The sequence below is a fragment of the Macaca fascicularis genome, chromosome 3, assembly GCF_037993035.2.
Source record: "Macaca fascicularis isolate 582-1 chromosome 3, T2T-MFA8v1.1".
Taxonomy (NCBI): Eukaryota; Metazoa; Chordata; class Mammalia; order Primates; family Cercopithecidae; genus Macaca; species Macaca fascicularis.
The window spans coordinates 48,461,536-48,533,624 of record NC_088377.1 but is presented as its reverse complement, the minus strand read 5'-3'; the positions used below and the strand labels follow the sequence as shown (position 1 = coordinate 48,533,624).

General features: G+C 41.9%; 2 protein-coding genes across 5 annotated transcripts; one reads left to right on the top strand and one right to left on the bottom strand.

Moving 5' to 3' along the window:
• The first annotated feature begins 6,455 nt into the window (after positions 1 to 6,455).
• OR2AE1 (olfactory receptor family 2 subfamily AE member 1) lies at positions 6,456 to 7,726 on the top strand. The gene is given in 2 exon segments (XM_074034507.1): positions 6,456 to 7,295; positions 7,297 to 7,726. Coding segments are annotated over 2 exon segments (1,047 nt in total). The 5' UTR covers positions 6,456 to 6,570; the 3' UTR covers positions 7,619 to 7,726.
• An 8,669-nt stretch (positions 7,727 to 16,395) lies between these two features.
• On the bottom strand, positions 16,396 to 61,941 carry CYP3A43 (cytochrome P450 family 3 subfamily A member 43). 4 transcript variants are annotated; one of them, XR_012432229.1, is made up of 12 exons: positions 61,498 to 61,941; positions 57,270 to 59,969; positions 47,959 to 48,052; positions 45,668 to 45,720; positions 39,631 to 39,730; positions 35,931 to 36,044; positions 35,275 to 35,363; positions 33,834 to 33,982; positions 23,083 to 23,334; positions 21,017 to 21,243; positions 19,153 to 19,315; positions 16,396 to 16,950 (listed from the first exon to the last, which is right to left on the bottom strand). XR_012432229.1 is itself a non-coding variant. In XM_065541695.2 (12 exons), the coding sequence occupies exons 2-12, from the start codon at positions 57,338 to 57,340 to the stop codon at positions 16,855 to 16,857; spliced, it is 1,317 nt and encodes a 438-aa protein (XP_065397767.1). In that variant the 5' UTR covers positions 57,341 to 59,969; positions 61,498 to 61,941; the 3' UTR covers positions 16,396 to 16,854. The 4 variants fall into 4 exon arrangements, 2 of the variants coding, with proteins under 2 accessions (XP_065397767.1, XP_073890606.1); XM_065541695.2 differs by having other exon boundaries at positions 23,174 to 23,334; XR_012432230.1 differs by lacking the exons at positions 16,396 to 16,950; positions 19,153 to 19,315; positions 21,017 to 21,243 and adding exons at positions 26,216 to 26,282; positions 27,422 to 27,549 and having other exon boundaries at positions 23,274 to 23,334.
• Positions 61,942 to 72,089: the final 10,148 nt, after the last annotated feature.

The following is a 72,089-nucleotide window of genomic DNA, read 5'->3' as shown; positions in this document are numbered from 1 at the left end:
CGTCGCTTCAATATTGGCATAAAAACATACATATAGACCAAACAGAACAGAATAGGCAGTGCAGAAATAAACCCGTGCATATACAGTCAGCTTATCTTCAACAAGGGTGCCAAGAATGTACAATAAAGACAAGATAGTCTCTTTTCCATTGTGGCCAACATGATGAAACCCCGTCTCTACTAAAAATACAAAAATTAGCTGGGCTTGGCGGCATGTGCCTGTAATCCCAGCTACTTGGGAGGCTGAGGCAGGAGAATTGCTTGAACCTGGGAGGCGGAGGTTGCAGTGAGCCGAGATCATGCCATTGCACTCCAGCCTGGCGAAAGAGTGAGACTCCATCTCAAAACAAAACAACAACAACAACAAAAGTGAAGGAAAAAAAGGGATAGTCTCTTTAATAACTGGTTTTGGGAAAACTGGATATCCACATGCAAACAAAGAAATTAAACCCTTATTTTACACCATACACAAAAATCAACATAAAATGAATTAAAGACCTAAATGTAGGACCTGAAACCATAAAACTCGAGGAAAACATAAGAGAAAAGCTTTCTGACATTAGCCTTTATCATGATTTCTTGAGTATGACAACAAAGGAAGGCAACAAAAGCAAAAACGGGCAAGTGGGATGACATCAAACTCAAAAGCTTCTGCACAGTAAAGAAGCAATAAAAAATAAATAAAAAGCCCACCTATTGAATGAGAGAAATTATTTGCAATCTGTATTAGGTTATTCCTCCATTGCTATAAGAAATACCCAAGGCTGGGTAATTTATAAATAAAAGAGGTTTAATTGGCTCATGGTTCTGCAGGCTGTACCGGAAGCATGGTGCTTGTATCCGATGATCTTCTTGGGAGGCCTCAGGGAGCTTTTACTCATGGTAGAAGGCAAAGTGAGAGCAGGAGAAAGCAGGGTGAGAGAGAGAGAGAGCGAGTGGGGGAGAGTGCTACACAATTTTAAACAACCAGCGAATATCAGTGAAGCAAAGCATTTTAGGATTTGAGTTGAGATGGAGAAAAAAAGAAGAGGTCAACATACCCTATAATGGAAAGGAAGAGCAGGGTATGAGACTGATATGGGAATGCATAAGAAGGGGAGGTATGGATATGCCATTTTTTTCTATTCCCTCTGTATCTGAAATCTTTTTTTTTTTTTGGAAATGAGGTTTTACTCTGTCACCCAGGCTGGAGTGTCATGGTGCGATCTCAGCTCACTGCAACCTCCACCTCTTGGGTTCAAGTGATACTCCTACCTCAGTCTCCTGAGTAGTTTGGACTGTAGATGTGTGCCACCATGCCTGGCTAATTTTTGTATTTTTAGTAGAGTCAGGGTTCTGCCATGTTGGCCAGGCTGGTCTCAAACTTCTGACCTCAAGTAATCCACCCACCTTGGTCTCTCAAAGTGCTGGGATTAAAGGTGTGAGTCACCACACTCTACGTGAAATCTCTTGACATGTTATATTCATGTAGTCTATGAAATTGGAGTACAACCAACAGCTAGGATGGGAACTGCTTGTCTCTATTCCTTGACTTCTTTCCTATGATATGGCACATGGAAAACCCTCAAAAGGGTGCTGTGGGCAAAAGAGACTAGATATTATTACTCAGACTGTCTTCTCAAAAGGCTTGCGTGGAAAGGGGTTACAGAAATCTGGGTTCCCAAGTGAAAAACAATCAATGGACTCTAAGAATTGTTGATCTCCACAGTTAATTGGCCCCTGAGGAGAATATTCTGTTATCTTCAGGCTCACTCTGCAAAATATCTCATTCTCCTCATCACTTGGAACAAACTCCAAGTAAAGCCCTTTGGGGATGCTTATGTCAGTGCGTACAGCACAGTCTAATTGACATCTTGAGTAATGGTCTCCAGAAGTGATGCAAGATGTGTCTTCTGGGATGGAATCCCTGACGCCATTCTATTTAGTGTCCTCAATTTGCCTCAGCTGGCATAGGTCCTCTGGGTTAGGGGGATGTTTTATTTCTCCCAGATGATGTCCGTTTTTTCTTATGATTGGCTCACATCAGACCAAGAACGTTCTTACTCTAACCCCCATGATTACTATTCCCCATGATTACTATAACCCCCATGATTGAGAAGACATTTATGCAGTCAGAAAGCCAAATTTATATTTTATTAAGGAGGGGAGGAGGTGTAAAGCTAAGAAGAGAGTGCCTTGAGAGATCCAAAACAATGGAAAACCATAACAGATTTTATTTTGACTCTGGGCACATTCACGATTAAACTGGTGTTCAGTTTACCTTCTTAATAAAGTGATATTAATGGAAATTCCTATTGCCCAAGCTCTGATATTGGAAGGGAGGGTTGTCTCAAATATACGTATAGAGCCAGAGGAAGCATATGTGTGATTCAAAGGCCCGACTAGTAGAGGCTAAAGAAGTTCAGTTGCTTAATCTGTCCTGATGTGTGTTGATGGAGCTCATGATATGAACACACATGTGTCCCATTAGTCCTGGTGATGTTCTGTCATTAGGGTAGTTAGTGCAAACAACAATGGCTGCATTGGGGCAATTTCTCCTATGCCGTTCCACCAAAATGTAATGTAAATGGAAATTTCCAGGCTTAGGGAAGGAAGTCTGGTGAGCACCTCAGAAAAGGCTTGTTTTGATCACCAGTAGCCAACACGTGGGTCAGCGTGGACCTCTCTTGCCCTCTGCATTTCACTTCTATGCTTGTCTTCCTACGAGTCTCTGCAGAGGAAATTCCAGGTAAGGTAATATTAAGGCTTGAGGTATCTAGGAAACTTCATTAGAAACTAGGGCATTGTCAGCTTATCCCTTAAGTCAGAGGATGACATTTGACCAACCCATGAGAAAAGCTTCCTCAGAAGACAGAGAAAAAAAAGTCACTTGAAGGCCACAAATCAGAATGGAAAATTATTAGCAAAGTTGCTGAAGGGAGGAAGAGAGACACGGGTCAGATGGTGAAAAACTTACACCATGGAGATTTGTACAGAAAGATGGACACTAATGTGGAAAGTGATGGAGAAGTATATGGATACTTAAATAAAAGGGAAGTGTGTGGATATCTCTAATGGGTTGAAGTGATCAGAAGGAGCATGGGAGAAGTTGAGCTTTTAGTCCACTAGAAGCTGAGTATGAAACAACAGTGTGAAGTGACAGCCAGAAAGATGATACTGTAGGTTGCCTTAGAAGAGACAGAGTAATAAATGTGACTTTTTTTTTTTTTTTTTTCCCGGAGGGAGTTTTACTCTTGTTGCCCAGGCTGGAGTGCAGTGGTGTGATCTTGGCTCACCGCAACCTCTGCCTCCCGGGTTCAAGCGATTCTCCTGCCTCGGCCTCCCGAGTAGCTGGGATTACAGGCATGCACCACCACGCCCGGCTGATTTTGCATTTTTAGTAGAGATGGGGTTTCTCCATGTTGGTCAGGCTGGTCTCGAACTCCTGACTTCAGGTGATCCACTCGCCTCAGCCTCCCAAAATGCCAGGATTACAGGCGTGAGCCACCGTGCCTGGCCAGATGTGACTCTTTCTGAGTTCTTCACTCTAAAAAGTAAATAGATAATCTGCACTGCATGAAAGTCTAGAAAGACATTTAGGAGAAAAAACACAAAAAGAATAGGGTGGTGGATATTTGAGGGATCAATTAAGGTTACTTTTTTTTTTTTTTAAATTATACTTTAAGTTCTAGGGTACATGTGCACAATGTGCAGGTTTGTTATATATGTATACATGTGCCGTGTTGATGTGCTGCACCCATTAACTCGTCATTTACATTAGGTGTGTCTCCTAATGCTATCCCTCCCCCTTCCCCCCACCCCACGACAGGCCCCAGTGTGTAATGTTCGCCACTCTGTGTCCAAGTGTTCTCATTGTTCAATTCTCACCTATGAGTGAGAACATGTGGTGTTTGGGTTTCTGTCCTTGCAATAGTTTGCTCAGAATGATGGTTTCCAGCTTCATCCATGTCCCTACAAAGGACATGAAATCATCCTTTTTTATGGCTGCATAGTATTCCATGGTGTATATGTGCCACATTTTCTTAATCCTGTCTATCATTGATGGACATTTGGGTTGGTTCCAAGTCTTTGCTATTGTGAATAGTGCTGCAATAAACATACGTGTGCCTGTGTCTTTATAGCAGCATGATTTATAATCCTTTTTGTATATACCCGGTAATGGGATGGCTGGGTCAAATGGTATTTCTAGTTCTAGATCCTTGAGGAATCGCCACACTGCCTTCCACGGTGGTTGAACTAGTTTACAGTCCCACCAACAGGGTAAAAGTGTTCCTATTTCTCCGCATCCTCTCCAGCATCTTTTTTATTTTATTTTTTTGAGACGGAGTCTCGCCCTGTCACCCACGCTGGAGTACGGTGACACAACCTTGGCTCACTGCAACCTCTGCCTCCTGGGTTCAAGAAATTCTAATGCCTCAGCCTCCTAAGTAGCTGCAATTACAGGTATGTGCCACCACGCCTGGCTAATTTTTGTGTTTTTAGTAGGGATGGGTTTCACTATGTTGGCCAGGCTGGTCTCGAACTCCTGACCTCAGGTGATCTGCCTGCCTCGGCCTTCCAAAGTGCTGGGATTACAGATGTGAGCCACTGTGCCCAGCCTGAAATTAACAATTATTAATATATCTTATGTTAGATATAGGGGATGACAGAGGAGAAGAAAACAAATATTCAGTACGCACATACACACACATACACAAATAAATGCCCATAACTATTACAGTTTTTGTTTCTGCAGCTGCTTACATGGTTTTGGCTGGTATTTATAATGACTTGCTTTCACTACCCATTCCAATTCTCTTTGTCTACAGTTATTCATGATTCTTTGCCTGGTGGGGTAACCCAAACCTTTATTCCTGAAGCATCTGGGCCACTAGCAGTCTTGTCTGAATTGGGTTGTGGTTTTCTATTGGCTTACATCATGGGACATGAGAGTGCACCCTAGAAAATCTGATTGTAGACATAATTCTCCTTATCCTCACCATGTAATAGTAACTGAGTTTCCCATTGCTAGTCAGAATCAGTCTCATTAGCGAATAGAGTAACCTTAATTGCCTATCGATTCAGTTCTATGAGAAGCCCCAAGTGGCACGGTGGCAGTCTTAACTATCAGAAAATGGGATTATTGTTGTGACACCTGGTGAAAGAATTTCTCCCTTTGGAACTAAGACCTCTAAAACAGCAGAACCTAAAAGTGAAGGGATAGAAAGCTAAAATTTTGCTGGTGGGTCACAGTTACAGAAACTACAGTGAGAGGACTCGTTCTCGCTTCTACCTGGTGATTTCTGGTTCCATGAATCTTGCTATGGGAGGAACAGCAGGATAAGTTGAATGCAGATTTAGAGTATATTTTGCATCTTGGAGGACATTGCCCCAGCACCAAAAAGTGTTGCCAACCAGACGGTCTTCAAAAGGCCTTCCTTTGGATTCTCCTTTAGTTTTTCTGACTTCTGGGTCAGGTGTGCATTCTTTTTTTTTTTTTTTTTTTTTTGAGACGGAGTCTCGCTCTGTCACCCAGGCTGGAGTGCAGTGGCGGGATCTCTGCTCACTGCAAGCTCCGCCTCCCGGGTTCATGCCATTCTCCTGCCTCAGCCTCCCGAGTAGCTGGGACTACAGGCGCCTGCCACCACGCCTGGCTAAATTTTTTGTATTTTTAGTAGAGACGGGGTTTCACCGTGTTAGCCAGGATGGTCTTGATCTCCTGACCTCATGATCTGCCCGCCTCGGCCTCCCAAAGTGCTGGATTACAGGTGTGAGCCCCAGCGCCCGGCCAGGTGTGTGCATTCTTAATCGGACCATTAACAAGCGCCCCAGCTTCTGCAGGATATCCACACCACCAATTTCAGAGGCAACAAGAACTGACGTGGGTTTCAGTCTGCCTTTGTGGGGTTACAGCTCATGCTTATGGGTTCCAGCATGCCTTTGATCTGCTACTTTTTATATCCATTTTTTTTCCTGACTACTTGCCCTCTGGACTTAAAGTTCCAGCATCAGACACAAAGGTAACAGCCATGCATAGATGGCCTAACCTGCTTCCACAATTGTGTAAGAGAAATCTCTTAGTGTTTTAGCTTTTCTAATAAAATTCTCACTGATAAAATAAACAACCCCCTCAAGCTTTGCCCCAAACTCTGTGTGTGTGTGTAGAGAGACAGCTTAAAAATCTGCCTTCACAAATACGATCAGTCTGAAATCTCAGAATATCTAGACTCTATTAAGTATCAAACTTCAAGTCTCTTCTCATTAAGAAAGACATGTGTGTGTGTATGTGTGTGTACGTATGTGTGTTTTGGAAGCATAGGAAGTAAATGGTGAATAAATATACGCACACACATACATATACAATCACACATACACACACATATATATCTTTCTTAACGAGAAGAGACTTGAAGTTTGATAATAGAGTCTAGATATTCTGAAATTTCAGAGTGATTATGTTTGTGAAGGCAGATTTTTAAGCTCTCTTTTAAATAAAGGTTATTTCAATAATTAGAGAGGTTGAATAATTAGAAATGGAAACTTTTTTTTTTCACAGGTTCTGTCTTCTATCAAAAGGTGCTTTTCATTGGGTATGCTGGACCCCAGTATTTCTAATCACACCCTTTATCTCCACTCTCTGTTATCCCAGGGACTGAGAAAGGGAACAAGGTGGCAGAGGAATCAGACCTCTCTGGCAGACTTCATCCTTGAGGGGGTCTTTGATGACTCCCTTACCCACCTTTTCCTTTTCTCCTTGACCATGGTGGTCTTCCTTATTGCCGTGAGTGGCAACACCCTCAACATTCTCCTCATCTGCATTGATCCCCAGCTTCATGCACCAATGTATTTCCTGCTCAGCCAGCTCTCCCTCATGGATCTGATTCATGTCTCCGCAACCATCCCTAAGATGGCTACCAACTACCTATCTGGCAAGAAGTCTATCTCCTTTGTGGGCTGTGCAACCCAGCACTTCCTCTATTTGTCTCTGGGTGGTGCCGAGTGTTTTCTCTTAGTTGTCATGTCCTATGACCGCTATGTTGCCATCTGTCATCTACTGCGCTATGCTGTGCTCATGAGCAAGAGGGTGGGACTGATGATGGTTGTCACGTCATGGTTGGGGGCGTCCGTGAACTCCCTAATTCACACAGCGATCTTGATGCACTTCCCTTTCTGTGGGCCTCGGAAAGTCTACCACTTCTACTGTGAGTTCCCAGCTGTTGTGAAGCTGGTGTGTGGCGACATCACTGTGTATGAGACCACAGTGTACATCAGCAGCATCCTCCTTCTTCTCCTCCCCATCTTGCTGATTTCTACATCCTGTCTTCATCCTTCGAAGTGTCATTCAGATGCGTTCATCTGGGAGCAAGAGAAATGCCTTTGCCACTTGTAGCTCCCACCTCATGGTGGTTTCCCTTTGGTTCGGTGCCTGCATCTTCTCCTACATGAGACCCAGGTCCCAGCGCACGCCATTGCAGGACAAAGTTGGTTCTGTGTTCTACAGCATCGTTACCCCCACATTGAATGCTCTGATTTACACTCTCCGGAATAAAGATGTGGCTAAGGCTCTGAGAAGAGTGCTGAGGAGAGACGTTATCACCCAATGCATTCAACGACTGCAATTATGGTTGCCCCGAGTGTAGAGCGGAATAGGATAAGCTCCTTAAATTAATTCATGTAAACCTGTAAGGCTTTTCAGGGAGCTAGCTCCCTTATGCTGTTTTACTACTAGAAGAAAAACACGTTTAACACACAATTCCAATATTCCACCTCAGTGTCAGGTATCCAAGCACTGTGGAGAACATTTCAGTGGGTCTTTAGAGAATTAGGGAAAACTTTTTAAGAAGTCCTTTTGAAAGAAGACATATAAAGGTCAGTGACACCCTGAAAAAAAGAAGGCAAGATAAAGATATAAGGGCCCTTATCTATTATTATTTTTATTAACAACAAATATATAAAACATGCCACCAGAGAATATTTATGGAGCATAAAATGGGAGTGTGTTGCTTACTTTTGGAAACAGGGGAAGTAAATGGTGAATCATGGCTGTTTGAAAGGGAGGATGCATGATATAAAAGTTATATTCTTTTTTTTTTTTTTTTTTTGAGATGGAGTCTCTCTCTGTCACCTAGGCTGGAGTGCAGTGACACGATCTCAGCTCACTGCAACCTCTGCCTCCCAGGTTCAAGTGATTCTCCTGCCTCAGCCTCCAGAGTAGCTGGGATTACAGGCGCGCGTATTTTTAGTAGAGACGGGGTTTCACCATGTTGGTCAGGCTGGTCTTCAACTCCTGACCTCAGGTTATCCACCTGCCTCGGCCTCCCAAAGTGCTGAGATTACAGGCGTGAGCTACTGCACCGAGCCCTAAAAGTTATATTCTTAGACCCTTAGAGTTCCTTGAATCACAGTGTGTAAGAATTCGTAAGGGAAAGAATAATGCATTTTGTATACATACATAATAATATATAACATAATTCTTGTAATACATGTTGTGTTTAACAGATATTTGTTGAGTGCCTAGTATGATCCAGGTGGTAAACTAGATGTTTGGAATTTACATTGTGAAACTTAAGATTTTTTATACATCTGCTTGTGCTTTTCTTTGGTTTATATTGGACCTGTCATATCAGTAGGGATACTAACTTTTATTATTTCACAGACTGAAAATACCTTTCTGTTCTTTGAGGGTTTCTAGCCTTGTGATTTGGAATCAGAATGATCTGGAGGAGAGTCTGCCACTTGCTAACAGTGGGATACATGGTAAATTACTTAACCTCTCAAGGCCTCAGTAATCCTATGTGTTTAATGGAAAAAAAAAAGGTGACCTGAGATTTTGTGTTAGTTGTGAGTATTGGTTCCAAGCAACAGAAATGGACTCTGAATGATACAAGCAGAAAAGAGACTTATTGAACAGATGTTGGGAAGATGCCAGAATCAGTGGGAGCACTAAAGAACCAGATTTGGAGACTATTAGTCCCATATGTTACTACCAAATTGTCCACAGAGTAAGTCCAAGAAGAGGCCAGTAGTAGAATTCATCCAATGGGGACAAGATTATTTGGGTTTAACAATATGGGGGAGGACTAATGCAGGTCGTTATAACCATCTGATCTGCAGGGATCTCTTATAATCTTGCTCTTGAAATTATTTCTCTCTCTCCTGCATTATAAATTTTCCCAGTCTACTTGATCAATACCATCAGCCTGCAGACATACCTTTATGACTGTCATCTTAAAAAGAAACTTCCTCTCAACCCTGGAAAGTCTAAACCAAGCTCGTTCAACCCATGTACTGCAGGCTGTATGTGACCCAGGAAGGCTTTGAATGCGGCCCAACACAAATTCATAAACTTTCTTAAAACATTATGAGATTTTAATATTTATTTATTTATTTATTTATTTTTTAGCTCATCAGCTATCATCAGTTTTAGTGTATTTTATGTGTGGCCCAAGACAATTCTTCTTCTTCCAGTGTGGCCTGGGGAAGCCAAAAGATTGGATGTCCATCCGTGGTCTAAATAGTCTTACAGAAGAATTCCTTGAAACAGTTTTCTTTTTTTTTGAGACAGAGTCTCGCTCTGTCACCCAGGCTGGAGTGCCGTGGCATGGTCTCTGCTTACTGCAAGCTCCGCCTCCTGGGTTCAAGCCATTCTCCTGCCTCAGCCTCCTGAGTAGCTGGGACTACAGGCGCCCGCCACCACGCCTGGCTAATCTTTTTTTTTTTTTTTTTTAATTTTTAGTAGAGACGGGGTTTCACCATGTCAGCCAGGATAGTCTCGATCTCCTGACTTCGTGATCCACCTGCCTCGGCCTCCCAAAGTGCTGGGATTACAGACATGAGCCACCGCGCCTGGCCAAAACAGTTTTCTTTACCTGTTATTTCCACTTTTTCTGCTTCCATATTCTCCTGAGCTCACTTCAGTTGGCTTTTGTCATCATCAATCTGTGGAAACCATTAGGATGATTGTCACAAATGGCCTCCTTGTGGCCACATTCAATGGCCAATTTTCAGTGTACCCAACAGCCTTTGACAAAGTTGATTATGCCTTCCTTTTTGAAACACTTTCTTCACTGAACACTACACTCAATTTAACTCCTACTTCATTGACTCTTCATTTTCCATTTCTTTGCTTGAATGTTCTCATCATTTTAACTTTTTTATTTAAATTGTTTCATGTTACTTCCTTGTTCTCATGCTCTTCTATAGCAGCGATTCTCAAACATGAATACACATTAGAATCATCTGAAGGTCTTGTTAAAGCAGTTTGCTGGGCTCCAGTTCCAGGGTTTCTGATTCAGAGTTTCTGATTCAAAAACTCTGGATTTACATTTTTAATAAATCCCAAGTGGTGCTGATGCTGTTGATGTAGGAACTGCATCTAGAAAATGTATTTTTCTTCCAGAATATCCATGGTGACAATGTAGCAGATGAGTAAATTTAGCCTTCTGTGAACAGAGGAGAAAGTAATCCCTCCTGACTCCCAACCCCACACTGCTTCCCTGTCTTCTCATGGGAGCCGTCTCCTCTTGGGTGGCCCATTGGAGTCACAACACTACAGCCCTGCTTTTGTCTGGTCACTGGAGTAACCCAAGAGTAGGGATATCAGCTCCATGGCAGGCAGCTGGAGGGGCTCATGACAACTCAGAACCCCATGGTTGTGCTTCTACTTACTCTCTCAAAGTGAGGGGCTTGCCCTTCTCTACTTTCTGTCTCAGGTTTCTCAAGAACACATCTCCATACTAGAGTATGATCAGGAGCATCTCAACACTCAAAGAATATGCAAGGGGAACTCTGGAATAAAAAAATTCAGGCCAGGTGTGGTGGCTCACACCTATAATCCCAGCACTTTGGGAGGGTGAGGTGGGCGGATCACTTGAGGCCAGGAGTTCGAGACCAGCCTGGCTAACATGGTGAAATCCTGTCTCTGCTAAAAATACAAAAATTAGGCAGGTGTAGTGGTGCATGCCTGTAGTCCCAGCTACTCGGGAAGCTGAGGCAGGAGAATTGCTTGAACCCGGGAGACAGAGGTTGCAGTGAGCCGAGATCATACCACTGCACTCCAGCCTGGGCAACAGAGTAAGACGCAAAGAAAAAAAAAAAAAAGGTGAATTTAGCACAATTGTAGGATTCAAGAGCAACACATAAAAAGTCAAACACATTTCTACATGACAGCAATGAATATATGAAAACACATTATAAATGCTATATGATTTATAATCCCTCCAATTAAAACAAAAGACTTTAGCTATAAACCTAACAAAACATCTCACTATCCTGAAACTAGGAAATGTACATGAGAGGAAGAAAGGAAGGAAAGGAAATGGAGAGGTATCCTGTGTTCATACAGTCAAGATTGTACATAGTAAACATAGATTTATTTCATATTGATCTGTAAGTTTATTTCAATTTGTATCAAAATTTCAGAAAGTTTATTTTTAGATATTGATGTTTATTCTGAATTGTATAGAAAGTCAAAGAACCAACAATAGATAAAATATTTCTGAAAAAAATAAATGAAGTGGGAGAAATCACTCGCAATGATGTTACTACTTACTATGCAGCTGCTATAGTCAAGACGCTGTGATCAGTGGGACAGAATAGAGAATGAGAAATAGATGCACACAAATAGGCCCAGCTGATTTTTTTTTTTTTTTTTTGACATGGAGTCTTGCTCTGTAACCCAGGCTGGAGTGCAATGGCGTGATCTCGGCTCACTGCAACCTTCGTCTCCCTGGTTCAAGCGTTTCTCCTGCCTCAGCCTCCTGAGTAGCTGGGATTATAGGTGCACACCACCATGCCCGGCTAATTTTTGTATTTTTCAGTAGAGACGGGGTTTCACCATGTTGGTCATACTGGTCTCGAACTCCTGAGCGGACCTCATGATCCACTCACCTCGGCCTCCCAAAATGCTGGGATTATAGGCATGAGCCACCGCGCCTGGCCTGATTTTTTTTTTTTTTAAAGATAGAGTCTTGCTCTGTTGCCCAGGCTAGAGTGCAGTAGCTTGAACTTGGCTTACTGCAACCTCTGCCTGCTGGGTTCAAGCGATTCTTTTGCCTCAGCCTCCCAAGTAGCTGGGACTATAGGCATGCGCCACCAAGCCCAGCTAATTTTGTATTTTTAGTAGAGATGGGGTTTCACCATGTTGGCCAGGCTGGTCTTGAACTCCTGATGTCAAGTGATCCACCTGCCTCGACCTCCCAAAGTGCTAGGATTACAGGTGTGAGCCACTGTGCCCGGCCCAACTGATTTTTGATAGTAGTGCAAAAGCAATTCAGTGGAGGAAGGATAGCCTTTCCAAAAATGGTGTTGGAACAATGAATAGCCATAGGCCCCAAGAAATGAACCTTGAGCTAAACCTGATACCTTATACAAAAATTAATGCAGAATGAATCATAGACTTAAACGTAAACGATTAAACTATGTAACTTTTAGAAAAACAACAAAAACATTGGGGGTGAGGTGCGGTACACAAAGAATTTTCAGACTCAATACCAAGAACACAATTCATAACAGGAAAAATTGATAAATTGGTCCCCTCAAAATAAAGTTTTACTTGATAAAAGTAATGAAAAAACCTTGTGAAAAAGAAAAGTTAAGCTACACATTGTGACTATAAAAGAATAGCAGGTGAGAATCACAAGGGTCATAGGCTGATGGAGTAGTTCTGTATCTTGATTCTTCTGAGCATTATGCAAATCTACACATGTGATGAATTTGCATAGAGCTACACACACACACACACACACATACACACAAATGAGGGCTCATAAAATGGTGAAATCTGAATAAAACCCTGTGGATTATGTCAATGTCAATTTCTTGTTACTAGAGTAATAAGAGTATACTATATTCATAGTTATGGAAGACATTAACATTGGGGGAAAAATGAAGGGTACATGACACATCCCTGTACATTTTTGGGGCAACTTTCTGTGAATATATATTTCCAAATAAAAATTAAATAAATATTTAAATTAAAAAAATGAATGTCTACCCTCCAGTTTGGGAAGACAGAAAAACATTCTTTCACTAGCACTGTTTTGATCATTGCTTTTATTTGCTCAATAAAAGCAATAAAATACTTGTTAAGAGGAAGGACAAGCAACACATTGCAACTCTAAAATAATAGCAGATGAGGCCAGGCATGGTGGCTTATGTCTGTAATCCAGCATTTTGGGAGGCCGAGGCAGGCGGATCACTTGAGGTCAGGAGTTTGAGATCAGCCTGGCCAACATGGTGAAACCCCGTCTCTACTAAAAATACAAAAATTATCCAGGTGTGGTGGTGCATTCCTGTAGTCTCAGCTACTCAGGGTGGTGGGAGGGGGAGGATGAGGCACGAGAATCCCTTGAACTCTGGGAGACAGAGGTTGCAGTGAGCTGAGATTGCACTACTGCACTCTAGGCTTGGTGATGGAGTGAGACCCCGTCTCCAAAAAAACCCCCAAAACCAAAACAAAACAGCAAGTGTAAAAAAAGCTGGCCAAAACCCACCAAACCAAAATGGCAACGGAAGTGACCTCAGGTCATCCTCACTGATCATTAAAAGCTAATTATAATGCATTAGCATGCTAAAAGACACTCCCACCAGGGCCATGAGAGTTTACAAATGACATGGCAATGTCAGGAAGTTTCCCTATATGGTCTAAAAAGGGGAGGAACCCTCAGTTCTGGGAATTGCCCCCCCTTTCCTGGAAAACTCATGAATAATCCCCCTTATTTAGCATGTAATCAAGAAATAACATAAAAATGGCCAAAGAGGAGCCTATGCTGCTGTTCTGGTCATGAAGTAACCATTTTTATCCCTTTACTTCTTAATAAACTTGCTTTCACTTTACTCTATGAACTCCTGAATTCTTTCTTGCGAGTGATCCAAGAACCCTCTTTTGGGGTCTGGACTGGGACCCCTTCCGGGTAACATTATTGCTAATAGTACATGCTATATTAGGGCAATTTCCTTTTGTTGATGAAAAGAATCAAACTCTGTAAAATATTTGAAGAGATTTATTCTGAGCCAAATATTAGTGAGCATGTCCTGTGACACAGCCCTCAGGAGGTACTGAGAACATATGCCCAAGGTGATAGGGGTGTGTCTTGGTTTTATACATTTTAGAGAGGCATGAGACATCAATCAAATACATTTCGGAAATACAATGGTTTGGTTCAGAAAGGTGGGACAACTCAAAGTGGGATGTTGAGGGGGTGTGTGCTTCCAGGCTGTAGGTAAATTTAAACATTTTCTGACTGGTTGAGTTTGTTTAAACACCTGGGATGGATAGAAAGGAAATGTTCAGGTTAAGATTGAAAGAAAAAAAAAAAAAGCTTGTGGAGACCAGGGTTCTTTTGAAGTCTTATAGTGGCTGCCCTTAGAGACAATAGATGACAAATATTTCCCATTCAGAACTTTAAAAGGTGTTAGACTCTTACTTCATCACTTCAGGATTGGGAGGGCCTGGAAGAAAAAGATCTAGCTACATGATGAAAAGAGATTCTTTACAGATGCAAATTCTTTACAGATGCCCCACAAAGGACCATTTCAAGATATGGCAAAGAAACATGTTTTGGGGTAAAATATTTTGAGTTTCTTCTTTGTCACGTAATGTTATGCCAAACTCAGGTTGGAAAGTAAGTCACGACATATAGGGTTAAATAAAACCCATCTGATGAGAATTTATGGTTTGTAGGGCATGACTCCCTAGATGCCTTAGATAGGAATTTGGGCAAGATGAAAAAATCAAGGCTTCATTCTCACTCTGGAAAAGTGGAGACCCATATACACAAAATAAGAAAAACTGGCCACATGGTTACACAACCTGTCTCAACTAATTCCCTATGGTCATTTGGTTTATTTAATTACTTGCCTTTAATCCTAGGTTCATGGCTCATAAGCATTATACAAACTAGAGTTATCATATTACTATTAATTTCACTTTGTTTTTTCTTTTTAAACCTTGTATCTGTTACCAGTTAAATTTCCTTACATAAGTACAACTCCCAAGCAAATAGTGCTGGTCTAGCCTCTTGAGATGATTTTAGATAAAATTAGACAATAATTGACTTCAGGTAGACTTAGCCTGTTTATTGCAGCACTATTCGCAATAGCAAAGATTTGGAATCAGCCCAAATGCCTGCCAATGATAGACTGAATAAAGAAAATGTGGTACATATACACAATGGAATACTATGCAGCCATAAAAAGGAATGAGATCATGTCCTTTGCAGGGATATGGATGAAGCTGGAAGCTGTTATCCTTAGCAAACTAACACAGGAACAGAACACCAAACACCACAAGTTCTCACTCATTAGTGTGAGCTGAACGATGAGAACACATGAACACAGGGAACAACACACTGGGGCCTGTTGGGCGGGGGGCGGGGGAGGTAGAGCATCAGGACCAACAGCTAATGCATGTGGGGCTTAATACCTAAGTGGTAGGTTGATAGGTGCAGCAAACCATGGCACCCCTTTAACTGTGTAACAAACCTGCATGTTCTGCACATGTATCCTGAAACCTAAAATAAAATAAAATAGAAACAAACAAAACAAAATATCACTGCTCATTGATAATACTTTTAGTCATTCAAGAGCTCTGATGAAGATGACAAAAAGATTATTGTTGCTTTAATGCCTACTAACAAAACATCCATTCTACAGCTGTGGATAAAAGAGTAATTTTAACTTTCAAGTCTAATTATTTAAGAAATATATTTCATAAGGCTATAGCCACCATAGATAGTGATTCCTCTGATGGATCTGGGCAAAGTCAATTGAAAGCCTTCTGGAAAGGATTTACTACTCTAGATGCCATTGAGAGCATTCATGAGCCATGGGAGGAGGTCAAAATATCAACATTATTTTGAAAATTTGGGAATATATAGCCCTATTTCTTTGGGATGAAGCAGAAAAGGAAAACGAAGAATTCTGTGCAGCCTCTGATACCGGCTGAAACTGATGAATGCCTTTAGCTTTGCTGCCCAATCAACTGACTAATAAACCACATCTTATTCAGTGTTCATTATGTTAAAACATTTGAGAGTAAAAGATGAAATAGAACAAGTGTAGGAAAATATGTTCCCTGCCTTCCAGTACTATCAGTTGAGATGATACATAACATTTAGTCAAAACTAATAATGTAAAAATATGTTCCTAAGTTGAATGTTACCAAATTGTGTGCTTCAAAAGAGGCAAATGAAACTACAAATATGTTTTCTAAACAATAGGCAAAGTCACAGTGGTTTAACTCACACCTAGATTAATAATCAATTAATAATCAATTAATAATCAATCAATCCTTTAGAGTTCTGTAAAAGGCCCCATAGAACCAGCAATTGTAATGACCAAAAATATTTAGTTGTTGATCTCATTGATCTAATTCTGTAGATTCATCTTTAATATGCAGGAAGACATCAGATAACAGTTTTGTAAAGAGGTGTTTATTGACTTTCTCAGTATAATACTTACTATAGAATATCACAAATAGAACATGTAATATAAATGCCACTACAATAATCACAACTATAATTTTCCTTTTCATTAAAAATTGTTGGTAAAATTGTAGAGAAAAGTTTATTCTCTGATCAGAGCTCAGGAGGACCTGAGGGTACTAACTGGAGGTGGCAAGGAGATAGTCTTATGAGAACTAGAGAAGGTGACTGTACTTATTTGGCACTGATTTGTCACCTCCTTCATAGTATGCAATGTGTAATACTCTACACAGACAATGAGAGCTCAATGAATGTAGATCATTTCTAATTATTCACCCAATACATTAGGTTAAGCTCATCTTCATTTCTGAGTTTTATTCACAAAGCAATTTGAAGTGTCTGGTGTTCTGGGATACAGCTTTCTTGAACAAAGTAGAAGTCCTTAGGGAAAGTCAGGGTCCACTTGTAATCCCATCTCTTAAGTGCACTTTTAAAACAATAGGTTTTTCTGGTTGAAGAATTGGTAGATTGTTTAATTTCAGTGGGATCTGCAAAAGTTAAACAAGAATATTGGGAAACAATGAAGCAAATGAAGAAAAGATAGAAGCAAAGTAAAAAAGATGACATCAAGGGTAATGCTTTGCAATGATTTTTAAAAACTACTTTCAGCACCATACATGTTGGTTTCTTTGTACTTGTTCAGTGAGCTCTGTGAAGACTGGATAGTGAAAGCATTTACCATTCATCATTTAACAAAATGTTTATTGAGTATCTATTCTGTGCCAGGCTTGAGATTGTTCATGCTGGCTTCTGTTCCTTTTTATTTAAATTTTAAGCAAAGAGATATTTTAAAAAATCAAATCCAGATTATTAGGCATTATGTTAAACTATTTTAGAAAAGTCATTTAAAGTTAATTTTGTGTATGATGAAACTTGCAAGATAATCCTCAGTAGGTGTTATATATTTCAATTAAATGGACAGTCTTCAACTTATAAAGAATTCATTAACTTCTTCCAACCGAACCCATCCAGTGTAATGATGGGAAGAGACCTTCAAGAAGCATTATGCTTTTGTTTTTTACATCTTCTCTTGATTTCCAAAGGAAATGCAAATGGGAAGCTTCTCAAGGCCTATAGTGTTTTGACTAATACTTTGAGCCCTCATTCTCACCAAGTCACTTCTTCAGTGTCAGGGGAGCAGCCAGCAGAGAAATGTTCTGATCTCAGTTAAGTGAAGGGCAGGGAAATTGTCATGGAAATTGAAAAGTGCCAGCTAGTAGATGCTTGGGAACTTGCCAGGGAGTATCACCCCATCCCACGTGTGCAGAGACCTGCTTTTATTCAGAGCTGAGCCTCTGTCTGTACACACTTAGAGAATGGATACACAGCTTCCCTAAAGCCACAAATAAGATTGAAACACTATCTATTCTTCTTCTTTCCCATGCACAAAGCCTACTTTAGAATAGGAGTTGCATAGTAAATGCACAAGTCTTAGAAATAAGACTTATAGGGCCTTGCTTGATATAAATCAATGACAAGTATTCATTAAGTTTTTCAGAGAAAGGATTCCATATCTTTCTATTAATATGACTCATTATTTTTACATTTCAAATGGCATGAATATGTTTTTCCTGTAGATCGACACACACACTCAAATATACAAATGTCACATGTTAAATTTAAAAATTAAATAGCTTAAAACTTGTATCCAAGGACTCCAAATCAACTGCAAATCACTCCTTAAACATGTATAGAATGCCTGCAACGGATAATGTCCCCTGCAAGATGCTATTGGACTTTTATGAAAGAATTAAAACAAAACAACGTAAATGGGGCAGAGAGGAGAAATTCTTAGAATAGAGAAAAGACTTACAGGATAAAACTGATTGGTGTAATGAAAAGTATAAAATTAGGTGATACCAGCCTGCAATAAACTGTAACAAAGCAGAAGAATAATTGGCCCTGTACTCGATGGGGAAGGTTTCTTAGAGTGGCTTGGGGAATTGATGTAGGACTTGTAGGATAAGAACAAAATGAGAAGGAAAAGAAGAACATTTATAGAGCTATTATTGGGGTGAAAAGATGTACAGCTTGTATGAAGCAGGGAAGCAGCACTCCTGGAAGATAAGGCCAAATGGTCAGGATGGCCTTGGACTATGAGCATCTTTTCTATCTGGCAGAAATGCCTTAAATTAGTGATTCTCAACATTGGCTTCACGTGAGAACCAATGGGAGAGCTTTTAAAGCCACAACTCTGGACAAATTAGTTTAGAATTTGTGAGATGATCCAGGCAACATGAATTTTTGAAGCTCCCCAGTGATTCCAATGTATAGTTAGTGGTTGAGAAACACTGTCATGAGAAGGCTTCTGCAAGTTCTAGTGGAGGAAAGCACCATTCAAAAGTCCTGACAAAGTAATCATTGCACTTCATGATTGTGCAAAACACTTCCTTATCTTTACAGTTGACATGAAACTGAATTTAAAATTTGCCCAAGTTCACAGAGACTGAACTTAATTATACCATGCTAATCTATATTGATATTAGATGATCTTTATAGTTCTGTCTTTATAAAGTCACAGATTTTGAACTCCAGAAGAGATTCATCTTTAAGGATTATAGATAGCTCCAATTAGATTCTTTGTCCCACAGAGCAAATTATTGAAAGATGAACAATAATTTAAAAAAATACATAGACTTTTCAGTTTAAAAAACTCCCAATAAACATTATTTATAAGAAAGTTTACTGACCTGAGTTTCTTCACAAGGTTCGAAGGAGAAGTTCTGCAGTGCTTTAATGACAGCTAGTTTTATGTTTGTGAGAGCAAACCTCATGCCAATGCAGTTTCGGGGTCCAGCTCCAAAAGGTATGTATCTGTAAGGATCTATGCTGTCCTTGTTCTTCTTACTGAACCTAGTTTCACAGAAGTAGATAAAAACAAGTTAATGAAACATAAAAACTATTAAAACTACACGTTAGGCCGGGCATGGTGGCTTTTGGGAGGCGAGCCCCACCTCAGCCTCCCAAAGTGCTGGTATTACAGGCGTTAGCCACCGCATCTGGCTGGCTATACATTTTTTGAAGGTTAAACCCATGTTTATTCAAATTTGATTCCTCAATATTTGATCATATTGAGAAAAAATTTTGATGGAGGAAAGTGATAATGCCCTTGTGGTTATGTGTTTTTAAAAGAGTACTTATATTTTAGAGAAAATTCTGAAATAGTTACAGGTTATTGCTTCAAGATAGCATTGTAGTCACAGAGAGGATTGTGATGGTGTGTGGACAGGGCAGCTGACGTGCAGTATTGACTGTTGAGACAGGTTATGAACACATGGGGATGCATTAATACTATTCTATAGCTTGGTGTCTATAGATGATAGTTATGTGTATGTCAAACATTCTTCACAACAGACTTTTTTTTAGTATATGGATTTCTCACTGCCTGGTCCAGTTCCTGACACACGGTACCCACTTACTATCTGTTTGGTGACTGAATGATGCAAAGAGAAGTGCAGTGAGCGGTCTCTGATTTTGTGTTGGTGCAGCCACAGGAGGCGGAAGTGCCGAGATGGAGGAAACACAGAAGTCCTCTACTCCAGAAAACAGAGAACTTGGTCAATTCAGATTTGCTCTTTCAACAAGTATTATGTACAGAGTCTGTGCCAGCAGTAGGGACAGCATGCCTAACAAGACAAGGTCCCCGCCATTGGGAAGTTTATAGTTAGGGGCCAATAAAAGTCTAGATCCCAGGCCTCACCAACCAGTGCCCTACAAAGTTCATTCCAAATTTTCCTTTCCAAAATGGGAAAATATCAACTATTTCCAGAGTGCAAACTGTGCCCAAAGCCTGACCTTGGCTCTGAATTCCCAGAAGATCATGCCCAACACTTCCAAGGAGGAACTTCTTGAGAAGTCTAGAAAGCAGGTGACTTTGCTTTGGAAGAGTCACCAACAACTGAGAGTATAAGGGAGCTGGCACAGGACTGCAGACACAGACAGGACCAGGAGAATCTCTGCTTCCCTCTGTCGTCAATGAAGTGGTTTAAACCATCAGGGATGAGGATGTCTCAGGACCTCAGCTTGCACTTTTACAATTACATTACGGAAAACCGCAAGCAATGTTGAAAAAAAAAGGAATGTGGAAACATGTCCTAAACATGGTGCTAAATTCAGAGTGCTAAAGGGCACGGCAAAGAAACACTGAAATGAATAACAAGCTTATATACTCAAAATAACGTCATGGTGAAATGAATTACAGCTTATGCATACATAAATATGTAGTAACATAAGATAGTAGATAGGTTATGGTTTACTTTGAAATGAAGTAAGCAGCAGTTCAAACTCAAATAAAATGTGATAGTGTACTAGTTTTTAACAATGTCTGTATGCATAGAAAAATGCCTATAAGACATGCATTACATAGTTAATGAGGGTTGTTATAAGGTGTTTCCTAATCTATGGTTTGTAAAGTTTGACAGTTATCATTTTGTAATAAAAAACTTCCAAAATAAAAAAGCACATATTCAAATGATTGCTATGTGCATTGAGAGAGGCAGAATATACTTCCACCAGGCTAGTTGAGGGAGGGCTCCCTTCCCAGGGGCCTTGTACCTTTCAGGGCAGAACTTCTCAGGCTCTGTCCAGTACTTTGGGTCATGGTGAAGAGCGTAGATTGGAACCATCACTGCTAACCCTTTGGGAATGAACACCCCATTGATTTCAATATCTTTTTTGCAGACTCTTGTAACTCTACTAACAACTGGGAATAATCTGAGCGTTTCATTCACCACTATGTCAAGGTACTCCATCTGTACCAGGGCATCGTAAGTGACAGGTGCCTGGGAAGAGAGAAACAGATTTGGATAAATTGAGATTTGGAATTAACTTTCAACTTAGTCCATGCAGTACTATTGAAGTGTTAGGAGCTCCAGAGAATAACTCGTACTGGTAAAAGATTGTTGCATTTATAAACTATTTTAATAACTGTCCATACGCAGCAATGTGCTCAATGGCCCATTGAGATGTGTGGAGGAGTTATGAATTTGGCACAATCCCCTACACAGAGACTGAAATCCTTGATGTTACCATTTCATGTGTTTTCTTTCTTGGGTGAACAAGCATGACTATTAGACGATGGCCATTTGAATCAACTAAAATATGCCTAAGCCAGTGTCACCTTTCCAAAGAGAGGCTATGCATCTATACCAAGGAAAGAGAAAATGTAAAAAAGCAAATCCTCTATTTCATACAACCATTTAAAATTGAAAAGTCCTGTTTAGACTGGGCATAGTGACTCATGCCTGTAATTCCAACACTTTGGGAGGCCGAGGTGGGTGGATCACTTGAGGTCAAGAGTTTGAGACCAGCGTGGCCAACATGGCGAAACCCTGTGTCTATTAAAAATATAAAAATTAGCTGGGCATAGTAGCACACGCCTGTAATCCCAGTTATTTGGGTGGCTGAGGCACGAGAATCACTTGAACCCTGGAGGCGAAGGTTGCAGTGAGCCGAGATCACCGTACTGCTCTACACCCTGGGTGACGAAGCAAGACTCCATCCCAAAAAAAAAAAAAAAAAATGTGGAGAGTAACGCTGTGTTATTTAAAAACTTTATAAATAGTTTGGGAATAAACTAGTTCCTTTGTAACCCAAATATGACAAAAGAACTTTTTTTTTTGGAGACGGAGTCTTGCTCTGTTGCTCAAGCTGGAGTGCAGTAGTGCGATCTCGGCTCACTGCAAGCTCCGCCTCCTGGGTTCACACCATTCTCCTGCCTCAGCCTCCCTAGTAGCTGGGACTACAGGCGCCCGCCACCACACCCGGCTAATTTTTTTGTCTTTTTTAGTAGAGACGGGGTTTCACTGTGTTATCCAGGATGGTCTTGATCTCCTGACCTTGTGACCTGCCCGCCTTGGCCTCCCAAAGTGCTGGGATTACAGGCGTGAACCACCATGCCCGGCTGACAAAAGAACTTTATAACTGGAGAGGGCACACAATTTCAGTGCTATTGAGAGTTATAAACAGGATAGGAACACTCCATGCAGCCCCATCCTCTCTTTCTCGAACAGTCTCCCACTTGTTCCTTTAGGCCTGGACCGTGAGCTTAGATGAACATTCCTTTGTGTTCACCTCACTGCCAAACCAGGGCCAGCCCCAAGGCCAGGTCTCATTACACCACAAAGAATTCCAATTCTGGCAGAATTCTGAAAACAGTGTGGGTAATACGTGACTAGCATTTGGTGTTATATTTGGAAGGTAATATTGTAGAGGGTAAGTGTTTGGCCCAGGTGTCAGGCACCCTGGTTCCTAGCTTGGCTTCTTCACCATTAGCTACTTGACTGGAGCATGAGAGAGGTGTGAGGCAGAGCTGAGTCAGCCTGCCCAGCGCACCCAGTGCCAGGCTCCATCAGACCAACAGCCAGAACAGAATGAGTCCGGCCAATATCAGCAGAACTCACTATCCAGACTTATGAGCAATGAATGGTTGTTTTTAGATGCCATTGAGGTTTCTGGATATTTTTTACTTGGTGTTATGTTGGTAACAGATAATGGATGCAGCAGGATCAGCACTGTTTTACAAAGATCTTCTGCAAGAAGCATCCACTACTTATGTTTCTCCCTTTGTTTTTCCTCTTAGAGCCTTTATGCATAGAGTATATGAAAGAACTGATGCTTACACTTTTTGAAAAAATTCTCCTGGCAGATGGTGAGGAGGGATTTTGCTGAGGCTTCACTTCTTCCCTCCTTCTCCAGGGATCGTCCACTCACCTTATTGGGCAAAACTGCGTCAATCTCCTCCTGCAGTTTCTGCTGGACATCAGGGTGAGTGGCCAGTTCATACATAATGAAGGGGAGAGTGGTGCTAGTTGTGTCATAGGCAGCAAAAATAATGATAATTGACTGGGCCACAAGCTCCAGGTCAGACAGAGCTGAAAGGAGAGGAAAGACATTTTAGGAAAAGCAGCCAATGTAGATCATCACAGTTTAGATGCAGTGAAATCCCAGTGAAGCTCCCAAATCCCTAGGGGCAAAAATAGAAAAGCAATTCAGTCACACTGGGGGTGGTTTCACTCTGATGTGTATCCTACAGAGCTAGAACAAGGCAAAATCATTTTAATCCAGTTTTTTTCCAGGGTCTACGCGATTGTGGGCCATCCACTCCTCATGATATCATCCCCACCAGTTGCACAGCTGGGTAACTTTCAGAGAGAGCATTTCTGTCTAACATACTCAGTGTTATGGGGATATCCCTTGGATAATCATAAAAGTACTTTACCTGTAAGTAAACATGGAGTAACATTCTCCCCAGTTTAAATTACTCTAGCTACAATATAGCTTAACAAACAATGAGAGAGTTTGCAATGCTAAGGTTTGATTTTAGGGAAATATAAAGGATCTTTTATCTAAGCATGTTGGAGGGAACCCAAGGGAAGAAGATTGGGCTACAGATCACCTCTTGCCACTCAATGTGTGGTCCGTGGACCAGCAGCACCAGCAGCATCTGGCAGCTTATTAGAAATGCAAAATCTCAAACCCTACCCTCAAACTGCAGAATCAAAATCTGAACTTTCATGAGGTGTGGTAATTTTTGTGCCCAGCATGGCTTGGGAAGCATGGATTACACCTTTGAGTGACATCAAGTAATAGAGTTTCTAGGGCACAAGTCTTCAAAATGGATGATCTCTGGATATACCAAAGCTACAAAGACAAAAATCTAGAAGTGAGGTGATTGACTGTAGTCCAGTGAATGGTTTTAATAAAACAGCAGGAGGCTTGGCACAGTGGTGCAAGCCTTTAATCCCAGCACTTTGGGAGGCTGAGACAGGAGGATCATTTGAGGTCAGGAGTTTGAGACCTGGCCAACATGGTGAAACCCCAACTCTACTAAAAATACAAAAAAATCCACAACTGGGTGTGGTGGTGGGCACCTGTAGTCCCAGCTACCCGGGAGGCTGAGGCAGGAGAATTGCTTGAACCCGGGAGGCAGAGGTTGCAGTGAGCCAAGATCAGGCCACTTCACTCCAGCCTGGGCCACAAAGTGAGACTCCATCTCAAATAATAATAATAATAATAACACAACAGGAAGAATGCATTTATAGATGGGCATTGGCCAACATGAAATATAAAAACAGTAGGGTCCCGTGACTGGAATTCATAGTGCCTATTCCATCCTGGCCCGATTCTCTCTGCTCCACTTCATGTTCACTGAACAGCGTTTATGACTAGAGGTTGGCCTCCCTCTTGATATTTCTTTCGAGAAAAGCTTAGCACAGTCAGCCATTGGTCTGTTTGATCAGGACTGGATTAAGACCTTTAGAGACCTAGGGTACTAAAATAAATATGGTGCCCACTCCAACCATGTATTTCATAACTGAAAACAATACAAGATGAGTGTGAGAAAGGTCTACAGAGTTGTGATTTACTGGTGATAATTTTTGTGATGATGTTGTGGGTAAATTCAACTTTCCAATTATCTTATTCAGTTAGCATGAACCCCAGGACACGGAATTGAAATGAAATCATAATCTTAAAGTGTAGATCTGCTACTCAGTAGGATAGGCACTAGCCTCAGGTGGCTACTTAAATTTAATTAATTAAAATTAGATATGTTTAAAAATTGTTCTTCAGTGGCAGCAGCTACATGTTCAGTACTCGATAGCCACATGTATCTAGTGATGTCTGTATCGAGCAATGAAACGATAGACTGTTTCCCTTTTCACACAAAGTTGTATTGGGACAGATGGACAGATGATACATGACACATAGATAGACAAGTAGATGAAGACATATTTACAACGGTGTGTTTGAGTTAACCATTTCCTGCTCTTTATTTTAACTTATTTTATTTATTTAGTATTATTTTTGAAACAGAGTCTCACTCTGTTGCCCAGGCTGGAGTGCAATGGTGGGATCTCGGCTCACTGCAACCTCTGCCTCCCTGGTTCAAGCGATTCTCCCACCTCAGCCTCCCAAGTAGCTGGGATTACAGGTGTGCGCCACCACACCCGGCTAGTTTTTGTATTTTTAGTAGAGACAGAGTTTCGCCTTGTTGGCCAGGCTGGTCTCGAACTCCTGACCTCAGGTGCACCTGCCTTGGCCTCCCAAAGTGCTGAGATTACAGATGTGAGCCACCGTGCCCCGCCTCCATTTCTTGCTCTTTAGAATTAATTGTTAATATTCACAATTATGTCATATGGTTGTCAAACCTTGGTGGCTTGAAATCGATCATGGTCATTATTTTGCAACCATCATAGTAATGATGGTTTCAGTCAAAACCATCCATGGGTGCTGAAACTAGTAGGCGAAAAATTGAAGAGGAAAAGGGCACTACACAGTCTTAGAGGTTTTCCCACAGTTACTTTTCATTACATAGGGGAAAAATAAAACCCGTCAGTAGATTAACCTGGTAAACACACTTTCACCAAGTGTTTCCAGTTAAAATCACCCTTATTTGGACAGTGTGTCTCCCGATTGGATGTTAGATGTATGTTTCCAAGCAGAGGTTCTGAGTAAGTGGATCTGGAGGAGGCTGAGAACTGGCATTTGATCTGATGCGGGTGATCCACAGATCACGGACCGACCTCCAGGCATGCCACACTTGTTCAGGGTTGCCCTTCAAGCCTGGGATGTGGCTATGCCTGTGTGCTTCTAGAAAGTGCCTCCAGCTATTGTTTATAACATCCAAATGTGTGCCTTTCTGGAATGTTGAAGAAATTCTCATTTTCCTGGAAAACTTTCTGCACATTTTCAGAACAGGGCCTTCTCTCCAACTGTCCCCATCAATAGCCCCCGGATACAGTCCTTGCTTACCTTTATGGGACTTTGTTTCTTTGGAATTCTGGGAGTCAATCATCTGTTGAAAGAAATCTACTCGGTGCTAGAAGCAAAAAGAGAAATTTAATGACAGAAAGTCACTTGTGACGTCAGAAGTGAATCAGGAGTCCAGTCCTAAGCACCCCTCCTGAGACTATGCTGCCTTTAAGTTCAGAAGTGTAATGGGTTTTGCCTGAGTCACCAATGTTTAGAATAAAATCACGCATCTAAAACCTTGGAGAGCAGGATGTTTCCTTGAGAGAAATCCATTTGTCATGTCTCTCTGCTTTTTTGTCTTTGCTCTCCCTGATCCCCAGCTTCTCTGGCCTTTGGACACAGCTTCCTGGCCAAAGAGATGTCAGCTCATTCTCTAGTCATAATTTCTTGAACAGGAAGAAGTCCTGAATTTCAATCCTATTTGTTCTCCTGGCTTTATTCTTAACCAATGGACAAATAGATTAATATCAGGATAATCCCAGGGGAGCTGTTTTGAATGCATCTTCAAATACTCCCCACTCCTAGAACTCTATACAACGTTCACTGTCACCTAGGGGACCCAGTCCTGCATTCCTGACTTTGAGGCATCATCATCGGGCTGGTCTCCAGGGTTCATGAAGGCAAAGCTGGGTCAGTCAGCTTGCACCCACAATGCCCAGAGAAGACTCCTGCCCAGTCCAGGCTATGACAGGACTGAAATTTAACATACACTTACTTCAGCAGGTAGCCTGGTAGGGACTTCTGCTGAAGAAAGTGTAAAAATAGCAGGCTTGGACTTGAAATGATTCCTTACTAATCTAAGAACTGAGGAAATTGTAATACCCATAAAATAATTTTATGCAGTCATTTTTATCCAGTCAGATTTATTGGCAATTTTATAAGTCAAATTTATTGACAATTTTATACAGTCAAATTTATTGACAATTTACTGAAAGGAAGAGAAGTGGTAAAGCTTCTATCTCTACATTATTTATGCCATAATATACTAAAGTCTTGCCTATTATTAAATTCCAAATGCTGTTTCACTCATTCTCTTTCTTCCCCAAGCTTCACCTTCTTTATTCCCAGCAAAATGTAAAAACCCTCTTGCTCTAAAGTTCTCTATCTGCCTTTAAAAAACACAGATAAGTGCACAGATCATACGTAAACAGCCCAAAAACATAATAAAAAAGTGAACATTCTCATGTCACCACCACCAGATTTTACCTTTTATTTATCTTTGAGGCGACTTTCTTTCATCCTTTCAATGGAATTTTTTAAAAAACGGGTAACATCTTTTGGAAACAAACCGATATTTAGGACTTCAAAAACTGGGGTAAGAAATGGAAAGAGTGCTATAGGAAAATTAAAAAGAAAAAGAAAAAATAAATCATCGTGAAAAATGTGAAATTTACCTTCAGCAATTACAATTTTCTCTACCTATAGACTTCAGAGTTCTCCACCAGGATCCATTTCCTGTATGACCTTTGCCCCTCTTCCAGGCCAATGGCTGAGCAAGAGCAGATCCACACATGGGGGCCTCTACTATAGCAGTGAGATCAGTGGTCCCTTCTGCATCTTCAGAGTGACCAAAGGAACAGAATTAAATTCCCTGACTTCTTAGCCTTTATCTACTGGACTAGAGTCTCTTTGGATAGCCCAGATCATAGCCTGCTGCTTTAGTTAATTATGTTTTTCCATGAAATAGTAGTCAGGATAGAAACAATATGGCAAATGTCCTTCAACTACCATGGAATGAAACTAGAAATCAATAAGAGAAAGAGAATTGCCCTTTGGGAGGCTGAGGCAGGCAGATTGCTTGAGGTCAGGAGTTTGAGATCAGCCTGACCAACATGGTGAAACCCCATCTCTACTAATGATACAAAAATTAGCCGAGTGTGGTGGCATGTGCCTGTAGTCCCAGGTACTCGGGACTCAGGCATGAGAATCGCTTGAACCGGGCAGGCAGAAGTTGCAGTGAGTTGAGATTGTACCAGTGTACTCCAGCCTGAGTGACAGAATGAAACTGTCTCTCTCAAAAAAAGAGAAAAAAAAAAAAAAAAGAGAGAGAGAGAAAAGAGAATTGGAAAACTCACACATATGTGGAAGTTAAACAATATACTTTTAAGTAACCAATGAGCTGAAGTAGAAAGCAAAAGGACAATTAGAAATTGTTTTGAGATGAAGAAAAATGAAGCCATGATATGCCAAAGCGTATGGGATGTAGCCAAAGCAATGTTCAGAGGGAAATTTATAGCTGTGAATGTCAGATAATCTCAAATCAATAACCTAAATGTATACCATAACACACTGAAAAATGAAGAGTAAACTAAAACTAAAGTCAGCAGAAAGGGGGAAATTAATAAAAACTGAAGTGTAACCTAATGAAATAGAGATTTAAAAGCAATAAAGAAAAGCAATGAAACCAAAAATTGGTTCCATGAAAATATCATCAGCCAGGCACGGTGACTCAAGCCTGTAATCCTAGCACTTCGGGAGGCCGAGGCAGGCGGATCACCTGAGGTGAGGAGTTAGACCAGCCTGGCCGACATGGCGAAACTCCGTCCCTACTAAAAATGTAAAAATTAGCTGGGCGGGGTGGTGGACATCCATAATCCCAGCTACTCAGGAGGGTGAGGCAGGAGAATTGCTTAAATCTGGGAGGCAGAGGTTGCAGTGAGCCTAGATCATGCAACTTTTTTGAGACTCTGTCTCAAAAAAAAAAAAAAAAATCAAAACTCAAAACTCATGGACATAGAAAGTAGAAGGATGGTGACCAGAGTCTGGGAAGGGTAGGGGGGGCGGGGGAGGTAAGGATAATAAAAGGCTACAAAAAATAGTTAAGAAATGAATGAATAAGACCTATGATTCTATAGCACAACAGAGTGACTATAGTCAATAATAACTGTACATTTTAAAATCACTTAGAGTGCAATTGGAATGTTTGCAATTCAATGGATAAATGCTTGAGGGGATGGATTCCCCATTCTTCATAATGCTCTTATTTCACATTTCATGTCTGTATCGAAATCATCTCATGTACCCCATAAATATATACACCAACTATGTATCCACAAAGGTTAAGAATAAAAAATTAGCTTCAAAAATAAAGCTCAAGGCCAGGCGCGGTGGCTCATGCCTATAATCCCAGCACTTTGGGAGGCCGAGGCAGTTGGATCACCTGAGGTCAGGAATTTGAGACCAGCTTGACCAACGGTAAAAACCCTGTCTTTACTAAAAATACAAAAAGTAGCCGGGCATAGTAGTGCATGCCTGTAGTCCCAGTTACTCGGGAGGCTGAGGCAGAAGAATCGCTTGACCCCAGGAGGTGGAGGTTGAAGTGAGCCAAGATTGTGCCATTGCACTCCAGCCTGAGCAACAAGAGCAAAACTCCATCTCAAAAAAAAGCTCAAATGTTACCACAAAAAAGAAAATATCATCAGAATTGGCAAATCTTTAGCTACACTGATGAAGAAATAAAAAGAGTTGACTCAGTTTACTAGTCTCAGAAATAAAAGAGGGGAAATAATTATTACTGACATTTAAGAAAAATAAAAAGTAGCATAAAGACATTCTCTTAACAATTATAGTATTAGAACAATTGTATAAATTAGGTAACAGGTAAAATGGACAAATTCTTTGAAAGACACACACTACAGAAACTGAGTTGGAAAGAAACAGACAATAGATCTATAACATGTAAAGGGATTGAATCAGTAATCAAAACTACCCACAAAGAAAAGGCCAGGCCAGATAGTTCCAATAATGAATTCTACCTAATATTTAAAAGAGAATTAATACCCATTCTACAAACACTTTCAAAAACTAGAAAATGAGGAAACATTTCCAAATTCATTCTATAAGGCCAGTATTACCATCATATTAAAACTGGACAAATATATCACAGGATAAAGAAACTACAGACTAACTGATCTTGTAAATATAAATGCACAAATCCTTAACAAAATACTAGCAAACTGGATCAATCTAGCAACATATAAAAATAATTATATACCATAACCAAGAGGGGTTTACCCCAGGGAAACAAGATTGTGTAATATACCATGTCAATTCAATGAAAACACACAGTCGTCTCAGTATGTACGGTAAAAGCATTTGACAAAAATCTGAAAGCTTTTTGTGATAAAAACACTTAACAACTAAAAATAGAAGAGAATTCTTCCACCTGATAAAGGGCATCTATGAAACCCATAGCTAACCATAGTTAATACCTTTCCCCCTAAGATCATGAATGAGATAAGGATACTTCTCTCAGCACTTCTATTTACCTATTAAAACTAATAAATGTGTTCAGAAATATTTGAAGATATAAGGTCAGTATACAGAAATAAACTGTATTTCTGTACATTACAATATACAATCCAAAAGTGGAATTTAAAAATTGTATTTACCATAGCCTCAAAATATTAGTGATACACTTATTAGGAATAACATTAACAAAAGTACAAAACCTAGACTCTGAAAAATACAAAACACTGTTGAAATAAATGAAAGAGGCCGGGCGTGGTGGCTCACACCTGTAATTCCAGCACTTTGGGAGGCCGAGGCGGGTGGATCATGAGGTCAGGAGATCGAGACCATCCTGGCTAACGTGGTGAAACCCCGTCTCTACTAAAAATACAAAAAATTAGCCAGCCGTGGTGGTGGGCACCTGTAGTCCCAGCTACTCAGGAGGCTGAGGCAGGAGAATGGCGTGAACCCGGGAGGCAGAGCTTGCAGTGAGCCGAGATCACGCCACCGTACTCCAGCCTGGGCGACAGAGCGACACTCCTTCTCAAAAAAATAAAAACAAAAATAAAAAAATTTAAAAAAAATAAATAAATGAAAGAGTATCCCAATAAAAGGAACCACCACCCCATGTTCACAGATTAGAAAACTTAAAAGGTCAAAATGGCAGTACTTCTCAAATGGATCTGCAGATTTAATGTATTATCAGAATCCTAGCTAGATTCTGTGTAGAAATTGACAAGTTGATTTTAAAATTGATTTGGAATTGTAAGGGATGCAGAGTAGCCAGAACAATGTTGAAAAAGAATCAAGTTGCAGGACTCATACTTCCCAATTTCAAAACTTACCACAAAGCTCTAATAATCAGGACAATGTGATACTGGCATAAAGATAGAAATATAGTTCAACAGAATAGAATTTACAGTCCAAAATAAATCCACACGTCTCTGGTCCACTGAATTTTGAGGAAGGTGTCATGATCATTGAATGGGGACAAAATCGTCTTTTCAACAGATGGTGCTGGGACAATGGGATAGCCAAGTGTAAGAATAAAGCTGGGCCCTTACGTCACACTGCATATAAAATGAAACTCAAGATGCATCCAAGACCTAAACCGAAGAGCTAAAAATATACCACCCTTAAAAGAAAACCAAGGTGGCAAATCTTCCATGACCTCACAATTGGCAATAGATTCTTAGATTTGATACCTACAGGATAAGCAATAAAAGAAAAATACACAAATCGTGCATCATCAAAATTAAAGTTCAAAGAAGTTCAAAGAAGACACAGTTCAGGCCAGGCGCGATGGCTCAAGCCTGTAATCCCAGCACTTTGGGAGGCCGAGGCGGGCGGATCACGAGGTCAGGAGATCGAGACCATCCTGGCTAACCCGGTGAAACCCCATCTCTACTAAAAAAATACAAAAAACTAGCCGGGGAGGTGGCAGGCGCCTGTAGTCCCAGCTACTCGGGAGGCTGAGGCAGCAGAATGGCGTAAACCCGGGAGGCGGAGCTTGCCGTGAGCTGAGATCCGGCCACTGCACTCCAGCCTGGGCGACAGAGCGAGACCCCGTCTCAAAAAAAAAAAAAAAAAAAAAAAAAAAAAAAAAAAAGACACAGTTCCAAAGAAGATACAGTTCAAAGAACAATATCAAGAAAGTAAAAAGACACGTATAGAATGGGAGAACAATTTTGCAAATCATATCCCTGAGAAGGAAGTTGTACGTAGAATATGTAAAGAACTCTTACAAATTAACAAAAAGAATTCAGCTGTATGTGGGCAAAAGACTTGAATAGACATTTATCTAAATAAGATATAAAGATGGCTAATGTTGCTCAATTTCATTAGCCATTAGAGAAAAGTAAATCAAAATAACGATGAGACCAGTTCACATGTAGTAGGGTGTCTATAATTTTAAAAAATGAGAAAACCAAGTGTTGGAAAGAATGTAGAGAAATTAGAATGCTTATACATTCCTGGTAAAATGGTGCAGCTGTTGTGGGAAACAGTTTAGAAACTCCTTAACAAGTGAATCATAGAATTACTGCTATAAAACCCACCAATTCCACTGCTGAATATATACCTAAAAGAAGAAAAATCAAGTATTCAAACATAAATTTGTAAACAATTATTCACAGCAGCACTATGCACAATAGTTGAAAGGTAGAAACAACTCAAATGTCCACCAACTATGAATGGATAAGCAAAATGCAGCATATCTATACAATGGAATATTATTTGGTCATAAAAAGCAATGAAGCACTGATCCATGTTTCAACATGAATTAACTTTGAAAATGTAATGCTAAATGAAAGAAGCCAGTCACAAAAGACCACATATTATATGATTCAATTTATATGATATGTCCTACATTAGGCAAATCTAGAGACAGAAAGTAGATTAGTGGTTGCTTAAAGCTGAGGGGGGTTTTGGGGCTGCGTGCAGCTGCTCACTCCTATAATCCCAGAACTTTGGGAGGCCAAGGCAGAAAGATGGCTTGAGGCTAGGAGTTCAAGACCAGCCTGGGCAACATAAAAAAGGTGAGGAAGGCAGGCACGGTGGCTCACGCTTATAATTCCAGCACTTTGGGAGGCTGAAGCAGGCAGATCACGAGGTCAAGAGATCGAGACCATCCTGGCCAACATGGAGAAACCCCGTCTGTACTAAAAATACAAAAATTAGTTGGGTGTGGTGGCACGTGCCTGTAGTTCCAGCTACTTGGGAGTCTGAGGCACAAAAATCGCTTGAACATGGAAGGCGGAGGTTGCAGTGAGCCAAGATCATGCCACTGAACTCCAGCCTGGCAACAGAGCGAGACTCCGTTGGAAAAAAAAAAAAAAAGGCCGGACACGGTGGCTCACACCTGTAATCCCAGCACTTTGGGAGGCTGAGGCGGGCAGATCACAAGGTTAGGAGTTCGAGACCAGCCTGACCAACATAGCAAAACCCCGTCTCTACTAAAAATACAAAAATTAGCCGGGTGTGGTGATGCGCACCTGTAATCCCAGCTACTCAGGAGGCTGAGGCAGGAGAATCACTTGGACCCGGGAGGTGGAGGTTTTAGTGAGCCCAGATCGCAACACTGCACTTCAGCCTGGTGACAGAGCAAGACTCTGTCTGAAAAAAAAAAAAAAAGGTGAAGAAGATTGGAAGGGGATGATGGTTAAATGGTGTGTGGCTTCTGAGTCTACAAAAAATGTTCAGAAGTTTGCAAAAATGTTCAGAAGTTAACAACGGTGATGGTTGTGCATATCTTTAAATGTATGAAAAACCATTGACGTCTACATTTTAAGTAGGTGAATTATATGGTATGTGAATTTTGTTTTCAATAAAGCTGTTTTTAAAAATTAGATGAGAGAGAGAGAGAGAAATAACATAAAAGTCCACGTACATATTGAGAGTAAAAAGGGATCCAAAAAATCCAATTTTAAAAGCTTCTTCATATTTTTCAGAAAGGGATCTTGTGGGTTGTTGAGGGAATCCAAGTTCACTCCAAACAATGTGCCAGTGATTACATCCATGGTGTAGGCCCCAAAGAAACTGAGTAGAGTAAGACATGGAAAGTTAAAACCAGCACCTCTTTACCTTCCTTCTGCTATACACACAGCAAGAAGTGCTATGTCAGAGCAAGACAGGTGAAAACCCACACACATTCACAACAACCTGCTGCATCATCTCCCATCATACTCAGGAGGCATTTATTGGGTACCAGTGATGCAGCTGGTCCTGTCCTGGGAGTGATGGAGACACTAAGGTGAGTTAAACCCACCTCTGAGCTCAAGGACCTCAGTCATAGGGAGACACAGGCCCAATAATCAGACAGTTACAGTCGTCTGTGTTGAGTGTGGATGGTAAAAGGTGCGTCAACACTGTGCTTCTGCAGGACAAGAATAAAATCATTAACTCTTTCTCGGCCAATCAATAAATTTGACATTGCCAGACCCGAGAGTCTACGCCCAGAGCTGATGTCTCTTCAGCACTTTACAGAACAGCCACACCCTGTTCAGGCTTGCTATGAACATCATGTCTCCGCTACAGTCTCTGATAAGGCTCCTGAAACACCTACTCTTCCCCAGCTCCTGGGATCTGAGGTTGCTCTGAGGGCAGATTATTTTTGTAAAAGTAAGAACTAACAGTGATACTGATTAAAGGAATAATAGGTCACTCCAAAGTTGATCGGGGTATCCCATAGCCAAGTGACCATGTGTCCCCAGTCTGCCCAGGACAGGCTGAGTTTATACGTGTTGTTCCAGCGTAATTTAAATTATATTCCAGTTCAGACAATAAACAATAATAGCATTGCCCTACCTATAGCCATTACAGAGTCTTTTAAAATTTAAGATTGGAGAAATTAGAAGTGGTGGGAAGGTTTAACAGTTCATATTTTGGTGGTATCCTCAGCAAAGTAATGAAGGGATTGAAGTTATTCCAATTTCTTCATTGTAACTTTCCTGCCCCAGTCACTGCCAGCCAACAGCTCTCAATCACGTACCCCTCCCACCACTCCATAACGTCTATGCTCAAAACTTTAGTACAATCAGGTTTTTATTTTTTCTTTCTACACAATGTATTATTCTTTTGGAATATCCAAGGGGACAATGTAACAGGTAAGTTATTCCTGGCTCCTGTGCACAGGGGAGAAGATCCTCTTCTCTCAGCTTCCTAGCTTTCTTTTGTGAGCAACACCATCTTGGGTGGCCTATTGGAGCTGCAACACCACAGCCCTGCTTTTGTCCGGCCACTGGAGTAACCCAACGGTGGGAATATCAGCTCCACTGCAGGCAGCTGGAGGGGCTCATGACAGCTCAGAAGCTCAAGACTGTGCTACTTACTCTTTCAAGTTGGTGGGTTTGCTGTTCTCTGCTTCCCGCCTCAGGCTTCTCACCAACATATCTCCACACTGGGAAATGATGGGGACCATCTAAAACACAACACCACCCAGAGTTAACTATGCAGACTCGAGTCTCAGCAGGACATGGCTTTGCCCAGCATGGAACAGTCAATGATATTTTGTAATGATTGACCATGTCCTCTAGGACACAAATAGAAAAGACCACCCCCCGCCCTCCTTTTTTTTTGAGACAGAGTTTCGCTCTTGTTGCCCAGGCTGGAGTGCAATGGCGTGATCTTGGCTCACTGCAACCTCTGCCTCCAGGTTCAAGCAATTCTTCTGCCTTAGCCTCCTGAGCAGCTGGGATTACAGGCATCCGCCACCACGCCTGGCTAATTTTTGTATTTTTAGTAGAGACGGGGTTTCACCATGTTGGCCAGGCTGGTCTCAATCTTCTGACCTCAGGTGATCCACCCACCTCGGCCTCCCAAAGTGCTGGGATTATAGGCGTGAGCCACCGTGCCCAGCTGAAAAGACCCTTTTTAGAAAACTCAAACTCCGTGGACTACCCATTAGAAAGGAACTATGATGATACTTACTACCTGTCTCCAGATTCATCCTTTAAGTTTCTAATTATAAGTCACCTTATTTTCTTACTTCCTTGAATTTTACACTGGTGAAAGCTGGAGATAGCAATGTTCGTATTCTCTTCCATTCTTCATCTTCAGCAAAACTTAAGGCACTTTTCATAAATCCCATTGGACCTAAAGGCTAGAGTTCAAAGCAGAAGCATTTTGTCCTACATAAGTTTTAGAGATCTCCATGGTTGTAGAAAATGTGTTAAACAGACATCATGAATTTAACAAATACTTAGTAACTGTCTACTGGGTGGCAGGCCCTATACTAGATGCTCAATAAAGATTTATCTTGAATGCGTAGCCTCCTGTAAGCATATGGAAGGGGGATGGTGGAATTGAGGCAAGTGGTGTGGTTTCTAGTCACTATATCCCAGTCTCCTTTTAAATGCATGGTTTCCACATGGAAGAGAACCAGTTCTTCCGGTAGAATAGATGGGAACAAGACCTAGCATCTCCTCCAGGGTTGTGCAAAGCAGAAATGGATTGGTGACAGAGAGGCAGGTTGGCAGATTGCACGTTGCCTCAGAGCAGCTCTGTCTTTAATACATCTATAGCATGAGGAACTTGACAGAGGAGTGGTTTGATTTAGTGACTTTTGAAAAAAAATTAGTAATAAGTAAAAGACTAAGAATGCACTTTGAAGAAACAATGCAATTACATGAAAAGTCCCTCTCTTTTATTTCCCCTCCCAGGATTAGAGGAAAAATAAGGAAAAAAAATAATGCTATTTCCCAACTTAGGACAGGCCTATCAGTCCAATAACTTGAAATATTCTTCCGTCTTCCCAAACTGTATTTTAAAATGGAGAGTTTCAATGCTTATTTATGATAAAACTTGGCAAACTAGGAAGAAAGAGAAATACCCTCAATTTGATATTCTGGAAAACAAGGAAAAAAAATATACAAAAAACCCTTCAGCTAAATCACACTTAATGGTGAAAAAATGAATGCTTTTCTCCAAGATCAGAAACAATACAAAATATCCACTCTCGCCATTCTTATTCAGCATCATATTGGATGTCTCAGTGCAATAGACAAGAAAAAAATTAAAGGCATACAGATTGGACAGGAAGAAATAGAAGGGCCTCTATTTCAGGTGACATAAAGATCAATGTAGAACCTCTCTAGGAATATGCAAAAAGACTTCTAGAGCTAAAAGGTGAGTTCAGCAAGGGTGTAGAACACAAGATCAACATGCAAAAATCAATCACGCAATTGTTTTTTTCATGCATTGTTATTTCTACGCAATAACAATGACTATCTGAAAATACAGTAAAAAAAAATTGTTTACATGTCAGTGAAAATGAAATACTTCAGGTGTGAATCTAACAAAACATGTACAGGATCTCTATGCTAGAAATTACAAAATGTTGGTGAAAGGAATAAAAGAAAACCTAAAGAAATGGAGAGGGATACTATGTTCACGTTTTGAAAGACTCAGCGTAGTAAAGATACAGATTTTCCCTAAACCGACCTGTAGGTTTAATCCAATACTTATCAAAATCTCGGCAGGTTTGTTTGTAGACATTGACAAGCTTGTTCTGAATTTGCATGGAAAGGAAAAGGGGCCAGGCGTGGTGGCTCACGTCTGTAGTCCCCGCACTTTGGGAGGCCGAGGCAGGCGGATCACCTGCGGTCAGGAGTTTGAGACCAGCCTGGCCAACATGGCGAAACCCCATCTCTACTAAAAATACCCCAAATTAGCTGGGCGTGGTGCCACATGCCTGTAATCCCAACTACTTGGGAGACTGAGGCAGGAGAATCGCTTGAACCCGGGAGGCAGAGGCTATAGTGAGCCAAGATCTCCCCACTGCTCTCCAGCCTGGGTGACAGAGGGAGACCTTGTCTTAAAAAAAAAAAAAGAAAAGAAAAGAAAAGAAAAAAGAAAAAGAACTAAAACAATTCTGAAACAATAGATAAAATGTGAGGAATCCCTCTACATGATGTTAAGAGTTACTGTACAGGCCAGGTGCCGTGGCTCATGCCTGTAATCCCAGCACTTTGGGAGGCTGAGGATGGTGGATCACGAGGTCAGGAGATCGAGACCATCCTGGCTAACAGGTGAAACCCCATCTCTACTAAAAATGTAAAAAATTAGCCGGGCGTGGCGGTGGGCGCCTGTAGTCCCAGCTACTCGGGAGACTGAGGCAGGAGAATGGCATGAACCCGAGAGGCGGAGCTTGCAGTGAGCTGAGATCGCCCACTGCACTCCAGCCTGGGCCACTGAGTGAGACTCCGTCTCAAAAAAAAAAAAAAAAAGAAAGGTTACTATATAGCTACTATTGTCACCACAATGTGGTACCGGTGGAGGAATAAACACAGTGATCAATGGGACAAAATAGTGAATGAGAAATAGATGCTTAGGTTAGGTGCAGTGGCTCATGTCTGTAATCCCAGCACTTTGGGAGGCCCAGGTGGGCGAATCACTTGAGGCCAGGAGTTTGAGACCCGCCTAGCCAACATGGCAAAACCCCATCTCTACTAAAATACAAAAATTAGCCAGGCATGATGGTGCCTGGCTGTGATCCCAGCTACTTGGGAGGCTGAGGCACAAGAATCACTTGAACCCAGGAGGCAGAGGTTGCAGTGAGCTGAGATTGCGCCACTGCACTTCAGTCTGGGTGACAGAGCGAGACTCTGTCTCAATTAAAAAAAAAAGAAAAAAAGAAAAAAAAGAGATGCACAGAAATATACTCAACTGATTTTTGACAATTGTGAAAAAGTAACCCCAAAGAGGGCAAGTAACCTTTCCAAAAATGGTGTTGGAAAAATTGCACAGCCACAGGCCACAAAAAGTGAACTATGACCTAAACTTTATATCTTATGCAAAAATTAACACGAAATGTATCATAAACTTAAATGTAAAGCATTAAACCATATCACTTTTTTTTTTTTTGAGACTGAGTCTTGCTCTGTTGCCAGGCTGGAGTGCAGTGGCGCAATCTTGGCTCACTGCAACCTCTGCCTCCTGGGTTCAAGTGATTCTGCTGCCTCAGCCTCCCAAGTAGCTGGGACTACAGGTGCCCGGCACCACGCCTGGCTAATTTTTGTATTTTTAGTGGAGATGAGTTTTCACCATGTTGGCCAGGATGGTCTTGATCTCCTGACCTTGTGATCCGCCCACTTCGGCCTCCCAAAGTGCTGGGATTATAGGCGTGAGCCACCGTGCCCTGCCTTGAACCATATAACTTTTAGAAAAAACACCAGCGACAAAGTGTACTAGGAGAATAATTTACAATAAAAGCACAATCTATAAGAGAAAAATGGATAAATTGGCCTCCTCGAAATAAAAAAAAAAGTTTTCTCTACTATAGACCCTGCGAAGCGGAAAAAACAAGCTACACATTGTAACAACAGGAGAATACCAGCAGGGAGCCTCCTGGTGATAGAACAGATCTGTATATATTGTGCTGATAGTCATGCAATTATACACATGGGTACATTCTCATAGTGCTACACACACACACATATACACCCGCACAAATGAGGGCACATAAAGCAGGAACTCTGAACAAGTTCTGTGGATTGTGTTAATGTCAAGTTTCTGTTACTAGAGTGACAGAAATACGCTGTATCTATAGTTAAATAAGACATCACCATTGGGGGAAACAGGAGGAAGCACAAAGCACTTTCCTGTACACTTTTTGGGCAAGTTTCCATGAATATATAATTATTAAAAAATAAAAAGTTTGATTAATACATTTGAAAATATAGGCCTACCATCCGGTTTGTGAAGACAGAGTAACATTCTTTCACTAGCACTGTTTTGATCATGTTGGGATCCATGATGACCAGCATGGGCTGTTGTCCCTCATACAGCCTGTGTGGGGGAAAACAGAGCTGACTAAACCTCGCATGTCTGATTTTGCAGCTGGAACCACACCAACGATCCAGATTTTGATCCTGACATTCCATCATCCATACTTGTAGTTGTGCAATATAGAGCAGAGCTAGCTCCACGGTCAATTAGGGTATGACACAGAGTAAGATTCTCACCACAGAAGCCACTTAAGCCTTCATACATTGAAGAGTGATGTGGCTCAAACAGGAAAGAGACATTGAAAGACAAAAGAGCTCTTCAAAGAGATCATGGTTAGAAATAACAGAAGCATTTGTTATGTCCAGGTGGTGTATACTTGGACATTCCCTATACCATTCTCCATAATCTCTTGTGTGTTTAAAATATTTCATTATAGGCTGGGTGCAGTGGCTCACACTTGTAATTCCAGCACTTTGGGGAGGCTAAGGTGGGTGGATCACTTGAGGTCAGGAGTTCGAGACAAGCCCGGCCAACATGGTGAAACCCCATCTCTACTAAAAATACAGAAATAAACTGGGCATGGTGGCTCATCCCTGTAATCTCAGCTACTTGGGAAGCTGGGGCAGGAGAATCACTTGAACCTGGGAGGTGGAGGTTACAGTGAGCCAAGATTGCACCACTGCACTCCAGCCTGGCCAACACAGTGAAACTCCATGTCAAAATAAAATAAAATAAAGCTAATCCCAGCACTTTGGGAGGCCGAGACGGGTGGATCACGAGGTCAGGAGATTGAGACCATCCTGGCGAACACAATGAAACCCCGTCTCTACTAAAAAAATACAAAAAACTAGCCACGCGAGGTGGTGGGCGCCTGTAGTCCCAGCTACTCGGGAGGCTGAGGCAGGAGAATGGCGTAAACCCGGGAGGCGGAGCTTGCAGTGAGTTGAGATCCGGCCACTGCACTCCAGCCTGGGTGACACAGCGAGACTCTGTCTCAAAAAAAAAAGTAAAATAAAAAAATAAAATAAAATAAAATAAAGCAAACAGTAATGTAATCCTTTTCATTATTATTTTTTAAAATACTGTCTTCTTTTATCTTCTTGTTAGCCAAAAAGTGACAAGAGACAGGAGTCTTGATTAATAGTTTCCTTTAGCCAAAGTTTGAGAATACATCTGGGAAGAACACCAGCCACAGGAGGCTCTGTGACCTGTGCTTTTTCTAAAGAGGATTTTGGGAACTTCAGAATTTAAAGGAGAAAGAGCAAGCAGGAGAGAGAAGAGGGAGAGTGTGTAGGTAGTGAGGCAAACGGTCACATTCTTGCAAGGCTCTGAGAAGTGCTCAGCAAATCTGCATTTTGCTTGTGAAAAGAGGGCATAGAGGAAAAAGTCAGTTATATATTTGTATTGTGACAAAGAAATCTTCATTTTACGTAAGATAATGCAAACATGTGAAAAGAGAGAATAGAGGCAAAGTCGATTACGCATTTAACTCTGATTAGGTGGAGGGATAATTTCCTGGTCTTGTCCTTGTCCTGTGCCTGCCGAGATAAACCGGAAATGGACATTGTCAGGGTAAGTGAGATTCAACAGAACTTGGTTTTAAGGGCTGGTTCATGGTGGGGAAGGAGGATATGTATCCTAAAAGATTTCAGGACTCATAAGGAATGTCCTTGTGAGAAACTTATGAGGTAAGCCATCTGGGGAGATATCATTTTGGGAATCTGGCTTTTGTATTGAAAGGACACAAAGATAGATGTGTACCCGCCCCCCACCCGCTACACCCTTGTTCTGCTCTCTAATCTTTGCACATACCAGAGATTTCGTAAGTTCTGTGAGTACCTGGTTTTCTGCACATACCAGAGATTTTGTTTTGCACATACCAGAGATTTTGTAAGTTCTGAGGCAAGGTCACAAGACGTGTTTAAGTAAGATAAACTCTTGCTGCCATAAACCTGCTCTCCCGCCTCAAAGTTTGAACCAAAATATCAGAAATGGCGGGAACCAATCATAGTTAGCCAAATCGCCTTGTTCAAACACTAGCCAATCATATATCTGATTTGTATAATAACTCTATGCCCACTTTTCTTAGACTATATAACACTGCTCGGAGCTCAGTGGGGGAGCTCTTCTGCCCGTCTCGTTTCACGAGCGAGGGAGAGTTCCAGGTTCGAACCTGTAATAAAGATCCTTGCTGCTTAGCTTTGACTCTGGACTCTGGTGGTCTTCTTCGGGGAATAAACGGTCTGGGCATAACAGTATGAGGTTATGACACGGCATTGTGAAATTACGGCTATATGATTTGAACTAAAGGAAGGCAGTATTGCATGACTCAGTTTCCAACCATAACTTTTCATTTTGGCATAGTGAGTTTGGTCATATTTTTGCTATTAATTTAGTCAAGATAACTTTTAAGGATAGACATGACCATTTTATGGGTCTTTTAAAACATTCGATCTTTTAATTAATTGTTTAGAATAAAAGGTCACCAAAATTTTAAATTTAGAAGTCTTAATTCAAAGGCTCCCACTATTTTTGTCATTGACAATTAGAATTTCTAATGAAGTACTTATTCTAATAGCACATAGGGAGAGAGAGGCTGGAAAGGTGGCCTTGTTATGCAAAGAAAACCTCGTAGGTAATAGCCCTCAGAGAATGTATCAGATCCTTTTCTACTCTTCCCTAGATTCAGACAAGAGAAGTTCTGGTAAGGCACATTAAAATGTGTCAAAGTTGGGAGGCTGAGGTGGGAGGATCACTGGAGTTCAGGAGGCAGAGGCTACAGTGAGCCAAGATGGCACCACTGCACCAACCTGAGTAACAGAGTGAGACTCCATCTCAATTAACAAAAATGTGTAGGGCGCAGTGGTTCACGCCTGTAATCCCAGCACTTTGGGAGGCTGAGGCAGGTGGATCACGTGGTCAGGAGATCGAGATCATCCTGGCTAACATGGTGAAAACCTGTCTCTGCTAGAAATACAAAAAAATAGCTGGGTGTGGTGGCAGGCGCCTGTAGTCCCAGCTACTCGGGAGGCTGAGGCAGGAGAATGGCGTGAACCCAGGAGGTGGAGCTTGCAGTGAGCCGAGATCACACCACTGCACTCCAGCCTGGGTGACAGAGTGAGACTCCGTCTCAAAAAAAAAAAATTTGTAGGCCAGGCATGGTGGCTCATGCCTGTAATCCTAGCACTTTGGGAGGCCAAGGTGGGCAGATCACCTGAGGTCAGGAGTTCGAGACCAGCCTGGACAACATGTTGAAACCCTGTCTCTACTGAAAATACAAAAATTAGCTGGGCATGGTAGTGGGTGCCTATAATCCTGGCTACTCAGGAGGCTGAGGCAGGAGAATTGCTTGATCCCGGGAGGCAGAGGTTTTAGTAAGCCAAGATCGCCCCATTGCACTCCAGCCTGGGTGACAAGAACAAGTCTCCATCTCAAAAAAGTGTCAAAGAAATATATTTTGGGTGCATATTGATTTTTCTTAACTGGTTGGGGTTTCTAGAGGGGAAAATTGACATTTTGTAGCTGTGGGAATTCCAGTAAACATTAGAGGGGGCCAAGGGTTGGTAAAACCTAGTGGAAGGTAGATTGAAACCCAAAACAGAATGTTATCACACAATTTACAGAGGGTCAAGATCTCCAAGCATATGGGGAAGTTATAGCTAGCTGACAATAAACCTTGATCCTCAGCTACCAAATTCCAAAAGGAATCCCTACATCAGCTCCTTACGTGGAGGTGGAGCTCAAGCTAAAAACTGTTCTCCATCATTATGGAAGCAGGAAACTCACCTTCCTTATTGGAAGTAAGTAAAAACTCCCAGAAAGGTGCTCTATGGCAGAAGAAAATTCAGGTCTCAAGCAACAGTTTGTGGGAGATCAAGGATCTCTAGAAGAAGACACTCCCAGACCTCAACACATGAGACAATTGGTTAGAGTGATAAAAAGCTCTAGCTGGTTCTAGCACACTGATGTGAAAATTTCTGCAGGTTGAGGGCCAGACTCCACTCGGAATCCCATTGTGGTCACCAAGGTGTTAACCAAAAAGTGACTGAGGCAGGTGTCTTGATTGATAGAGGTTTATTGAGTCAAAGCTTGAGGGTACATCTGGAAACACATGAGCCACAGGGGTAGCTGTGACCTGTGTTTTTCCAAAGATGGTTTTGGGAACTTCTGAATTTAAAGAGGAAGGAACCAGCAGGAAGGAAAAAAGGGGGAAAGAGTAGGCAGTGTGCAAATGATTACATTTCTGTAAGGCACCAATTAGCTCTCATTAAATCTGCATTTTACATGTGAAAAGACACAGTAGAGGAAAAAATCAATTATGCATTCATGTTGTACTCAGAAAATCTACATTTTACATAAGATATACACATGAAAAGAGAGAGTAGAGGAAAAGTCAGTTACATATTCATCTCAAGGTAGGTGGAAGGATGATTTCTGGTCTTGTCCTTGTTCTGTACTTGTGATAAGCTGGTAATTTACATGATCAGGGTGTGAGTCACAGAACTCAATGATAGGGCTGGTTTATAGGGCAGATGTGTATCATGAAGCATTTAGGGGCTTATGAGGAATTTCCATATGAGCAACTTGTGAGGGAAACCATCCAGAAAGATATGTAGCCTTCTATTGATATAGGAGCTAGAAAAAAATTATTTAGGCAGATAGTGAAGGCAAAGGGGTCCTCAGCAAGGATTCCCTTTTAATACAAACCTGCCCCCCAAATCATTTCTTTTCTAACAAAGAGCAGCCTGAAAAAAATCAAGCTGCAGACATCAATACGCAAGCTGGAAGCTTGCATGGGTAAATGTTGGCAACTGTGCCAATAGAAAAGGGCTACCTTGGAAGCCAGGTATGTTCAACATGGAGGCTCCATCTTCCCTTATCTTTGTCACCTTATGTACAGTAAAAAAGCAGGCAACATGGTGCCAGCCAGGTAGAGAACCTATCTGCATAATAAAATATTAGGGTGGGGCAGCCAACTTCTTCACGTGTTATGCAAACAGCACACCTAGTCCTAACCAGTTTTTTATGTGCTATGCAAATGGCACACCTGGTCCAACCAATCTTTCATGCCCTATGTAAATCAGACACTGCCTCCTTAAGCTCGTCTATAAAACCTCCTGCACTTTACTACAGATCGGAAGACTCACTGGGGACCCCCTTTCTCTGTGGGAGAGAGCTTTTCTCTTTCACCTATCCAACCTCTGCTCTTAACCTTACTCCTTGTGTGTCCACATCCTTAATTTCCTTGGCGTGGGACAACAAACCTCGGGTATTACCCCAGACAAATGACACCACTTTACTATTGTTGTGGAAGTGTGGCTTATGTATGAAGCTATTGCTCAGGGTGATGAAATTACAGCTATCTGTCTGGGGTAAAAAGGAAGGCAGTAATGTATGACTTAATTCTCAAGCTCAACTTTCCCTTCGGCATAGTGAGTTTAGAGTCCGAAAGATTTTATTTTTGTTCACATCCCAAATATGCATGGAGTTTCCTATGACATGTATATTCCCCTTGCAATGCTCAATTCCCAGATCATCTTTTTCTTTTAGATAGCCTCTCTCGCCGGGCGCGGTGGCTCAAGCCTGTAATCCCAGCACTTTGGGAGGCTGAGGCGGGTGGATCACGAGGTCAGGAGATCGAGACCATCCTGACTAACATGGTGAAACCCCGTCTCTACTAAAAATACAAAAAACTAGCCGGGCGTGGTGGCAGGTGCCTGTAGTCCCAGCTACTCGGAGGCTGAGGCAGGAGAATGGCGTGAACCTGGGAGGCGGAGCTTGCAGTGAGCCGAGATCGCGCCACTGCACTCCAGCCTCGCGACATAGCGCGAGACTCCGTCTCAAAAAAAAAAAAAAAAAGATAGCCTCTCTCTGTTTGTTACTTAGGTTGACAAGAAGTTTATCCAAACGGACTCTGGGCTGAGATTGTTCTCTCTGCAGTAAAAATCACTCAACATAGCAACAGCTCTATCTAATGCAAGTTTCCAGAATACTCACCCCCACATTTCTCCATATTTTTCATTACATTCTCTGTCAAATTTCCAAAGACCCTGGCAGAAGAAACAAAATACAATTCAATTATTATTTCAAATGTACTGAATCCTACATTTAACTGGGGCAAAAAAGTCAAATACAATGACGTTAGGCTTGCTACCATTTACTGGCAGTTAGAGGTTTTTTGTTTTGTTTTGTTTTGTTTTGAGATGGGGTCTCACTCTGCTGCCCAGGCTGGAGTGCAACGGTGTGATCTTGGCTCATTGCAGCCTCCGCCTTCTGGGTTCAAGCTCTTCTCCTGCCTCAGCCTCCCAAGTAGCTGGGATTATAGGGGCCCACCACCACACCCGACTATTTTTCGTATATTTAGTAGAAACAGGGTTTCACCATGTTGGCAAAGCTGGTTTTGAACTCCTGACCTTAGGTGATCCTCCTGCCTCGGCCTCCCAAAGTGCTGGGATTACAGGCGTGAGCCACCACGCCCAGCCAGGAATCTTATTCAGAGACCTCTTAAGGAAAAGGAGAGAAAATAGAGAAGATATTTGAAGTGGAGAATTTAAAGTCACTTTTAAATTTTCCCTAACTAGTGTAGATATTGAATGACTTACTTTTGTCTATGAACACTAAGCAACTTATTGTCTTTCTGATGTGCTTTCATTTCTGCATATGTTGTCTCTGCAATCTCATAAATCCCTGAATTATCACCACCATGGGAACATGAAGAAACTGAGGCTGAGGGAAAGTGAGTGAGTGTCTCAAGGGAATGTGCTATCTTTTATCTCCTCGTTCAGCATCCTTTTCATCTATCTCTTGTGTTCTTTCTAGAATTCTAGCTGAATTAGAAAGTCAAACACATCAGGGACCACTTTTAGTCTAGCAGATTTAAATAAAAGTCCAAGGCATTTTGTTGAGTGAGAAAATGAGTGAGTGGGCAAATGACAGAATGGACTCACTTTCCAGTTTTCCAGCTTAACACATAATAAGTGTGGGAAATGCCACCTCTAGATGTCAGACAGCACATTACAGTATTCACTCAGAGTTGTCACTTCTGACACTTAAAAACAAACCTTCCTGCTTCCTTGTTTCAGTTTTGATGTTCTCACTAGGCAACATATGGCCCAGGAAATGTGGATTTACTAAAGGATTGACCTGGGAAATATGAAGAGAAAATTATTGCTTTTTCAGAGGGTAAAAAAGGATGAAATTCTGAAGTGGTAATTTGGCAATGAAGGCCTCAGTTGGGAGAATTAGAATCTGAGAAACAGGCCTCAGGTCTGTAAGACAGAAAACTTGAGTCAGAGAGCAACCTATACATAGGTTTTCTTACTGGCCTTGTGGACATACACTTGTGACTTTCCATTTTGGCCCCAGGCCCTTGGTGGAGCAACAGACCAGGGTAACCACAAGGCTCAGTCAAAATTCATAGTCCATGAGACACGTATTACCTCCTGTTTAGATAATTAAATTTTGAATACGTTTGTCAAATTATTCCCTTTCTAGTTATTTTGTTAAGTAATTTTGCCTTTCTTTAAAAAAAAAAAAACAGAGCTCATTTTGTGGTTAAATATCTGAAGTTGACGGACAGCCACCATGTTGTCTTCAGTATAAGCACTCCCTGCTCAGGCTCACTCACAGGGTGCTGCCTTTGAGGAAAAGCAGCAGGAAAGTAGAACCTTCTAGTTCTTCCTCTCAAATCTGTAAAGTACATCATGGGGAGAAGAAGCTGGAGCACAACTATGGAACTACCTGCAAGGAATTTAACAGTTCTTGACAGAATTCAAGTATGTGCAAATTATCCAGTGGTGAATAGCTGCCTAATGAACTGAATTTTCAAAGCTGTCCAGAAGGAAGGAAACAAAAGGCTACCAGAGCTCTTGCTACAAACAGCAAAGTTTGAGTCTGGTACACGACGCTAACAAGCCGCTACTGGGGCTCCCATTTCCCCATTTCTGTTTTTCTCTTAATACTAAGGACAACTGTACCTTCTCAGAAATCTGCACAGGGCAAAAGGAAAGTCCTCTTTACGGTTCGCAAAGTCTGAACATCAAGTCCTGAACTTCAAGTGCTGATCTCCCAGATATCTGTGCCGTTCAACTGAGGCAAACCCAAGCCCCCTGACCATTAACATGGAAGTCCTGGTGTACACCTGGCCATGCTCTGGGTAGGGCCTACACACCATTTCTGAAAGTGTAAAACACTGGCACTTCCTCCTGAGGAGGAACATTTTTACTGATAGGACTAAGCTTGGGTTTGCATTGATAAGAAGCAAAAGAGGGAGCTCAAATAACACTTACCCTAAGGTAGAACAAAATAGTTCCCAGGAAAGGCAGAGGGGTTGGCCCAGGAATTCCCAGCTTCTTAAAAAGTTTATGTGAATGAGTCCCATAACTATAAAATAAAAGAGAAAGCCAGGTTACAGAAACTGTAAATTTATAGATATGGGGCTGGCCAGACATTACCTTGGGAACTGGAATGTTCAAGGGAGGGAGGTAACATGGAGGCGATAAATAACAGAAATTCTAACAGCAAAAATTACATTTTGTAGCAGGATTTTAAGGAACCAGAGAGATCGATGGGGTTCAGGAGGATATTTATTAATTATTTAGGTACACCGGCCCAGTCGGATTAACATCCAAAGGACTGAGCCTTACTTTCTTCCAAGCCTGAGTCTCCAGGTGCTCCTGACTCTGCCTCCTGCCTTATTTTGGCCAAAGATGGGTAGATTGGCACATACGGGGATGGACATTCCTCAGGTGGGGCCTGAAAAACTGATTTTGGCTGAAGCTTCAGGGATTCCTGCAAGCTCTACTCTAGTCACATCCCAGAAGCTGACTAGTCTATGCACAGCCGAAACTAAGAGGACCATCTCCGCATAAGTAAATGTGGATACAATTTATAAGCCTAGTCATAATTCTGTCAATACTGATTGTTCTGTTGTTATGTTATTACTGCAAATGCTGCAAATGTCTATGCCCAGAGGAAGGTTTGCCATGCTCGTGTGTAGAGTAAGCAAGTTTCTATTACATTCACTAATGTTGTTACCATTTCTGCCTACACTAAAAGGGAGAAATCTCTAGAAGGATGCTCACACTGTGTACACACTACCTGGGTAAGGAATACCATAGTTAAAACTCTACTGTATCATACCTACTATGAATGTACAGGAACCAAGTTAGGAACCTGCGCATACAACCAGACCACCTATTCAGTCTGTGACCCAGGAAATAATCAGCTATATGTATGTTCTGACCCTATGCTCTTACCCTATGAATTCTGGTTTGAGATACATATTAAACCAGATTGAGAAAAAGAAGGAGAGCTTACAACTCAAACTAAAGAAGACCTTCCCTTGTATAAAAGGCCTATTTCCTTGTATTTTGATGCCTACCATGCCACGTATGCTCATAATCCTAAAAAACCAGGAGCAGTCTGCAATGGTTTGACACAAGAGAGGCTTAGCAACAGCAGTCCTAAACATCTATATGGAGAACCACAAATCGGATGCCCAGACTGTAACATTCAGTGGTCTACACTAACACAGCTCCAACACCTATATTCAGGAAAGACTGCTCTGCTAAGTAGTATGTCAACCAAACCAGATTGTGAGACAAGGACAAGCAATCCTTTAAATTTTACTGTCTTAAAGCCAGAACTACCTTTTTGGTCTACAGGACAGACAGCACTATTATGAATTGATAGACAAGCAGCAGGCCTTAAAGTTCCACTACTGATTATCAAAAAGACTAGAAGAACTCAAATGTGTCCAACCCTGCAATTCCGGGTCCATAAGTCATTCTATAAGCATTTTGATTAGCCAGTGCCTGAGCTTCCCCCATCAACCAAAAACTTATTTGCTCAACTAGCTGAAAACATAGTTGGCAGCTTAGGAATTTCCTCATGCTGTGTAAGTGGAGGAACTAATATGGGGGACCAGTGGCCATGGGAGGCAAAGGAATTAATGTCACAAGATCACTTCACTTACCCTACCAGTGAACCAACAGCCTCAGCCAGTGTTTGGTTGTTAAAAACCTCCATAATTGGAAAGTACTGTATTGCCCAGTAAGGAAAGGCTTTCACAGAGGCAGTAGGAGAAACAACCTGCTTAGGGCAACAGTATTATGATGAGACTAAAAACAAAACTCTATTGAAGAAATGCCCAGAACGACTCCTGCTTACCAGATGGAAACCCTTTCTCTTGATTCTCTACTGTAAGCCACATTTGGCATCAGCTAGAGGCTCCAAATGCTTAGAAAGCACCCTCTGGCCTATATTGGACCTGTGGAGCACGGGCATATCAGCAACTGCTGGCTAAATGGACAGGGGCTTGTGTGTTAGAAACAATCAAGCCATCCTTGTTTCTAATTCCTCTAAAGCAAGGGGAACTCTTAGAATATCCCGTTTATGATGAAAATGAAAGAAGAACTAGAAGAGGCATAATCACAAAAATAAACACAAATATCAAAAAAGATGTGGACATAGGAGACTGGAAAGATAATAAATGGTCTCCTGAAAGAATCATTAAATACTATAGGCCAGCTACCTAGGTGCAACACAAGTCATGGGGGTACCGTACCCCATCTATATGCTCAACTGTATCATAAGGTTGCAGGCAGTCCTTGAAATCATAACCAATAAAACATCAAGGGCACTAGATTTATTGGCAATACAAGCAACACAAATAAGAAATCTTGTATATCAAAATAGGCTGGCTTTAGATGAACTCTTAGCCTCAGAAGGAAGAGTATGTGAAAAATTTAATTTAACCAAATGTTGCTTAGAAGTTGATGATAATGGTCAAGCTGTCATGAAAATCACAGCTAGAATGCGTGAGATGGCACGTGTTCCAGTTCAGACTTGGTCAGGGTGGCCCCCAGATTCCTTATTTGGAGGATGGTTGTCAGTCTTTGGAGAATTCAGAACACTCATTAGTGGGTTCTTACTTATTTTTGGCATTTGCCTCATCCTCCCTTGCCTTTTACCCCTGTTTATTAGGAGTATTCAGTCAACTACAGAGGCAATAGTAGCCCAACACACTACCGCGCAGTTGTGGCTTAACTAGATATCAGCTGCTGCCGGTAGAAGAAAAAGCTCAGCTCCGTGTTGAGGTGGCAAATAGTGGTGCTTTCTATTTTCACCTCTGTTATAAAAAGCACCAAAGGGGGGAATGGAACAGGAATTAAAAGAAATTAAAGAGCGTGTAAGAAGAAACTCAGTTGTATGTAAAAAACCCAACTTCCCCTGAAAAACAGAAAGAGCTGGAGTCTTTTAAAAACTAACTGCCTCTTTTTCTGAGTCTAGTGAGCCTTATCTCTCCTCCATTCCCAGGCATTGTGAAGACCCTGTTTCCCTAGCTGTGCAACTGCAAGGTCACTAGACAGATAAACTCAAGTTGCAAAACATGTGATTCCTTGAAAAGTAAGAAATGATGTAATGCATGATGTAAAATGAATAACTGTATTTGTTTCTCGCTTCTATAGTATGCTTCCCTCTGCACAGATCTCCCCTCTCCCATGAAATGCTTAAAAGGTAACTTAATTCTTTGTTCAGGGCTCAGTCCTCTGGATGTTAATCCGACTGGGCTGGTGCACCTAAATAATTAATAAATATCCTCCTGAACCCCATCGGTCTCTCTGATTCCTTAAAATCCCACTACATTTCAATCCTCATCTTTTTTGCTGCCTCCTCTGTGAGACCCCAAAAAGTCACAATGATTAACTAAAAGCAGCTAAAATCTGCATGATCCCAGTGTTAGAGTGAATGCTTAATAAATGTTCCCAAATTTGAGTGCTCTTAAAAGGTTCAGGCTGGAATTCTTCCAGGGCATTTCATTCATGCATATCTATTTAGTTAATTGATTCTTTCCTGATTTGGAAATTCTCTTTCTAGGTGTATTAGTCCATTTTCACACTGCTATAAAGAACTATCTGATACTGGGTAATTTATGAAGAAAAGAGGTTTAATTGACTTACAGTTCTCCATGGCTAGGGAGGCCTCAGGAAACTTACAAACATGGTGGAAGGTGAAGGGGAAGCAAGGCATGTATTACATGGAGGCAGGAGAGAGAGAGAGAGAGAGAGACAGACAGACAGAGAGAGAGAGAGAGAGAGAGAGAGAGAGAGAGAGGAGATGCCACACTTTTAAAACCATCAGATCTTGTGAGAACTCATTCACTATCATGAGAACAGCATGGGTGAAACCACCCCCACGATCCAATCCCTCCCACCAGGTCCCTTCCTTGACACATGGGGATTACAATTCAAGACGAGATTTGACTGGGGACACAGAGCCAAACCATATCACTAGGCAAAAAAGGTGAGGTGTTTTTTTTTTTTTTCCATCTTTTGAACTGATAATGCATTTGTGCATCACTACATCCATTGAATTACAGAGGGTCACTGAGACCCTTTGGTGACACTGTCTTTCTTGTTTTCTCAGAGCTGTTTATGCTTTTTCTTCCCTCTAAACTCTGACCTTGTTTTAGGATCTGGCCATTCTTAAATATTCCTGCACAGAGAAGCTTTGGAAGAATCATAGTGTTCTTATTTCTACAGAATGGCTTCCATTGGTTTCATAGAAATGTGAGCACCTTCCAGCTACATGCAAATCTCTGTGGCCAGATGATTTGATTTATATAAACTACAGTAAATGTGATTGACCTGTCTGTTCTCTGAATGGCACTATGCAGAGGAACCTATGACTAAAGAATAAATTTCAAGGCTGTTCCTCCTCTTGTGCAATCTGGCCCTCCAACTGGTGATCCTTACTTGATAAACACAATGCCAGTCGTGTCCACTTTTTTTTTTTTTCTCAAAATGATCAGTCACACAGCAGTCAGTTTACTGCTTCTGTACATCAACTACCTCTGCAGGAAAACTCATTAAGTCTGGTGCTCCTTATGGCAGGCCTGCCTGAAACTCATCTTTGATGGGTTATGTGTGAACTCCATCAATTGCAGGTTCTGGATCCTTGCAGAACTTCCCACTCTGGTGTTACTGAGGGATGGAAGACCGGAGGAAAAAGAGAGGCTGCATCCCACCAATTTAACCATGCAGCTGCTGGTGCCACAAAGTAGGCCCTATAAAGGTAAATTAGGAAAGTGTGGCTGAAAACTATGGTGTGCATAAATAGTTTTAAATGTCCTATATGTGCTTTCAGCTGAAAGAGAGGCCTTCCAAAATTCAGGAACATTTCTGTTGATAGAAAAGATGCACTGTGCTACATAGCATAAGTAACCATAAAATATTCCAGACAGTTGAATTAGAAACTTGATTTCTCTTCTTTGTAGGTTAGCTTTTCTTAGATCCTATTTGGTACAAATAAATAAATCTTATAAAATGTGATAAAGCTGAAAAACTGCATGAAGAGAATGTGTTTGAAGGACCCCACAGTGGCACCTTGGCCAGGCCCAGCTGTGAGCTTGGTTCCCTCTGTGGGGATCTTTTCCTACTCATACATCACAAATAGCCCCTTGGGTTGGCGCTGTGGCTCACACCTGTAATCCCAGGACAAGGCAGGTGGATCACGAGGTCAGGAGTTCAAGACCAGCCTGGTCAACATGGTGAAACACTGTCTCTACTAAAAATACAAAAATTAGCTGGGCATGGTGGCACGCGCCTATAGTCCCAGCTACTCAGCAGGCTGAGGCAGGAGAATCACTTGAACCTGGGTGGCAGAAGTTGCAGTGAGCCGAGATTGCACCACTGCACTCCAGACTGGGTGATAGAGTGAGACTCTGTCTCAAAGAAAAAAGAAAAATAAGGACACCTCTCTACCTGCTCCATGAGGCCAGGAATATCATCACCAATGAAGGATGTATCCTCTGGTACTAGAACTTAAAGGGCAGCAAATATTTAAAATCCAAATTGGTTTTAAAGTCTCCTGTCTTTTCAGACTGCTAGCACATTTCATATGAGGGGAGAAAGAAATCTCTTTGCTGATGCTAAGCTCCCAGAGACTGGAAGGACAATGTGACAGAAAAGAAGAGAGTGTTGAGATTTCCTCTAGATCTCCTCTGCTCTAAAATTTCATCATCTAGAAGTAAATTGTGGCCAGGTGTGGTAGCTCATGCCTGTAATTCCAGCACTTTGGGAGGCTGAGATGGGTGGATCACCTGAGGTCAGGGAGTTTGAGACCAGTCTGGGCAACAAGATGAAACCCCCTTATCTACTAAAAGTATAATAATTAGCCAGGTGTGGTGATGCATGCCTGTAATCCCAGCTACTCAGGAGGCTATGGCAGGAGAATTGCTTGAACTCAGGAGGTGGAGGTTGCAGTGAGCTGAGATCGTGGGGCTGCACTCTAGCCTGGACAACAGAGTAAGATTTCATCTCAAAAAAAAAAAAAAAAAAAAAAAGAAGAAGAAGAAGTAAATTGTTGTGCATGTTACAGGGTGGAGGAATTGAGTTTCAGGACAGAGGGCATTTCCAGGCCAGGGGAACAGAAAGGAGAGAAGAGCTGAGTTTAAGCCTCCCATGAAATCTGGGGTGCCCTGTGGTGCCTTAAGTAAATGATGCCCCGTGGGTGAATGGGAGTGGGGAAGAAACCATTTATGCCTATCATGAATGGGCAGTCTTTCTACATATCTCTATATCTCTTTCCATAGACACAGAATACAGAAGTGAAGGTAATGAGATAAGACCTCCTAGAGTCTCCCTTCTGCCCCCAAAATGCCTGGAGCTAAAGAAGTAGGTGAGGTTCCCACTGAACATGATTTCCAGTTGTTTATAATCCATTATCTGCCCACGGTAAATTCTGGTTGATTAGTCCAGGTAGATCAAAACTCATAGTCAATCATAAAGTATCCCCAGGATTGAATGATGTCAGCAAACACTCTCAGTAACAGAAATTGGAAGTTGAATGAAGAGAGGGTGGATAATGTTTATTTACTCCTTCAATGGATCTGTGTAACATCTGTAGGGTCAAGAGAACATTCCTCTATGGAGGTTTGGTACTTGAGTCTGAGAAATGAACTGACAGTGGATCATTTAATAGGAGATAATCCTTATAAATTTATCTCATGCATGTGCATGGAAGCCTTGAAAGATATGATATTCAAAGAATGGCCTGATGATTGAAGCTTAAATAGCATTCTGAAATACAAAACTGTAGCATCTTATGATGGGAAGTGGGTAACACAAGATATGAGACAGTGAAGGGAGAAAAAGCATGATAAACAAAAATCATCTTATTATAATGTCTGTCAGGCATCAGTGCTCCAAAGAATAAGTATTCTCAACCTTTAGTCTTCCTTCCTGTGAGTTAATATTCTTTTTTTTGTTTGTTTGAGACGAAGTTGCCCAGGCTAGAGTGCAATGGCACAATCTCAGCTCAATGCAACCTCTGCATCCCGGGTTCAGGCGATGCTCCTGCCTCAGCCTTCCAAGTAGCTGGGATTACAGGTGCCTGCCACCATACCCAGCTAATTTTTGTATATTTAGTAGAGACAGGGTTTCACCATGTTGACCAGGCTGGTCTTGAACTTCTGACCTCAGGTGATCCACCCACCTCAGCCTCCCAAAGTGCTGGAATTACAGGTGTGAGCCACCATGCCTGGCCTTGCTAATATTCTTTTTGATGAGATTATAGGGAGGGGGCTCAAGACCATGGCTTTTTTTTAGGAGGTCCTTCCTTTAGGTATGAGAACTTCAGAGAAAGCCCCTCCCTGTATTTTAGGAGAAATAGCAGGGTTGGGAGACAGGAGAACATAAGAGTTACCTTCTGAAGCCTTTCTGAGACCTTTCAATCTCCTTTGGTTCAAAGTCCTCAACATGCCAAAGTGTCATATTTTGGGGTTTCATTTTTGGAACCCCAATATACCCCTGTCATAAATGTACATACTAAAGCTGAGTTGGTGCTAGTGGAGACGACAATTGAATTGGTAGCTGAGTCGCAAGGGATCACATTAAACCAGTCTGAACCAGTCTCACATTCCTAGCAATGTCAATCCAGTTAAACAGCTGTGCCTTATTTCAGGAGGTGGTGTTGCAGCTGTGCTGTCATGAAAGTTAGGTCTGTTAACTTTGGTGCAGTTAAACAGGTACTTAATAAAAGGTTGTTCTACCAAAGCAAAAGAAGACCAAAAGTTAATCATTTAGCAGACTAGTTTCTGAGTTCACAGGGCAGCCAGATAAAAAGATTTCTAGATATTGGTTTTGAAACAGCTCCAATTGGAGTAGAGGCAGGCAATGTTAATCTGACAGATTTTTCTCTCCTATAGCTTCTTGGGGCCAGATCTGAAAGACTTTAAGTTGTTGCAATTTCTCTGGAGTCTGCTCTATCACAAAGAATTCTGCAAAAATCACAACCCTTCCTGCCTTTTTGGACCAAACCAATGTATTTCTTAAATGTATTTGATATCTCATGCCTTCCTACAAGTATAAAACCAAGCTGCACCCTGACCACCTTGGGTACCTGTTCTCAAGACCTCCTGAAGGCTGTGTCATGGGTCATGGCCACTCATATTTGGCCCAGAATAAATCTCTTCAGGTATTGTACAGAGTTTGGCTCTTTTTGTTGGCAGCATGAATTACTCTTTCTCTATTGCAATTCCCCTGACTTGATGAATGGGCTCTGTCTAGGCAGGGGGCAAGGTGAATCCTTTGGGTGGTTACAATTAAAATCCATACACAATTTTACATGCATATGCACTGGAGGCCCACAATATATGAGACTAAAATAAGGACTGAATGATTAAAGCTTAAATAGCGTTGTGAACTAAAAACGGGGGAGCAGCTTCTGATAGGGAGTTGCTGACACAAGTTATGGGAGGGTGAGGGGAGAAAACGCATGATGAACACATGTTATTTTATTATGGAGATAAAGTCTCTCAGGTAGCAGTGCTCCAAAGAATAAGTATTATCAAACTTTTTCTCCTTTCCTGTGAGTTAGTCTTCTGATTGATGAGATTATTTGGAGAGGCTCAAGACAATTGCTTTCTTTTTGGAAGATCTCCCCTTAGTCAGATAAGAGAACTTCAGAGCAAGCCCAACCCTGCACTTTCAGGAGGGAAAGAATGGGGGATGGGTCGACAGAAGAAAGTCAGAAGTTCTGAAGGAATTTGTGAAATCTTTCAGTCTTCTTGAGTCCAAAGTACTCAGCATGACAAAGTTTCATTTTTTTTTTTTTTTTTTTTGAGAAGGAGTCTTGCTCTGTTGCCCAGGCTGGAGTGCAGTGGTGTGATCTCGGCTCACTGAAACCTCTGCCTCCTGGGTTCAAGCGATTCTCCTGCCTCAGCCTCCTGAGTAGCTGGGAGTACAGGCGTGTGCCACCATGCCCAGCTAAATTTTGTATTTTTAGTAGAGACGGGGTTTCACCATGTTGGTCAGGCTGGTCTTGAACTCCTGACCTCATGATTGGCCTGCCTTCGCCTCCCAAGTGCTGAGATTTCAGGCGTGAGCCACGACGCCCAGCCTAAGTTTTATATTTTCAAATGTTGTATTAAGAGCTCTAACAGATTAATAATATTTTATGTGTTCATAGCATTTGGCACTTAGGTAACCTCCCCTCCATTATCTCTTTTATTTTCAAAACAAATAAGAAAAAGATGGGCCCAATTAGCACTTCAGGTCTTAGAGTTAAGAGCAGACATGCCTGCATAGTTACTCACATATAGAGGAGTACCAAGCTGGTAGCCACGAGAACCCATGTTTCCATGGCAAAGTTTGGAATGAGATCCATCACCAGTTTTCTTATTCAACTCTGTCTTCTGAGTTTTTCTTTCAGCTGTGTGCTGCTCTTTGCTGGGCTGTGCACACACAGTTTGCTTTCTCTACCCAGAGGTGATTCAGTTAATGTTAACAGGGATATTTATGTGCTGGGGAAGGAGGTGGGTCTACAGCTGCAGCCAGTAGGAAAGCCACTTATGTTACTCCTCGTGTGGAGGGATTTGGGTACCCTTTTCAAACTGACAATTGGCAAATAATTATGGCTGTCCTTATTTTGGCCTCCTTTGATTTCCTATTCTGTGAACAATCAATCAGTAAACAAATCAATCGCTGCTATTGGTAAGCCCAAAGGTTATAGATTCTCAGAAACCTAAAGAAAAATACTTCTGCAAGAACATCTGCCCAGCAACTGCCTGTCGAACCTCAAACTGATGTCAGCTTTGTTATTGATCTTTATAGCCAAGGATAATCATTCCAAAACAAATATGTAATTCTCCTCATTACTTTTTTAAACTTTGTCTTACTTTACCTACCTGAATATGCACAGAGTCTACCCTGGCACACATGTTCCCATTGCAATGCTTTATTCCCAAATAAAAATAGTTATTTTTGGAAAACCCATCTCTATTTGTTATCTAGGTTGTCAAATTATGCCTCCAGGTTAACAGACAAGAAGGACTCCCTGTGCCTCAAAAGCAAAAACAAACCCAAGAGGCCATGGCAGGTTTAGGTGATGGTCATGTTCTCTGTGTTCTTAGTAAGTGTTGCAAAACCTATTTTTCTGTAGCCAAGTCAAATAACATTTTCTGAAAAAATCTGTACCTGGGAATTTTCCAACTGCTCACCAACAGATCATGTGGTAAGAACTAACTGGCCACCTTGGAATAGCCAATTAAGAGACATGTGACTTGGGGCTTAAAGGCTGTCCAATCAAGACTCTGTTCTTAACTCCTCTTCCCTGCCCTGTGGTTTTTAACTTTATAGCTCTCCACCTCCAAGGCTGCATCTTCTCAATCTGCAGACTGTGTTTTGTAGAAAATGAAGCTCTCCTTCTGTCCTCCACAGATCCCACAGTCTTTGCTAGTATTTCTTGGTGATGAGGAAGGGATCAAAATTGGCTCCCAAGATCTTCTACTTTGTGCCATCTGGACTAATCAATGCATTGGCACCAGCAAGAGTGCTCTAAGCTCAGTTATCTTCCTGGCCTGGCTGTTTTATGGAAAAATCAGTAAATCCTCTCACATCCAAGATCTCCCATTTAGGATAAGGTCTTGAGGTCTTTATTTTTTTTTCAGGGAACCTGCCCTTCTGGCTCTATGGCTACCCACTTTTGGGGTACGCTTGCACTTGGAGGGGCATGCTCATGTTTCCTGGGGTGCATTCATGCTGCATCAAGCAAGCTCATGCTTCGCAGGATACTCCATGCTTCAGTGTTGCAAGGACTATCACACTTTATTTGCCCTTGAAGGGACTCCTTCCTAAGGTGAGGGCTATGCATAACCTAGGTTCTAAGGCCATGGTCTCTAAGGGCTGCCATCAGGTAATCCGGTGGCTCTGTCTCTGACCAATCACTGTCAGGTACTCTGGAAGTTTTTCAAGTTTAAAATTTAAAGGTAAAGGCTCGATAGAAAGGGATGTGAGAGATACATCTAAATTGAACTCTGAAGCATGCAATGAGGACAAGAGGAGTCTGGATGTCTCAAAGACAATAAAAGGCTTTCTTTCAATCTGCATTTTTGAAAGTTTCAAACACAATTGGGACTTTAGCTATGTTTTAATAGGAGACTAACCTGAAGACTTAACCCATGTCTCAGAAAATCTGAAAAACTCGAAGACCCTAAAATGGAGAGTCCTATATCTTCCTGCTGCCCCATTTGCGTTCTACCTCCACTTTTCTCTTTTTACCACCACTGTCTTTGTCTGGAACATTGCAGGGACCTGGCAACTTGGTACTAGCAGGGGCCATTGAGCCCCTCTCACTCCTCCATGATGACTGAAAACTGGATGGGTCTCTCATGAGTTTTGGACTTTCCACTTGATTGACAGCTGTCAGTTTTGTTCAACTAGTTGTTCTCACTCCTGGATAAAAGGGAGTGAAAGAAAGTCTCTTTCTTTGAGACTTACTGTTTCTTAAGAATGGAGAATCACTCTGTATTTCTCCTCCATGAACATATGAATGAGTATGTACGCTATTTCTCCCATTAATCTCCTTTGTGGGTGATTTTTTTAAGCAAACCTGCAGAGGAGAAAGGACAAACATTTTTCTTGGCCTCTGCAGTTCTGTCCCTGTGCGCAGGACATCAAAGCCATTCTGTTCTTTCAGAAGCCTCAGTGAAGGGAGCCCAAGCACTGGTAAGTCAGCAGAAAAGTAAGAATTTCTTTTTCTTTTTTTTTTTTTTTTTTTGACAGAGTCTCACTTTATTACCCAGGCTGGAGTGTAGTGGTATGATCTCAGCTCACTGCAATCTCCACCTCCTGGGCTCAAGTGGTCCTTCTATCTCAGCCTCTCAAGTAGCTGGCACACGCCACCATGTCTGGCTGAGAAAAGTAAGAATTTCTTTCCAGTCAGGCTCCTGGCCTTTCATTCTGGGAGATCCACTTGGGCAGATGTCAAGAATTGCTCTTTGTCTCCTCTGCAAAATCTTAATAAATAGAAGAAAAGGATTTGTGTGACTAGTACTGGGTGCAACAACTCTAGGGTACTGTCTAGTACTTTCTCTTATGAATAATCACATTGTTCGATCCCTTTTTCCTCTAGAAACAGTCTTTTCCTTTGTTCCTGTATTTCTGTGTTGTTCTGTCATAAAAAGGGCTACAGGAGTGTAGAACATGGGCCTGAAACTCCTATAAACCCACTTGTTGGAGCTGGCTCTGCAGACTGAGCAGCTGGTGCTTCTGAAGAGCACACCTGTTGTTCTACACATGTCCAGTGCTCGGGGGAGTTTCTCTTAAGAAGCCCCATTCCTGTGGGTATTTTGCTTTCCTAACCCTTGTGGCTTGGTCAGTCCTGGGAAAGTCTAATCCCAGGAGAACCTACCCAGTGCCACATATCAACAGGCCTGGATTTACTGGTTTTGGTGTCACTCAAAAGGGTACCTTCAGTTTTTAAAAAAATCAAAGCCTAGATAAAGTGTTTATAAGGGATAGGTCCTCAGGTAAAATAGACTGACTTCTTTTTCAGAACTATTAATAGTACAGCCAAATATTAAAATGCTTTCTTTGGCTAGGTGAGGACGCTCACGCCTGTAATTCCAGCACTTTGGGAGGCTGAAGCGGGTGAATAACTTAAGGCCAGGAGTTCAATATCAGCCTGGCCAACATGATGAAACCCCATGACTATTAAAAATACAAACATTAGCTGGGCGTGGTGGTGCATGCCTGTAATCCCAGCTACTGGGGTGGCTGAGGTGATCAAGAGGATCACTTGAGCCTGAGAGGCAGAGGTTGCAGTGAGCCGATATCACACCACTGCACTCCAGCCTGGGAGACAGAAATAGACTGTTTCAAAAAAGAAAAGAAAAAAAACAAAAAAACAAAAAAAAACGTTCATCACCCTATCTGAGAGCTCCATCCTTAATTCAGTAATCGAATCAAGAAATTTCCATAAAAAGATAAGAAAATTATGGAGAAGACATCACAATAATATTACCGGATCCTTGGGGTGTTGCTTTTATGGCCTAAAACCTCTGGCCAGTGGCACCTCTGCCCAAGTTTTCTTGGACTTACGGGGCTTGTTCTACCTACTGGGATTGGCAGGCTGCATTCAGCCCATGCTACCAGCCTGGATCCCATGCCTGCCAAGGGTGAGTCAGGAATGGAGCCAAGAGGGGTGTGTGAGCAAATGTGGGGTCAGGCCACTGCACAGGCAGACACTGCAGCTGCTGCAGTGGCAGGCAACTCTGGGTGCTGGCATGGGCACTGGCTCTCTGTGAGGCTGTGGCTGGACCAGGTGCACAGCAAGTAGTTTCCCTAGCTAGAACTGGGGGATGCAGTGGTGCCTGCAAGCTTGGAGACACCAGGCACTGCAGGATACCAAAGAGTCACAACCCTGTTTTGGGGAGCTCCCAGGTCTGGCTCCCGAGGGACTGCAGCTCTTTTCTCCTTCTCTTTGCCTGCAACATGGTGAACAAGGGGCATGTTTCAGCCCTGTTTGTGTTATAGCTCTTTTACCTCTGCCATTCAGTGGGTCCTGAGTTCTTGTCCTTCAACCAGGAAGAATGAGGTATGCAGACAGGTGCAGGGTAAGCAAGGTGAAGAGGAGCATTATTGAGCAATAGAACAGCTCACAGGAGACCAACAGAGGGTAGCTGCTTTCCACAGTCAGGGTGTCCCGATGAGTGTTCAGCTCCTGGCAGAGAAGAGACCCTGGATTGGAAGGCTCCTCTCTGCAGGTAGGTCATCCTGTCATCTCTGCAGCTCTCAGCAGAGAGGAGGTTTTGGAGTGGGTTGCTCCTCTCTGCAGCTGCTAGTCTGCATGTCTCTGCAGGTCTCTGAGGCTCTCAGCAGAGAGGAGGCCCTAGAGTGGGTAGCCCCTCTCTGCTGCTGGTTGTCTAAATGTCTTCTGCTATCAGTAGAGAGAGTAGTTCATCTCTGTAGCTGCTCTTCCTGATGTCTGTTCAGCTCTAGCTGAGCCTGGGGCTTTTATGGGCCCTAGAGGGGAGGAAGTGTGCACTGATTGGTCCTTGGGAAGCCATGGGAGGGCTGGAAAAAGAATCACAAGTTCCCACTCTGGTCAGTGGGACTGGCAGCCCAGCCCCCAGCCTTCAGGCCCTCCCTGACCTGAAGGTGGGGCCTCACCGAGGACACACCTCCTTCTACCCAGGAATCTGTCTGCCTCCTGCTTCCATTCATGGCACCAGGGCTCAGCCTGACTTTGCTCTGAGATTTGAGAGGGTGCTGACAGCAGGGAGAAGCCAGGGAGCAGGAGCAGGCACTTTGGATCCTGTGAGGGTAGGGGGCCTCCCTCGGCCCCCAAGAGTACAGGGATGCCTGAGTCTGCAGCTGGTGGGTGGCTGCAGCTGTTCAGGGTAGGGGGGATGGGGGGTGAGGAAAGTTGGGGGTGGGTGGTAGGGGTTGGGTTGGGGAGAACTTCTGCCTGCTCCATGGAGCTGGAGGCCTGGTCTGCAGCTGTGGTTTGGGTGGCTGCTGCAGCACCCAGGGAGCTCCTGCCCCAACTTGGAAGGGGCAGGGCTCCATGGAGTGTGCAGCCCCGCCTGCCACCCTGTTGCAGCTGGCATGATGGCAGTGGCAGGCTGTCTGGAGCAGCCACTGCCATCAATAACCTTTGTACACTTGTTCCCAGTTATAGAATTTATGCAAATAGATCTATAAAAATAAATGTACTGACCACTTTAGGACAAATATTAGAGAGACCACAAAAAACTTTGCAGGACAACCAGAGTTTCTAAATTTCTTAGCTTAAATGGTTTTAACAAAATGCTCAAGTTTTATACAGTTAATTGCTACAGTCTGTAACTAAAACCTAGATTACAGTAGTTCAATGCATACAACTGACAGATAAGTCAATTTTGTAACCTTGCCTTTCATGACAAGTCTTTTGACTTTTGTTTTTTGGCTCTTTTATTACTTAAAAATGATTTTGAGGATTGATGAATGCCTTCCCACCTCTATTCCTGTCTGGCCTAGAACATATAAATCAGTTATTACTCTTTTGGTTTTAAGTCCTTTGGCCATAAGAGCCCCATGGAGGGACAGGGTGGACTTGGGGCAGACAGCCACACCATCACAGCAATGATGAGACCAAATAAAAGTTTGCCATTGATGTTGGCTCTGGAAAATCTTGGCCCAAATAAAGGAGAATGTAAACCAAAAACAAAATCCCAAGCCCCCTCCACCAACTAAACAGACTCCCTGTTAGCTAAGTGGACGCCAGAGGAACCCAAAAAACTGAATTCCAGGGCATGGTGAAAAGGGAGGTCCAGCATGCCTCATTATACTCCCTTCTTTGCTTATTGTCATTAGACTTTCTTTCCCAAAGGTGAAAGAGAAAGCAGCCCCTTCAAAAGATTCCACACCAATAATGTCAGTTATGAGCTTATCCTCCCAGGTACAGAGTAAAGATAAGACGAGATTAATCCTTCCCTCACCATTCCCTGAGAGATCTATTTCCTCCATTACTTTTTCTTTAAATGTTCACCTTATCATATGACAAGGCACTAACTAAAGTCTCACAAGTATGTAATCATTCATTTCATAGCAGCCCCTCCCCATTTTTAAAGGAAAATGTATCAATATTAAATCTCTGAGAACCTCTTTGGAAAGAAAACCGGCCACAGATGCATGTGTAACTTACATTTTTCTTGGGCAGGCACTCAAGCTGGCTCAATAATCCTCGGTGACTGAGAGTTATGCCTCAGTCTCTCATTTTGGTGAAGGTTGAGATGACAAAAGCCCTTATGGACTTGAACCTCTTAAGACTAACTCCCCTGTGAGCCGGCATGGTCAGACAAAGCAGAGAATGCTGCTTGCTGCTTCATGTCTTAAGCCCTAGCCTTTTTGACTAGCTGCCAGATGTGAACCAACAATCAGGCCCCCAGGTAACAGAGACCAGAGACAGATGTTCTCACTTGGCAGCAAAGCCAATTTCTCAGGACATACAATAGACAAAAGAAAGATCTCATTTGATTTTTGTCTGAGAGATACACTGCAAAGTTTGTCTAAACAGATGCTGGTCTGCTGAGAATTATGAAGTTGCTGGTCTGCTGAGAATTATGAATTCACTAGTCTGTTGGGTAGGCTTAAACGACAGGCTTATAAAAAGACCTCATGCCTGTGTTCTGCCCTACAATTCTCCTCTTTCTGACAAATGACAAAAAGACGAAGGAAAACAAAGACCATCTCTGAAGGGGCAGGGACCAGAAATGCAGAACACTCATAGCAAAAATAAAAACACTAGACGTTGTATACCAAGAACAAGTTTACAAAAAGGTTTTCTATTGCTAATCTAGTTTGGAAAGAAACATGAGACAAGTAGTGATATTACCTCTTGTTCAACCTGGTTCCACAGGCAGGGATACAGGAGACAGACTGGGTAAGAATTCCTACCTTTCTCCAGCTTCGTCAGGTCTCAGGGTCTCTCAACGGTAGCTTCAGAAGGGGCAGAGTGACTTTATTTCCTAGTTGTCTCATCAAAACTGTAGGAGGTGGAGAGAGAAAACTTCAGTTCCTCATCTAGAGGCTTAGTATTTGAGTCTGAGAACCTGACAATGGATTGATAAACAGCAACTGTCATCTCAGTTACTTGGGAGGCTGAGGTGGGAGGATGATTTAAGCCCAGGTGTTCTAGGCTGCAGTAAGCTATGACTGCATCACTGCACTCTAGCCTGGGTAACAGAGTCAGACTCGTGTCTCAAAAAAAAAAGTGCATACACATGTATGAAATGCATACACACTGGAGACTCACAATATATAGACTAAAATAAGGACCAGGTGGTTGAAGCTTAAATAGCGTTGTGACTTACTAAACATTTAAGGGCTTCTGGTGGGGAATTGGTGACACAAGCTGTGGAAGGATAAGGGGAGAAAATGCATGATGAACAAAGGTTATTTTATTATGGAGATAAAGTGTGTCAGATAGCAGTGCTCCAAAGAATAAGTATTATCAGCTTTCTACTTCTTTCCTGTAAGTTAATATTCTGTTTGATGATATTATTTGGAGGTGCTAAAGACAACTGCATTCTTTCTGGCAGGTCTTTCCTTAGTCAGATAAAGGAACTTCAGAGAAAGCCCCTCTCTGTACTTTTGGAGGGAAAGTAGGGGAGGCAGGAGAAGGTCAGAGAGACCTTAGTTCTGAGGCCATTTCTGAGATCCTCCAGTCTCCTTTAGTTCAAAGTACTCAGCTTGCCACAGTGCCCTGTTTTCAAGTGTTTTGTTATGAGCCCCAACAGATCAATAATGATAATTTATGTTTGTGGCATTCAATGCTTAAGCAACTTCCCCTCCATTATGTCTTTCATCTTCAAAACAAATAAGAAAAATAGGCCTGATTAGCACTAAAAGTCTAAAGTTACAGAGCAGATGGCCTGGACAGTTATTCACAGGTAGAGGAGCACCAGGCTGGTAGCTGGGAGAACCCACATACCCATGGCAAAGTTTGGAATGAGATCCATCGCCAGTTTTCTTTTTCAAATCTGTCTTCTGAGTTTTTCTTTCAGCTGTGTGCTGCTTTTTGCTGGGCTGTGCATGTAGAGCTTTCTTTCTCTGCCTAGAGGTGATTTAATTAAGGTTAACAGGAATATTTATGTGCTGGGGAATGAGGTGGGTCCACAGCTGTAGCCAGTAGAAAAGCCACCTATGCTCCTCCTCATGTGGAGGGATTGGGATGCCCTTCTCACATTCACAGTTGGAGAAGAATTATGACCACCTTTATTTTGACCTCCTTTGACTTTATATTGTGTGATATCAGTAAACTAATTGGTATTTGATAAGCCCCAAGAGTTATAGATTCTTATGAAAAACTCATGTGAAGTCATTGGCATTCAATCTCTAACCGGCCCTTATCTTCATGGCTGCCTTCATCCCAAAATACTTCAAATCCATCAAAATAATCCACACATACACATCTTTACCCAGGAAGTTTCCACTGCCTAGAATTTCTCTATATTCCCTAGAAGACTCCTACTCATCCTTTCAAACCCAGATCAGATAGATTTCTTTTTAAGTTTTTATTTATTTATGTTTCTTTTCTTTGATACAATATATCTATATTAGCCTGTTCATGCATTTCTCTAAAGAAGTACCTGAGTCTGGGTAGTTTATAAAGAAAACAGGTTTAATTGGCTCACGATTCTGCAGGCTACACAGGAAGTAAGACTGGGGAGGCCTCAGGAAACTTACAATCATGGTGCAAGGTGAAAAGGAAGAAGGCACGTCTTATATTGACCAGAGAAGGAGGGGGGAGAGAGAGAAGAGGGAGGCGCTACACACTTTTAAACAACCAGATCTCATGAGAACTCACTCACTATCATGAGAACAGCAAGGGATAAGTCTGACCCCATGACACCCAATCACCTCCCACCAGACCCCTCCTCCAACATTGAGGATTACAATTCGACATGAGATGTAGGTGGGGACACAAATCCAAACCAAATCAACACCCATATAATAATTTATTTTATTTATTTTTTTGAGACAGAGTCTCACTCTGTTGCCCAGGCTAGAGTGCAGTGGCACAATTATAACTCACTGTAACCTCAAACTCCCAGGCTCAAGTGATCCTCCTGCCTTAGTCTCTGGAGTAACTGAGGATACAGGTATGTGCATCAGCACACCTAGCTAATTTTCTAATTTTCTTTTTTTCTTTTTCTTTCTTTCTTTTTTTTTTTTTTTTCTGTAGAGACTGTGTGTCTCACTATGTTTCCGAGGCCGGTCTCAAATTCCTGGCTTGAAGTGATCCTCTGGCTTTGGACTCCCAAAGTGCTGGGATTACAGGGGCGAGCCACTGCACCAAGCCAAGACCTCTTCTATTAGAGGCTTTCTCTGATTTAGGAATCAGACATGACTGCTTTCTCCTCTGGGCAACTTCTTTCCCCCTCCCATGGTTCTATTATTGTCTTTCCTCCTCTCCAGCACCGTGCTGGTTTCCACACATGAGTGGTGGTGATCCCTTACCAGAGCATGAGCTTCTTAAGGACAGTTTGGGTATTATCTACCACTGTGTCTGTAGGCCCTAGCTGAGTCCTTTACACAGAGTGGGCATCCAGAAAGGTTTGTTGAGTTTCGTTGGGTTAGATTGCTGCATATTGCAAAACTTTTCCTGGGACTCTTTCCCTAGGACTCTGGTGACCAAGCCACTTTCCTGAATGCAGCAAGAGCTTTTGGCTGGGCCTTGGCTGCCATTCCTGTACATTCAGAATGATCCACCATGATTCTGTTGTCAAGATGGCCTGTGATGGAGACACAGGGAAGGAGAAGATGAAGATGATGGCTTCAGTGAGAAGCAGCATATTGTGCTGCTTCCTGTGCACTCCCTCAAATGGTTCTGCAGAAGGTGGAAAGCTAGAGAAGCTCCTGACCAAAGAATGCCCCTCTTTCTGGAAATAATGCATGTCTGGGAACAATGGGTGTGAAAGGAGAGAGAGGAGGAGGAGAACAATTGCCTGGATTGCCAGGTGGACTCCAACCACCTTAGCCACCAGGGATGTGGCTGCTGTCACTACAAGCAGCACATACAACATCAAGGACTCCAATAAGATGATTTGAGCTTCTTCTTTGGGGTAGTAGGGGTCAGAACAGACAAATTCTGCTTTCTGAAGAGTGAAATATTTACCCCAGGAGCTGTTAAGGATGAGACCTGCAACAGCAGTGCTGTCATCTGAGAGCCCCTCTATGCCTGCTTGCCGGAAGAGATCCTAAGGCTGAGCCTTGGGAAATGGCATTGGCTCATTATCATCACTGACCCACGTTCTGTGTCTCCTTGCCCTGAGGAATCATGAATTATGTGACAAGTAAAACCTCAATATTCTTAAAAGTCAACAGAAATACAGCCCTAAACTCCTGGGCTCAGGTGATCCTCCAGCCCCAGACTCCCAAGTAGCTGGAACTACAGGCATGCATCAACACGTCCAGACTTTATATTTAATTTTGTAGATATGGGGTCTTGCTATAATGCCTAGGCTGGTCTCAAAGTCCTGGGCTCAAGCAATCCTTCTCTCTCAGCCTCCCAAATTACTGGGACTACAGGCATGAATCACCGAGCCTGACGTTGATAGAAATTCTTAGTAAAAAGGATGACTTTTAAATATTAAATCCAGATTCTCAAGCAGTATGGTAAACTATTTTTGAAAAGCTATATACAATTAAATTAATGTATGTTAAAACTTGCAAAGTAATCTTGAGTAGATACTATACATTTTAATTATATAAACAGCCATTGACTTCTGAAAAGTCCTGTAACCCCTCCTAATTGAACCCAGCCTGTGAAATGATGGGAAGAGGCCTTCAGGAAGCATTATTTATTTATTTATTTATTTATTTATTTATTTAGACAGAGTCTTGTTCTGTGGCCCCTGAGCTGGAGTGCAGTGGTGTGATCTTGGCTCACCACAACATCTGCCTCCTGAGTTGAAGCAATTCTCCTGCCTCAGCCTCCCTGGTAGCTGGGATTACAGGTGCGTGCCCCTGAGTCCAGCTAAGTTTTGTATTTTTAGTAGAGACAGGGTTTCACCGTGTTGGCCAGGCTGGTCTTGAACTCCTGACCTCAGTGATCAGCCTGCCTTGGCCTCCCAAATTGCTGTGATTATAGGCGTGAGCCTATAATCCTGGCCTATGCTTTTGCTTTTAATAGGTCATCTTGGCTACAAAGAGCAGTGCAAATGGGGAGCTTCTCAAGTCCCACAGCATTTTGACCATAGTTTTAGCCTCAATCCTATCAAGTCAGCAACACTGTAACTTCCAATCTCAGTTGAGTGGAGGGCAAGCAAATTGCTGTAGAGACTGAGAAGCGTCAGCCTGTAGATGCCTGGGAGCTGGGCTAGGGACTATCTTCCCCTTCCCAAATGTGCCGCAAGCCTGCTTTCTCCCGCACTGAGCCCCCTATTTGTACACATGTACAGAATGCTTACAAAGCTTCCGTTAAGTCACAGATAGGATGAAAACCATCTCTACCCTCCTCCATTCCCATGCAGAAATCCTACTTCAGAGAAGGAGTTGCATATTGAATGCATGAGTCCTAGAAATAAGACTTAGACGGTCTTGTTTAACATCAATCAATGACAACTGTTCTTTAAGTTCATCAGGGAAAAGATCCCAACTTTTCTATAAAGGTAACACCACATTATTTTTAATTTTAAAGTGACATGAATATATTTTTCTAAGAGACAGATAGACAAACACACCCACAAACACCCACACATACATAAATGTCAGATTAAAATTTAAAATTAAATACCTTAAAATTTGTGGCCAAGAACCTCAATTCAACTGCAAATCACTCCTTGAACACTTACTGAATGCTTACCATGGACAATGTCCCTGGCAAGGTACTATTTGAATTTTATGAAAGAAATAAAATGAAGTGATATTTTTAAGGGAGTGAGGGCAGACATACTTCGATATAGAGAGAAATTAGTAAATGAACATGAATGATTTAATGACAAATATGAAATTAGGTGATGATAACAGGCTGCAGTAATGAATAACAAAGCAGAGGACTGAATGGGTCCTGGACTAGATGGGGAAGGCTCTTCGGAGGAGCTTGGGGATTGAACCAGGACATGAAGGATGGGAAGAGGATGTGGAAGAGAGAGGAAAGAACATTCATAGAATTATTGCTCGGTTGAGAACTAGCTTGGCTTGTCAGCAGGAAGGGTCCTGGAAGGTGAGTTCTAACAGTCGGGATGACCCTGACCTGTGGGAGATTTTCCACTCTGGAAGAAATGTCTTGAATTAGTGATTCTCAAAGTTGGTTTCACATGAGAAGCAATGGAGAGGATGTTCAGAGCAACACCGTGGGGAAAGTATTTTAGAATCTCTGAGATGACACAAGCATTGTGAATATTTAAAACTCCCAAGTGGTCACAATGTACAGCTAGTGGTTGAGAACGACTGTCCTCAGAAATCTTCTGGAAATTCTCTTTTACATTTTTATTTATTTAAATTTAAAATTTTTATTTTTGGTGGGTGTGAGGAAACATTTTAAATTATCCATTTTCGAGGCATGGTGAATCTAAGCACTGGCAGCCAGCCTGTGGGTGTAACAAACTGCACGGCTCATGCACTTAGAAGGTCACAATAAGTGAACAGAATGTAGAGGAGGGGTCAGTCCATAAAAGGGAAGAAAGTTTTATTATTGGGAAATCAAAACTTAAGCAGGGAAGAGAACCGGGGTATAACATTATAAGGGGGATAATGAAACTTAGACGATGCCTGGGAAGATAGTAACCCTATAGTACTTGACCAGTGGGGAACTCGGGTAAGGAATTCTGTGCTAGGAGATAAATTACCTGCTGTAACTGCCCTGGGCGTACCTACCTACCAGACACCCGATCTTGCAGGACTGCCATTAAAAGTCTCACTTCCAGCCAGGTGTGGTAGCTCATTCCTGTAATTCCAGCACTTTGGGAGGCCGAGGCCAGGAGTTCGAGACCAGTCTGGCCAACATAGTAGAAACCCCGCTTCTACTAAAAATACAAAAATTATCCAGGCATGGTAGCATGCACCTGTAGTCCCAGCTACTTGGAAGGCTGAGGCAGGAGAATGGCTTGGACCCAGGAGGCAGAGGTTACAGTGAGCTGAGATCACGCCATTACATTCCAGCCTGAGCAACAGAGCCAGATTTTGCCTCAAAAAAAAAAAAAAAAAAAAAAAAAAAAAGTCTCACTTTCACTGTTCTTCATGTGTCCAAGTCCATTCTTTGGGTTTGGACAGGTGAATGTGTTTACCACAAACTTGTGGGCCCACCTGGTATCTCTGTGCCTGTGTGGAGTGGGACTCTGGCTGAGATAGGAGACACATCTCACCTGATTTAAATGGCCCGCTCTGTTTAGGCATCCCGGCAGAATATGGTTGGATCATGTTTTAATCCATTCCACCAATCTATGTATTTTAAGTGGAACATTTAATCTATTTACGTTAAATGTTAATGTTGAAATGTGAGGTTTTGTTCCTAATTTAATAGCAGTTTTCACCTAGTTGCTTTTTAGTCTCAACTGTGTAACTATAAGATCTCTGAGCAATATGGTTTGGATCTGTGTTCCACTTAAATTTCATGTGCAATTATAATCTCCAATGTTGGAGGTGTGGCTTGTTGGGAGGTGATTTGATCATGGGGGTGATTTCTCATGGTGTAGCACCATCTGCTTTGGTCCTGTTATTGTAATAGTAAGTTATCAGGAGATCTGGTTGCTTAAAAGTGTGTGACACTTCCCCCTTCTCTCTGTTTTTCCTGCTCCAGTCAGGTGAAGTGCCAGCTCCAATTTACCTTCCATCATTATTGTAAGTTGCCTGAGGCCTCCCCAGAAGCTGAGCAGATGCCTGCATCATGCTTCCTGTAAAGTTTGTAAAACTGTGAGCCAATTAAACCTCTTTTCTTTATAAATTACCCAGTCTCAGTTGTTTCTTTATAACTGTACAAGAATGGACTAATACAGTGAAATTTATATTTTTTTTGTGTTTTTATGATGGTGAGGATATACGTTACATGTCCATGTTTAGAACTTCTTTGAGTATTCCTTGTAGGGAAAGTCTAGTGGTGATAAATTCTTTTAGTGTTTGCATGTCTAGGAAAGACATTACTTCTTCATTTATGAACTCAGTTTAATAGAATACTAAATTCATTTTTTGACAAATTTTTTTCTTTAAGAAATCAGAAAATAGGACCCTAATCTATTTTGCCTTGTAAGGCTTCTCCTGAGAAGTTCACGGTTAGTCTGGAGGGACTTCCTTTATAGGTAATTAGGCATTCTTCTGTTGGTGATTTTAAGACTTATCCTTTATAGTGACTTCAGGTAGTCAGATGACCATAGGTCTTAGTGACATTTGTTCTGCATTATATCTCCCTTGAGTTCTGTGATTCTATTGCATCTGGATTTCTAAGTCTCTAGGAAGACTAGAGACATTTTCCCTAATTATTTCCTCAAATCAAATAGGTTTTCCAAACTTTCAATTTTTAATTGTCTCTCAGGAACACTTATGAGTGACAGGTTTGGACATTGTACATAACACCATACTTCTCAACGGCTTTGTCCAGTTATAAAAATTATTTTGCTTTATTTTTGCCTGACTTGATAAATTCAAAAAATCTG

Excerpts from the sequence above, each read along its gene's own strand:
- CYP3A43 (XM_065541695.2), bottom strand. The coding sequence starts at position 57,340 with ATGGATCTCATTCCAAACTTTGCCATGGAAACATGGGTTCTCGTGGCT. Across the intron at positions 23,335-33,833 it reads TCCCTTTTTACTCTCAATAT|CTCTGTCTGACCTGGAGCTT; the intron begins GTACGTGGACTT and ends CTCTCCTTTCAG. Across the intron at positions 19,316-21,016 it reads GAGAAGTTCTGCCCTGAAAG|GTTCAGTAAGAAGAACAAGG; the intron begins GTACAAGGCCCC and ends CTGTGAAACTAG.